The sequence below is a fragment of the Triticum aestivum genome, chromosome 6B, assembly GCF_018294505.1.
Source record: "Triticum aestivum cultivar Chinese Spring chromosome 6B, IWGSC CS RefSeq v2.1, whole genome shotgun sequence".
Classification (NCBI taxonomy): Eukaryota; Viridiplantae; Streptophyta; class Magnoliopsida; order Poales; family Poaceae; genus Triticum; species Triticum aestivum.
In genome coordinates, this window is record NC_057810.1 from 262251103 (window position 1) to 262323191 (window position 72089).

Consider the following 72089-nt stretch of genomic DNA (forward strand, 5'->3'; position numbering starts at 1 on the left):
AGCTCGCAAAGATGCCTTCATAATGTTGTTAACGCCATGCTCTGTTTCCTGAATCTGTTAACAAAACTTGCTATGTTCACATGGGTGCAATCATATCTTCTGATCCTTTTTGGCTCATGGTCAGTAAGGGACTTTTGTTCTATGCTTTGAGTAGAATCATGTCATGCCTTGTTTTGCTATTATAAGTTCATGTAGCATGTCGATTTCTTGCTCTGAACATTGCTACCTGATACTGTTTATGCCATGTCCAAGCTGATATCTTTTGTACTTTTGCCATGCTTGTTTGAACCTGTTATGGTGTGATTTAGCCGTAGCTCAGTGTTCCTCTTTTGTCAAGCATCTCCTATAGATCCCTGCCATATGCTTTGTTATTATGTTGGGGTGCTGTATCATAGTTTCTTGATTTATTCTAAGTGCTATCATGCTGTTAATCGCAGATTTGTGTCATTCTTGTTTTGCTTGCCATTTGCAAACCGTGCATCCGATTCCGGTGATCTTTATATCGATTTCAACCGAAATCATCTCATCTTTCCAGTGGCATACTTGGTTTTCCAAGTTGATGCCTTGTTCATCATTTTCCTTTCGGAGCACGCATAAGCTTTGCATATCATGCCATGTATTGCATCATGTTGCTTGTGCATTGCACCGTGATTTATTGTGGTTCCATTGCTTGTGTTCTTGCTTTGGGTAGAGCCGAGAGACGAGTACGTGCATGAGGAACCTGTTGAGAACGCTTACAAGGATCAAGCCTTCGACAACTCTGAGAACTTTGCAGGCAAGATGACCATACCCTCGATATCACTTCTATCTTTGCTTTGCTAGTTGTTTGCTCTATCGCTATGTTAGCTCTACCTATCGATTGTTTATCATGCCTCCCATATTGCCATGTCAAGCCTCTAACCATCCTTTCCTAGCAAACCGTTGTTTGGCTATGTCACCTCTTTTGCTCAGCCCCTCTTATAGCGTTGCTAGTTGCAGGTGAAGATGAAGTTTGTTCCTTGTTGGAACATGGATATTTTGGGATATCACAATATCTCTTATTTAATTAATGCACCTATATACTTGGTAAAGGGTGGAAGGCCCGGCCTTATGCCTGGTGTTTTGTTCCACTCTTGCCACCCTAGTTTCCGTCATACCGGTGTTATGTTCCTTGATTTTGCGTTCCTTACGTGGTTGGGTGGTTTATGGGACCCCCTTGACAGATCGCTTTGAATAAAACTCCTCCAGCAAAGCCCAACCTTGGATTTACCATTTGACTACCTACCACCTATTACTTTTCCCTTGGGTTTTCGCGATCCCGAGGGTCATCTTTATTTTAGCCCCCCCCCGGGCCAGTGCTCCTTCGAGTGTTGGTCCGAACCAGGCAGACTGCGGGGCCACCACGGGGCAACTCGAGGGCTGGTTTTACTCGTAGGCTGACCTATCCACTGTGCCTTGAGAACAAGATATGTGCAGCTCCTATCGGGATTTGTCGGCATAGACGGGCGGCTTTGCTGGTCTTGTTTTACCATTGTCGAAATGTCTTGCGAATCGGGATTCCGAGACTGATCGGGTCTTCCCGGGAGAAGGTATATCCTTCGTTGACCGTGAGAGCTTATGATGGGCTAAGTTGGGACACCCCTGCAGGGTATTATCTTTCGAAAGCCATGCCCGCGGTTATGAGGCAGATGGGAATTTGTTAATGTCCGGTTGTAGAGAACTTGACACTTGACTTCATTAAAATGCATCAACCGTGTGTGTAGCCATGATGGTCTCTTCTCGGCGGAGTCCGGGAAGTGAACACGGTTTGAGTTATGTATGTACGTAAGTAGTTTCAGGATCACTTCTTGATCACTTCTAGCTTCTCGACCGATGCATTGCTTCTCTTCTCGCTCTCACTTGCGTATGTTAGCCACCATATATGCTTAGTGCTTGCTGCAGTTCCACCATATTACCCCCTTTTTCCTACCTACAAGCTTAAATAGTCTTGATCTCGCGGGTGTGAGATTGCTGAGTCCCCGTGGCTCACAGATTCTACCAAAACAGATGGAGGTACCGAGGATACCAGTGCAAGTGGCGCAACCGAGCTTAAGTGGGAGTTTGATGAGGACCTTGGTCGTTACTATGTTTTGTTTCCAGATGATCAGTAGTGGGCCCAATCGGGACGATCGAGGATCTAGCATTTGGGGTTGTCTTCTTTTCATTTGGATTTGACCGTAGCCGGTCTATGAGTGTAATTTGAATGATGTATGATTTATATTATGTATTGTGTGAAGTGGCGATTGTAAGCCAACTCTCTTTATCCCATTCTTGTTCATTACATGGGATTGTGTGAAGATGACCCTTCTTGCGACAAAACCACCATGCGGTTATGCCTCTAAGTCGTGCTTCGACACGTGGGAGATATAGCCGCATCGTGGGTGTTACAGAGATCTTCTCTGGTTGATATCACAACTGCCATTTTGAAAAAGGGTAACATGTTGAGCAGAAGCTGATCATCTGATCCTTTGTTCTCCTTTTGTAATGTACCTCAAACTATTCCTCAGATCTTTGTTCAATGTGTTCCTCCTAAATATACATGGGAAGTTATTGATATGGCAATTGGTGCTGGTTTTTGTCATGCCAAAACTACTACTGAGATTGTGGTGAATGTTTCCATGTGCAGCAAAGTTGGTGCAGCGATGTTGCAGCGTGTTTGTTATTTTACTATTTCATTACAACTTCAAATAATTTCAAATCCCAAAGCTACTAAAGTAGATGGCTATCAAGTAATCTCTCTTTTTTCTTCAAAAAAGGTTAAATACTCTTGTCTTTCCACTTGCTTTCGAAAGCTCCGTAGTTCAAATTTACACAGGATGCTTGAGCAATTTACACAGGATGCTTGAGCATCAAACTGTTAGAAACAATGGGCCTAGCCCATGTACAATTTCTGAAATCTCAAATAGAGACCCATAATTAAAGGGATACTTAGATTTATGCCCCTAGTCATGTCTCACTCAACTGTTTTACCCCTAATTTCCAAGAGCCACCGGCTCTCTCCAAGTCACTTCGCTCCTCTTATACTTCTGCCATTTGACCGTTTGATCTTCAGTTTGAAAACTTCATAACTAATTCATACTAAATCAGAAAAATGCAAATAAGATTTCAAAATGTTCGGAAAAACATCACCTATATGTCAGTGTCATTTGCATTCATGAAAAAAGTGTTGGAAAGTGCACATCCGAGTTTTAGCTCTTATGATACCACCATGAATAGTAAAACGTAGAAAAAAATCAAAAAATTCAAAAACAAATTTGGTGGCAAAGAATGACAAATGTTGTAAGTGCTTGCCAAGTTTCATCAGGGAATGGCATTCGTGGATGTCGTGGCAAAAAAAAATCAGCACTCCAAAATAGATTATTTTTTTGCCACGACTTCCACGAATGTTGTCCCCTGATGAAACTTGGCAAGCACTTAAAACATTTGTCATTCTTTACCACCAATTTTTTTTGAATTTTTTTATTTTTTTAAATTATACTATTCATGGTGGTATCATAAGAGCTAAAACTCGGATGGGCACTTTCCAACACTTTTTCATGAGTGCAAATGACAATGGCATATAGGTGATGTTTTTCCGAACATTTTGTTATCTTATTTGCATTTATTTTTTATTTAGTATGAATTAGTTATGAAGTTTTCAAACTGAGGGTCAAACGGTCAAAGGGCAAAAGCATAAGAGGAGCAAAGTGACTTGGATAGAACTGGTGACTTTTGAAAATTAGGGGTAAACAACCGAGTGGGACACAACCAGGGGCATAAATCTAATTATCCCATAATTAAATGGCAAGTGGTGGTGCTAAAGTTTAGAGGAAGTGTTTCACCGCTTTGTATAGTGGGTTCTCTTTTTTTGCGAGAAACTTCCAATCTATTCATTTTCAATCATGGCAGTACAACGAACACCAGAAATAAAAAAAATTACATCCAGATTCGTAGACCACCTAATGACTACTACAAGCACTGAAGCGAGCCGAAGGTGCGCCACCATCATCACCCCTGCCTTGTCGGAGTCGGACACAACTTGTTGTAGTCGATAGTCGGGAAGTCGTCGTGATAAGATCAAAAGGATCAACGCACCAGAACAGCAACCGCCGCCGATGAAGACAAACTTAGATCGAAAGGATCCAACCTCCACACTAAGTGATGTGTTGAGAAGAGAAATAGAAGACCACACATGCGCTTTGCCTCGCCTGTCCGTGCACAACTTCCTTTTGTAGTTTAATTTTTTGATGTCTTGGCAGACAAGTTAATTATTTCTTGTCCGGTGAGTATATGACTTAGAAACCAAGTTGGTTTGAGATCGTGATCACGACATGATACCGCTTCTGGTCCTATTATATATACCGTTACCAGCCGTGGCAAAAGACACAACGAAAACATCTAGGATTTTGTCACATCTTGCAACTTACACCGCCAAAGTAGTCTATTCCATCCCGAACGCCAACGTGCATCGGCGTGCGCGAGAGGAGGTCTCTGGAAGCGTTCGTCCTTGCGATTTTGCATCGGGAGAGGACGAATTAGGTTTTTGGGAAGTGCTCTGCGTGACTGCCCACGTTCGTCATCACGAGTTGTCTTCTGTCCAAGTCGGGCATCACTACTCGTCATCATCTACAACAACGTTAGCAAAAGATCGTCATCAACATCGTCATCAACAACATCGCTCCCGCAGTAGCTAACGAACAGTACATCCATTGTAATCTGTTTATGTCTCTATTTGTAGTTATTGTTACATATGTGATGATGCCGTGCATGTTATCTGGTTTGTCTAGTATGCTAGATTATTGCATGCTATTTTTTGTAGTACTATTTATGAATTATTTACTGGAATTAATATTGGATTTGCCTAGTATTCCAACACAAACGTGTACAAGCTAAGAAACTTGAGGCTAGAGTTTAACTTTGAATCATCGAACCAAATATTTAAATCTATGGTAGACTAAGGCATAGCCTAGTGGTGGGAAGGGGCTGATGCCTTCCCCCCACCCAGATTCAAGGCATGGTACTTGCAATTTGGGTTTGTTGCACCAATCATACTGTAGGGGGTTCTCTTACAGTCTTTTAGTCAAAAAAATATATTTAAATCCATGCCGAAGAAACTCAAGGTCTTGGTCATTCTAGCACGCATATAACTGGTTAACAAAAAAGCACGTCGTCATCTCTTCGAAGACTATTGATATCTATAAATGTGACTCAAAAATGGAAGTACACAAGAACATGGTGATCAGACGTTGTTGCCCCGCGTTGTCACCTCGACAAGGCGACGGCGACAACAGGGTTGATCAAAACCACTGATTGTGAGCCGAAGAAGGGTGAGGCTCCTATCACCGCCTCAGGGACAGGACCAGGGTACAAGGGAAGATGGAGGTGGCAGAAGGTTGGTGGTGGTACCTGATGTCTACTACGCAACTTTATTCTTGTAGACTCGTGTTGGGCCTCCAAGCGCAGAGTTTTGTAGGACAATAGCAATTTTCCCTCAAGTGGATAACCTAAGATTTATCAACCCGTGGGAGGTGTAAGATGAAGATGGTATCTCTCAAACAACCCTGCAACCAAATACAAGAAATCTCTTGGGTCCCCAACACACACAATACAATGACAAATTGTATAGGTGCACTAGTTTGGCGAAGAGATGGTGATAAAAGTGTAATTTTGATGGAAGAAATATATTTTTATAATCTGAATAAATAAAAACAGCAAGGTAGCAAATAGTAAACGAGCACAAAAATGGTATTGCACTGCTTGAAAATGAGGCCTAGGGTTCGTACTTTCGCTAGTGCAATATCTCAACAAGGCTAATATAATTGGATTATATAACCGTCCATCAACGTGCAATAATGAAGAATCACTCCAAAGTTCCTATCTAGCGGAGAACATACGAAGAAATAGTTTGTAGGGTATGAAACCACCTCAAAGCTATTCTTTCCTATCGATCTATCCAAGAGTTCGTACTAAAATAACACCAAATAATTCCAGATTCATAATACTTAATCCAACACAAAGAACTTCAAAGAGTGCTCCAAGATTTATACCAGAGAAACAAAAGACGAGAACATGCATCAACCCCTATGCATAGATTACCCCAATGTCACCGCGGGAATCCACGAGTTGAGTGCCAAAACACATATCAAGTGAATCAATATGATACCCCATTGTCACCACGAGTATTCATATGCAAGACATATATCAAGTGCTCTCAAATACATAAAAGTATTCAATCCGATAACAACGAAATCTCAAAGGGAAATAACTCAATTCATCACAACAAGATAAAGAGGGGAAAACACCATATGATCCGACTATATTAACAATGCCCGTGATACATCAAGATCATGACATCCCAAGAACACGAGAGAGAGAGAGAGAGAGAGAGAGAGAGAGATTAAACACATAGCGACTGGTACAAATCCTCAACCCCGAGGGTGGACTACTCCCTCCTCATCGTGGTGGCCGCCGAGATGATGAAGATGGCCACAAGAGATGATTCCACCCTCCGGCAGGGTGCTGTAACGGGGTCTAGATTGGTTTTCGGTGGCTACAGAGCCTGATCTAGATTCCCCCCCGAGGATTTTCGGAATATTTGGGATTTTATAGGGCAAAGAGGGGGTGCAGGAGGCCACCGAGGTGGGCACAACCCACCTGGCACGCCCTGGTGGGTTCTGCCCCATTCGGGGCATCCCCCAGGTGCTGCTTTGGCCCACTAGTGGTCTTCTGGTCCTTAAAAAATCCACAAAAAGTTTCGCGGTGTTTGGACTCCGTTTGATATTGATTTCCTGCGATGTAAAAAACAAGCAAAAAACAGCAACTGGCACTGGGCACTGGGTTAATAGGTTAGTCCCAAAAAGTGATATAAAGTTGCTATAAAATGATTGTAAAACATCGAAGAATGATAATATAACAACATGAATACTTCATAAACTATAGATACGTTGGAGACGTATCAACATCCCCAAGCTTAATTCCTACTCATCCTCGAGTAGGTAAATGATAAAATAAATAATTTATGAAGTGTGAATGCTAGCAAAGTGCACAAGTTTGATCAATGACAATTTCAATCACTTTTCCTAGCATCATAACAACAATTCTTTGTCATAAAATTTCTCATGTTAAAGTAGCAACCAATTCACATGTTAAGGTTCAAACAATGAATTCTCTTGAAACTCAACAACCTATGTTCTTAGTCACCAAGCAATTGCAATTCAACTTATTCAATAGAGTCTAAGTAAGAGCTCCACATACTCGACCATCATATAGTCTTCTATGATTACTAACACTCACCGCATACACATGAGCAAAACGTTTCAACCAGACACATAGAAAGATATGGGCTTATTGTTTTGCCTCCCAACGTATTCACCTCAAGGGTGATGTCAACAATAATAACTCATGTTACCCATATCCAACTGGATATATGTGACCAGATCTTTCCTCACCACATGATGCTTGCCAAGAGAGAAAAATAAAAAGGAATAGAGATAAATACTTTGACTCTTTGCATAAAAGTAAATACTAAAAAGTAAAAGATAGGCCCTTCGTAGAGGGAAGTAGAGGTTTCCATGCGCTTTTTGTTTGTATGATCAACCCCTTACTTCAAAAGAACGTCACGTTATATTGCCCCTTATGATAGCAACCTTTATTATACAGTCTGTCGCTTCTATTCTTTGCCACCACAAGTTCGTACAACGCTCAATTTTCTCTTACACTAAATGATCTAATACTTTTAGAAGCAATTTTTATTGCCTTATTGCACCGATGACAACTTACTTGAAGGATCTTGCTCAATCCTTAGGTAGGTATGGTGGACTCTTGAAAATAAGATTTGGGTTTAAGGGTTTTTGGATGCACAAGTAGTATCTCTACTTGGTGCAGAGTTTTTGGCTAGCAAAGATGGGGGGCAAGCACCACATGTTGAAGGATCTATGACAATATAACTTCTATGTGAATATGAACAAACATAAATCATTACGTTGTGTTCCTTGTCCAACATCAACAATTTTGGCATATAATATTTTGATGGGGGCTCACAATCACAAAAGATTTCCAAGATAGTGTATTTGCATGTGAAAGTTCTCTTTCTTCTACTAATCATTCGTGAATTGCTTGTATGACCAATATTGTGATTGTCAAGCCTCAAAAGATTTCACTTTCTAAACCCAATGTGAAGCTACCACTAGGCATGATATGATTTTAACTTCATGGCATTCAATTTATTCAATAATTTACTCATAGGATATAAGTGAATCACAAGAGTAAATGACAAACTACTCCAAAAAGATATAAGTTAAGATCAATCGAGTAGTTAAGTAAATATATAGCTATGCGAGGACTCTCTCTTATTTTAAACTTTCAGATCTAAGTATTTTATTAAAACAACAAGCAAACTGAAAATAAAATGGCATTTCAAGGATAGCACAACTCATGTGAAGAAGCAAAAACTTAGGCTCAACTAATACTAACCGATAATTGTTGTTGAAGAAAGGTGGGATGCCTACCAGGGCATCCCCAAGCTTAGATGCTTGAGACTTCTTGAAATATTATCTTCGGATGCCTTGGGCATCCCAAAGCTTGAGCTTTTTTGTCTCCTTAATTCCTCTCACATCAATATTTTCCTAAATCTCAAAAGCTTCATCCACACAAAACTCAATAAGAACTCGTGAGATAAGTTAGTATAAGCCAATGCAAAAACCTTATCATTCTCTACTGTAGCAAATCACTAAAATTATTATTCAACATTGCATACTAAATGCCTCTGCACATTTAACACTCCTATCCTCAAATAGAATCATTAAACAAGCAAACATATGTAAACAATGCAAACATAACAGCAATCTGCCAAAACAGTACAGTCTGTAAAGAATGCAAGAGTATCAATACTTCTTAAACTCCAAAGATTATGAAAATTTACCACCTTGTAGAAAATTTATCAGAACTTATTTTTCAAAAAGTTTCAACATTTTATCACATTCTGACTTTTCTCGGAAATTTTTGCAACATCGATAAACTTTCTGTTTTGAAACAGCAACTCATATACTTGCAAAATAAGCATGGTAAAGGCTATCCTTGCCACTTCTATTGAAAATAAAGATGAAAAACATTATTCTAAATAACATCAAGAAACTCCTAACAAAGTAAAATGATGCTCCAAGCAAAACACATATCATGTGACATAGCTCCAAGTAAGGTTACTGATAATGTTGGAGACGAAAGAGGGGATGCCTTCCGGGGCATCCTCAAGCTTAGTTGCTTGGATCTTCATTGAATATTTCCTTGGGGTGCCTTGGGAATTCCCAAGCTTAGAGTCTTGTCACTCCTTATTCTTCTCATATCGACATCTCACCCAAAACTTGAAAACTTCAATCACACAAAACTTAACGGAACTTTGTGAGATAGGTTAATATGATAAAGAGAAAATCATTTCACTTTTGGTACTGTCAAAGAAAAGATTAATAATTGTTATCACACAATTCCTAATGTAGCATGTCATTTGCACAATTTATATTGAGCAATATAAGCCATGGAAACTAGAAAACAAGCAAACTATGCATTGAAAACAGAATCTGTCAAAAACAGAAAAGTCTGTAGTAATCTGTACTCCAACCATATTTATGCTACTCCAAAAATTCTGATAATATAGGAAAGCCTGGGTAATTTGTATATATATCACCTGTAAAAAATTCAGATCAAAAGCACGTTCCAGAGAATTTACAAAATTCCTGGACTAAGCGCAAAAGTTTCTATTTTTGGACAGAATCAAGTCAACTATCATCCACACTATCCCAAAGGCTTTACTTGGTACTTTATTGAAACAAAAGCTATAAAACATGATTACTACAGTAGCATAATCATGTGAACACACAAAAACAGTAGGTAAAAGTGTTGGGTTGTCTCCCAACAAGCACTTTTATTTTATGCCTTTTTAGCCAGGCATGACGATTTCAATGATGCTCACATAATAATTTTGAGTAGCATCATGAGTATATTCATCAATATAACCATCACATGAAGCATTCTTTTCATGATCCAAAAGCATAGAAAATTTATTACTCTCCGTATAAGCATTTTTATTCTCATTCACAATGGTGGGAGTATCATATGAAACTTGAATACGATAAATTGTTTCCACATTAAAAGAGTAATGTTCAGAAAAATAGTAATCATAACTATGACAAGTTCTAATAAATATAATCATCACTACTTTTCATAACATAAGTATCATCACAATAATCATCATAAGTAGCAATTTTGTTCTCATCATAGATAGGAGGCATGCAACCTTCATAGCAAGTTTGATCTTTCAAAGTAGGGGGACTAAAAAGATCATCTTCATTAGACATAGCATCCCCAAGCTTGGGACAAATATTAATTGCAGCAAATAAATTCTCAAACATGTCATTCTCATCAAACATAACATCTCCAAGCTTGTGCCTTTTTTTGCAGCGAACTTCGAGCTTTATTCAAACGAAGGTGTTTGCTGGACAGTCAGCCATGAGGCTGCTAACCAGAAAACTTGGAGTTTCAGAGATCCAGCTCTCAGTTACAGACACGTTACATGCCTGCTGCACATAGAGGTGCGCTGGACCGTTAGCTGATCTGCTTACATGATTTATTACAAAAGAATCAAAACTAGCAGCAAGCTCCTCAATTTCGTAGAATACTGGTGCCACAACAGAGCGACTGTTGAGGCGAGTGTTCCAGAGATTAACGATCTCTAGACAGTCGGTTTCCATCATCACCTGAGCATAGCCCCGTAGATTTGCAAAGATAACACCATCCCGCAGAGCCAGTGCCTCGGCAATCATCGGGTCAGTGACCCCATGCAAGGGTTTACACCATGCGCCTAGAAGCGTGTTTTTTGAGCGAGCAACTCCTCCTGCTCCGCTCATCTCAGCCAAGTGTCGAACAGCGGCATCGGTGTTGATCTTTACTTGGCCCAATTCAGGTGGCCTCCAGCCATGGCCTGGTAATGAAGATGCATGCTGTTTGGGGACGTCGAGCAAGGCCAGCGCCTCTCTGGTGAGTCTAATAGAGATCGCCGGGTCATACTTTTCGCCGTCATGAGTCCACCTATTGCGAGAGCTCCAAATAGACCACATGATGGTGATTATTGTTGCGCGCTCCTTTCCATTAAACATTGAGCCACATAAAATGTTGCTTGCCCAAGAGGATGGATGAAGCCTTGGCAGTTTGATATCTAAGACCAACCTCGCTTCTTCCCAGAATTGTCGAGCATGTGAGTAGTGTAACAACGCATGCTCGAGATCTTCCTCTTTTGCTTGACATACTTTACATAAACTGACATCTCTGATATGTCTGCGATGCAGCGTCTTCTCATCAGGTAGGATGCCTCGAAGGACTCGCCACCAGAAAACACACACTTTTGGGACAACTTTGAGAGACCATAGGGATTTCCACAGCTGTGATTGATCTACTGAAGCTCCTGTAGCCTGCCCTTCACCTAGAGCTAATTGCTCGTTGCGGTTCATAAGAGCTCGGTACACTGTTTTCACACTGTAAATGCCTGATTTCTCATGCGCCCATGCTAGAAAATCTGCATCACCACCTCGCCGCAATGAAATATTCAGTATAGCTTCGACGTCTGGTGTGATGAAGGTTTCCCGTACCAACTCCCTCTTCCAGGTCCAGTTGGCTGTATTGATAAGATGGCTAACCCATTCCACATTAGTATTGGGAGGTTTTAGCAATGAGGTTCTGGGAGACGTGATGTGTATCCACTTATCTGCCCAAGCATTGATGGTGGTGCCATCACCCACCCGCTGGACTAAGGCCATACTGAGAGCCTCACGCCTAGCCACTATGGCACACCAAATTGCTGAGGAAGAATGGGGAACATTGGCATGCATGAAATCAGTGTCTGGGAAATATCTCCCCTTCAAAACTCTAGCACAAAGGGAGTTCGGATTTTTCATAAACCTCCAACCATGCTTTCCCAGTAGTGCTAAGTTAAAGAGATGGTAGTCCCGGAAGCCCATACCACCTTTGCATTTTGGAACTGTGAGTCCTTTCCATGATATCAAGTGAAGAGATCTTCGATCTATAGAACTGCTCCACCAATATTTGGCCATACTTGAAGTCAAACTCTTACATACTTTCTTTGTCAACAAAAAACAGCTCATGCTGAACATGGGAATCGCCTGCACTATGGACTTCAACAAAGCTTCTCTTCTTGCGCATGCAAAAAGCCGTTCAGACCAGCCCTGCATTTTGCCCTTTGATCGATCCCCGATATGCTCAAATGTGCCGCTTATAATCTTTCCAACGGCTATTGGGAGTCCAAGGTATCTCTCGCTGAAGGTTTCAGCATACACTCCAAGGATCCCTTTCAAAGCTTGCCTGGATGTTTGTGAGGTATTCGGGCTGAAGTATATTGCACTTTGATCCCGATTCACATACTGGCCGATGCTTCCCCATAAATCCACAAAATTTGATTAAGTCGCTCTACACTGGCTGCATTTGTGTTGATGAAAATTAAGCAATCATCTGCAAAAAGTAGATGACTAACCCAGGGTAACCGAAAACTCACTCTTACACCCCTATCAGTGGCGGCACCATAATATTTCAGAAGGGATGAGAGGCCTTCTGCACATAGGAGAAATAAGAATGGTGAAGCTGGGCAGCCTTGCCGAAGTCCTCTTGATGGGGTGAAGTAGGGTAGCAGCTCCCCGTTCACTTGAACCGAGAGGCGCACAGAAGTAACCCATTTCATAACCAATCGAACTAGTGTGTTGCTAAAGCCAAGTATGAGAACAATAGCCTCCAGATAGTGCCACTCCACGCGGTCGTATGCTTTCATCATGTCGAGCTTAACCGTGCATGTCGTATTCTTCCCCCTCTTCCTTATTCGCAAAGTGTGAACACTTTTGAAAGCAACCAAAACATTATCAGTTATTAAGTGTCCCAGAACAAAGGCGCTTTGTTCCTCACTTATAATTTCGTCCATACAGCCCCCATATGATTCGAAATTGGTTTCGCAGCTATTTTGTATAAGACGGGACACAATGCAATGGGACGGTACTTGGGATCATCTGAGGGTGTCTCACCTTAGGGATGAGAGTAATCGAAGTGCCGTTCAGTCCCACCGGTAGATCACCTCCATTAAGAAATCCAAGCACCGCAGCTATGACATCATCTTGTGGCTTGGCATATCATAAGCATAATCACTCTCATCATTAATACTATGAATAGCACCAACAGTATAACAATTGCTATCATCATAATTTCCAAAGTTGGTGCCAAAAAGATTTCCAAGATTATAAGAAGTATCATTATCTTCTCAATTATAATCATCACAACAAGCAATAGGCATAACAAAATCATCATCAAGTGCATCATCTTCCACAATTATTTTTGATTCATTTTCATGAGGCACAACAATAATATGAGCAACATTATTTGGGAGAGATACCTTTTTACCTCTATTCTTTCTTCTTTTCTTCTTCTTCACCACATCATGTGTGGGTTTAATAATCTTTTCAAGCCTCTTATTGATGAGATTGGTTGGATAGGAAGCTCCTCCTCGTTACCTGATTCATCATAATAAACACTAGGAGGGTATTGGGAAATATTTCCCCTTTCATTAGTACTCTCTTCATATTCTATTTGTTTTCTTGTCTTTAGATAGTTGGCAATACAAGGATTCTCAATGCAATTTACCGCACAAAACATATAAATTTCCTCTAGATCAAAATCAAGAAATCTCTTGAGATTAAATTTTGGAAAACCATTAGTTATAAGTTTTATTTCTTCATACCCAAAAAGAAGACTAAGCTCTTTATGATGCTCAAGGGTAATCAAGTTATCGCAATTCTTGGACACGATTTGATCATGAAACAATTTGTATTGGAGATTTAGATGACCACGTTCATTGCAAAGTTCACAAGGGTGGCGGAAAAATTAAATCTTTCAGCACAATCATCTAGCCTCTCTTGCAACTTTTTCGTTTCAAAATATTTATGCTTCTTACAAAATCTATCTTCCCTTGTTGGTGTGCAATTGCACTCCCAGTTCACTCCGCAAAAAGTGACATGCTTATAAGAAACATTTTTGTCATGACTTGTGCAATCATCATTAGCATTTTGGATATTCAAAAAATTCATACTAACAACATTGCAATCATGCTCATCATTCAAATATTTTGTGCCAAACATTTTATTGACTTCTTCTTCTAACTTGAGCACAATTTTTTGATCCATCATTGCAAGAAATATATTATAAAGATGATCAATAATATAATGCAACCTCAATTCCATTTTTATGTAGTTTTCTTTTTATAAACCAAACTAGTGATAAAACAAGAAACTAAAAGATTCAATCGCAAGATCTAAAGATATACCCTCATGCACTCACCTCTCTGACAACAGCACCAGAAAAGAGCTTGATGTCTACTACGCAACTTTATTCTTGTAGACTCGTGTTGGGCCTCCAAGCGCAGAGTTTTGTAGGATAGTAGCAATTTTCCCTCAAGTAGATGACCTAAGGTTTATCAATCCGTGGGAGGTGTAGGATGAAGATGGTCTCTCTCAAACAACCCTGCAACCAAATACAAGAAATCTCTTGTGTCCCTAACACACCCAATACAATGGCAAATTATATAGGTGCACTAGTTCGGCGAAGAGATGGTGATAAAAGTGTAATATTGATGGTAGAAATATATTTTTATAATCTGAATAAATAAAAACAGCAAGGTAGCAAATAGTAAACAGGCACAAAAACGGTATTGCAATACTTGAAAATGAGGCCTAGGGTCCGTACTTTCACTAGTGCAATCTCTCAACAATGCTAATATAATTGGATCATATAACCGTCCCTCAGTGTGCAACGAAGAATCACTCCAAAGTTCCTATCTAGCTGAGAACATACGAAGAAATCATTTGTAAGGTACGAAACCACCTCGAAGCTATTCTTTCCGATCGATCTATCCAAGAGTTCGTACTAAAATAACACCAAATAATTCCAGATTCATAATACTCAATCCAACACAAAGAACTTCAAAGAGTGCCCCAAGATTTCTACCGGAGAAACAAAAGATGAGAACGTGCATCAACCCCTATGCATAGATGACGCCAATCTCACCACGGGAATCCGCAAGTTGAGTGCCAAAACACATATCAAGTGAATCAATATGATACCCCATTGTCACCACGAGTATTCATATGCAAGACATATATCAAGTGCTCTCAAATCCATAATAGTATTCAATCCGATAACAACGAAATCTCAAAGGAAAAAACTCAATCCATCACAACAAGATAGAGAGGGGAAAACACCATATGATCCGACTATATTAACAAAGCCCGAGATACATCAAGATCGTGACATCTCAAGAACACGAGAGAGAGAGAGGGAGATGAAACGCATAGCTACTGGTACAAACCCTCATCCCCGAGGGTGGACTACTCCCTCCTCATCGTGGTGGCCGCCGAGATGATGAAGATGGCCACCGGAGATGATTCCCCCCTCCGGCAGGGTGCCGGAACGCGGTCTAGATTGGTTTTGGATGGCTACAGAGCCTTGCGGCGGCGGAACTTCTGATCTAGGTTTTTCCCCGAGGGTTTTTGGAATATTTGGGATTTTATAGGGCAAAGTGGGGGTGCAGGAGGCCACCAAGGTGGGCACAACCCACATGGGTACGCCTGGCCCAGGCGCGCCCTGGTGGGTTGTGCCCCCCTCGGGGCACCCCCAGGTGCTGCTCTGGCCCATTGGTGGTTTTCTGGTCCATAAAAAATCCACAAAAAATTTCGCGGTGTTTTGATTCCATTTGATATTGATTTCCTGCGATGTAAAAAACTAGCAAAAAAACAGCAACTGGCACTAGGCACTGGTTCAATAGGTTAGTCCTAAAAATGATATAAAGTTGCTATAAAATCAATATAAAACATCCAAGAATGATAATATAACAGCGTGAATACTTCATAAATTATAGATACGTTGGAGACGTATTAGTACCTCACAACTCTAGCCCGGCCTCCCTCTTAATTTTCCAGTCCTTCCCTCCTCTGTCCATCTCTGGCACTTTACAAGGTTATTACGGACGGTTATTATTTAGGAACCAAAATATTCTATGAGTTATAGTTGATATTTTTTTCGACTTCTTTACATGAACAAATTCTACTCGCCATCTTTAAAATTCAACCATTCATAAACATTCCATGAAAGTTTGAAGGTGTGAAAGTTGCAGGTTCAAGTGTAAAAATATCAATTTCGAAAAGAAGGATAACTATCGGCATCATCATCGATTGATGCACGCAACCATATATGACTTCCCTACTTATAAAGATTGGAGTTGATGGTCTTCTCGCATCATCCACCTGAATCCCTCTCCTTTTGTCTTCTTGCCTCATCCAATCACCTACTCATGTTGTCTCTCACCATTAATCTCATTCGTGTCAACTGCCAAAACCCATCTAAGATAGCCTACAAGTTTTTTAAGTAAAGTAAATTACATCGTATTTCCTTTGGTTTTGCCACGTAGCACAAGCAACTTGCTAGTAAGTAGTATAAAATAATGCTTAGCATAGATGCCAAAAAATTCGTCTTGCGAAAAAGAAAAGAAAAACACAAGGTCATCCACATTATTGGACCTACCTCATAGTAGAATCTCCCCAGAAACCTACCACCAACTCCATAACTATGCCTTATAATTCAACAACGAGCCACACGTGAGAGAACAAAGGAGCAAACTCCAAGATAATGCCTTCAACAAAGAATTGATGCTCAAATGCCGATGTTAGTTGGTTCAACCAAAGTCAAACCTAGGGCTATGATTCCCGAAGTAGAACTTGGAGTCAACACTTCCAATAAGGATACAAAGCACATACGATGATGTTGACTGATCTAGCTAGAGGGCTAAATCATAGATTTTCAGCCAGGATAATACAACTTCGATGTCGCAACTAGGTTGTACAACTCTACACCGTCTCACTTGCACGGAACTTGTCGGCCAAACAAGAATTCAACGAAAGAGAAGACATCACCCTGTTGCTTTCGGTCAACAAGTTCTTCCTTATGATGCCCATCTTCCCCAATGAAAGAGAAGACATCACTGCCGCACCCCCGTTTAGTAGATGGATGTCGTGCGCCATAACAACACCTAGCAGTATCCGCCACCACGTGTGTCATGCCCAATGGCGCATGTCAGTGGAAGAGCCACGATGCCGCATGCCACACCACCTCACTATGATCACCACTGTTGCTCGCCTCCATGACGTGCTGCCACGACCTGCTGAGGACATGACTACCTTGGATGCAACCAAAAATATTGCATACGTGTATATTTTTGAGGTGGTTTCTAATAAAAATTATGCAATAATTTATTTATATTCTCTGGAACAAAAATATTTCACCTATTTGTACTTCATGCCTAATTTCAGAATTACCGGACACTTGTACAAACCACGTGTGAAGATAAAGAAAATAATAATAATTAGGTGTTGTTCAAGAAGTCATCTCACATTACTTTTGGCTTAACCCCACACGTTCTGAACTTAGATTCGGACTGCACAGACCTACCTGACTTCAAATGCTTATAACTTTTGCATCCGGACTCTGAATTGAGTGAATCTTTTTCTTTTGGAAAGCTTACCTCGTGTACTTTCCAACCTAATTAGATTCACCATCAAATTCCTTGTGGGAGCGGAGATAAAGAAAAAACAGTGCGATGCTACTGCAAAATCCGAGTCAAAATCCAAGTCAAAAGATGTTGTGTCATCTTCACTTGGACCCATGTGCCCTGTACGACCTATGGTTAGGTTGTGACTGCCTTTGGACGTTCTTCCACCCTCTTGTCTGCCACTCCTTAGTTGTATATGAGTAGATCAATCTCATAGCAATTTTTTTGGGTTTTGTTTAATTAACAGTTAGTCACCGCTGTAACTTTGTGTACTTCGTTTGTGTCCAACGACCATGCCAAGACTATTTTTGGAACCCCACTTTTATCAATATTTTATCTATATCCACAATATTCAGATTGTTTTTTATCATACTCTTGCTCGTTCTTCGGTTGCTTGCAGGAATAGACATTGGTGGTCGGGCTGATCATGCTTCCGGTATCGTCAGTAACCTCTAGGAGATTGGTTTAGCGATTGCCAAGGTATAATATGGTCACTCAATTGTAGTCGAGTTGTCAAAGTCTTTCTCCACCAAAGCGATAGTTACACATCATCGGAAGATTGTGACACCTTTGCCCTATCACAACTCGACAAGCCACACCGCAAAGCACTGACCGACCTTCATGCCATATCCAATTGTGGCTGTCCTCAATCCGTCATTGTAACCCTCGCTACTGCTAGCCATGGATGAGAACCAACTCCCGCACCCACTCCCGGACCATGAAACTAGACGAGGTAGGCGAGGAATCTTCCCCGCCACATACTGAAACTAAGCTTGTCGGTCGTGTCCGTTATGCAGCCTGACAGGCTGGCACTGCTTGTGCGGCTAGGGCTACGAGTCTTCCAATTCTAGTGTGTTCACGTCTTAGGACATGATTGATCTCGCTAGTTGCGAGGGAGAGATGGAAGCAAGGGACTACCATCGGTTGGCTCATCCCGGCTCTCCGATGCAGCCTGCTAGAGGAGGAAAAAGAAGGGGTTAGGTTGGAGAAGGAAGAGAGGTGCCAAACCATGGATTTTTTTCTTTTTGCGAAAAAACTTTCAATCTATTCATCTTCAATCATGGTAGTACAACGAACACTTAGAAATAATAAAAATTACATCCAGATCCGTAGACCACCTAGCGACGACTACAAACACTGAAACGAGCTGAAGGCGTGCCGCTGTCATCGCCCCTCCCTCATCGGAGCTGGGCAAACCTTATTGTAGTAGACAATCGGGAAGTCATCGTGCTAAGGTCCCATAGAACCAAAGCACCAGAACAACAAGCGCCGCGGATGAAGAGTGTAGATTAAAAGGATCCAACCTGAAGACACACGAACGAAGACGAACCACAAACAGATCCGAGCAAATCCACCAAAGACAGATCCGCCGGAGACACACCTTCACACGCCCACCGATGATGCTACACGCATCACCGGAACGGGGACTAGATTGAAAGACCTTTATTCCATCTTCAGGGAGCCGCCGCCGTCTCGCCTTCCTAAGCAGGACGCAAAGCCTAACAAAGCTCAAAAAAGAAAATGAAAACAAAGCCCTCCCACCGGTAAGGGGCCGAGATCCACTCCGCCTCCATAACCCTAAGGCCACCTGAAACGAGACGGACCGACGGCGGCGGAGGCAAAAGAACCCGAGTTTTGGGGAGGCGGCGGCTGGCTACGTTCCTTAGGCTTGCTATGTGATGCCGAATTACTCTGTCGTTGTATCGTAGGGTCTGGTCTAAAATAATCAAATTTCACGGGAGAGACAAAATCGACTTACAATGAAATTATTTTTAGGCAGCTTATATAGCCGGTCCCATGGAACAAACCTCATGCTTATTTTATTCAAGTCATGATAAACAGGTAGTACAACGGGCAAACCCGTCACCATTGACGGTGCAAGGCAACTATGCGGCACATGTTTATTATGCAAGAGGCCGAGATCGGAGTAAACCCTCCTTTTCGAAAAAAGAACCTACACCTTTATACGAACAGTTGGACGCAGGTACAGATCATTCTTCCTTCGGATGGTGATGCCCATCTCCTCAGTCATGTCCAGCTCGCTCGGGGCCACCCCGTCCGGGAGCTCCCAGTCGAAGTGGTAGAGCAGCACGGCCAGCACGATCTCAATGCTGGCCAGCCCGAACGCCAAGCCAGGGCAGAGCCTGCGCCCAGCCCCAAACGGTATGAACTCGAAATCCGTCCCCTTGAGGTCGACCTTGGAGTTCTCGAACCGCTCCGGTTTGAACTCCTCCGGGTCGTCCCAGAACTTGGGGTCCCTGCCGATCGCCCATGCATTCACGAACACGACGAAGCCTTTGGGCACGTCGTACCCCATGATCTTGCACGTCTCGTTGCACTCCCTTGGGACGAGCAATGGCAGCGCCGGGTGCAGCCTCAGGGTCTCCTTGACGACGAGCTTCAGGTAGGTCATGTCGGCCAGGTCGGCCTCGGTCACGGTAGGCTTCCCGCCGAGTTTGTCGCGCAGCTCGGCCTGTGCTTTCTGCATCACTCTCGGGTTCCTCATCAGCTCTGACATCGCCCATTGGAGTGCATCTGATGATGTCTCCGTCCCGGCGCCAAAGAGATCCTGTAAAGTGCGCAGTTAGTCTGTTAATTAGTCCGTGAACAGAGTGAACAAATAGTGCATTAAGCACGAGTAAAAACACTTACTATCGTGACAGCCTTGATGTTGCCGATGGTGAGAGGCACCTCGAGGTCACCTTCCTCGTGTATCCTCACGAGCTCGTCCATCAGGTCCTCCTCCTCTCCCGTCACGGCGTTCCTGGTCGACGGTGCAGCCATGGCCTCCTTTCGCTTCTGTCGCTGCCGGTAGGCGTTCTCCACCAGCTCGTAGGTCGTGAGGTAGCCCCTGTGGCCGCGCCGCCTCGTGCCACCGAAGGCGCGCACGAGCCACGATGACGGGAACCATTCGGCCATGGTGAAACCCGATGCGATCTTGACGATGTCCGCCAACACCACCAGGAACTCGTCCCTCCTCTCGAACCTCTCGCCGATCATGGTGCGCATCGTCGAGTCCGCGATGACCCAAAAGATCTGCTCGCAGAGGTTGACGGTTTCTCCCGGCGGCGTGGCGGCGATGGCGGCTACGAGGCGGCCGGCCTCCTCCTCCCGCACGCGGTGGAACGAGTGGACGCGCCGGACGCTGAGCAGCTTCACGATGGAGATCTTGCGGAGCTGCCGCCACAGGGCGCCGTACGGCGCGAAGAAGATCCCCTTCCCCATGGGGCGCAGCTTCTGTATGGTGGGTGGATACGGCCGCCAGGCGAACTTCATGTCGTGCACCTTCATGATCTCGCGGGCGGCGTCCGCGGACGAGACGAACACGGCCGGGAGCTCCCCGAGCCGGAGGTACATGAGCGGCGCGTCCAGCTCGCGCGCGATGTCGGCCACGGCACGGTGCGCGATCGGGCTGCGGAGGAGGTGGTGCAGGTTGTGGATGAAGGGCAGCGACGACGGGCTTGGCGGCAGCTTCAGCGCCGGCGCCGTCGTCGTGGCGCCACGCTTCCTAAGAAGCTTGAGGAGGAGGAGGAGGGCCAGGAAGGCGCAGAACCAGTACACGAGTTGCTGCATGGCCATGGTTGGTGCGTTAAGGTGATGGTCTGATGGAGCTAGCCAGCGATCTGATCTGCTCATTATATAGCCATTTCCCGTGTAGGAGCGGAGCACGAAACAACCATCAAGGTTGGAAGCAGCAGCTGGTTCCAACCAAACTCCACTGGTGCCAAAGGTTGTTAGTTGGTAGCTTGGCGCCGGTGAAGGTCGTTCCAAACCGAGCTCATGCAAGGCGAGTCAGATTATGTCTGGACTCTGGAGCAGTAACGTTAGTTTTCACGTAAGTACATGGCCAGGTTACGTGCTTCTTGATGATGTGAAGTTGTGCACTAGCTGTAAAGTTTCAGTGCAGATGGGATGCGTGGAATGGAAGCGTAGGCAAGCAGGGAGCGTGCATGTTCATATATGGACGAACAAGGTATAGGAGATGGGAGCACCTATGCATCGGGTACCTGAAATTCTTGTCTGTTTCAGTCACTTTGGTTCTGAGCCGCTGGATGAAAAATCAACAATCAGAAAAAAAAGTGACTGAAATTAGATTTAGTTTCAATCAAATCCGGATAGACAACAGAAAGCCTGATGGGCACACCGAACAGGACGCAAACAAACCCCATAAACCCGCTAACTAGAACTCACCTTGCCGGGACTTCTTCCTTTCCTCTTCTTTCCTCTCACGACTTCTTCTCGCGACTTCTTCCTTTCCTCCGACGTTGCCATTGTATCCTGCATCACCATGGAAGAAGATGAAGAAAATCAAAGGATGAGAAAATCAAAAGGCAAACAAATAGCAGAAGAGGATCACAACACTTGGGCTATGCAACAATCACATATCAGAATTCTAAAAACCCTCTCTAATTCTCAAAACCCTAGCTGATCTCAAATCTCACACCACAAATCATGACATAGTTGCGAGTAAATTGCATAAAACCACCACTTTGGGGGTTAGGTTTGCGAAAAACACTAGGATGCATTTCTCTACAGAAGACACCACATCTTGCGTAATTGTTTTGCAAAAATCACTGATCGACGGATCTGGCCCTGTTAAGTAAGATTATGACAGGTGGGTCCCGTTTTTGCATACGTGGCATAACGGCTCCAGCCAAACGACGTTTGACGATGAATTTTTCTAGATTTGCAAACCAGTCCCTGTAATTTTACAGGGACACCCTTCAATCAAAATAAGAAAAGCAATCAGCTCCATGGATCTGCTCGTGCCTTGCCGGCCCAAGCACGCAAGTAGAGACACGACGTGTCTCGTCGCCGGCAAGGGGGCGCGCCGTCGGGACCTGGGAGGAGTGGCTGTGGCGCAGAAAGTCGTGGATGCTTGGGGCGGTGGCCGTGGAGATGGTCGTCGGCGGGCGGCGTGGCTACGCGGGCAAGGCGGAGGCGTCCACGGCGCTCGCCCGCAACGTTGTGGTTCAGCGGCTGCGACTCGAGGCTGCGATCCAGCCGGCCGGGAGGAATAGAGAGAGGGGAGAGGAGCCGCAGGGGCCGCCGGGCGCCGGTGACGCCGGTGGGCGGCATGGCCATGCTGGCATCGTCAAGGAGCCCGCGGGAAAGCGTCAAGGAGCCCGTGGCGTCGCTAAAATCCCACGATGCAACTGAATGACGTGCACGTACAGGGCTCACCTTGCATCGCCGAATTCCCTCTGCTCGTTGGCGCACCGTGGCGGGCGAGCTCGGCTCCAAGGAGGGAGTTCGTGGTCGGAGCCGGGAAATAAGAGTGCAGGAGGGCCGAGGCGACGCTCTGGCAACCAGAGGAGGAGGGGGTTCGGCCAGGGTGCAGGCGGCTCAGCCAGAGGAGGAGATGTGGCTGCAGCACCTCACCTCAGGGAAGAGCTCGCGACGGATTTGACCGGTGGCGGTGAGAAAGTGGAGGTCTTTTCATTTATTTATTTTTGATAGAAAAGACTTTTCGATGAGAGGAAGAAAGAAGAATTGGAGGAGAAGACCCAACTGACAGGTGGACCCCGTGTCCCGCCTAACATCGTTTGGCTGGAGCCCGTTACGCCACGTATGCAAAAATGGGATCCACCTGTCATAATCTCACTTAACAGGGCCAGATCCGCCGATCAGTGGTTTTTGCAAAACAATTACGCAAGATGTGGTGTCTTCTGTAGAGAAAATGTATCCTAGTGTTTTTCGCAAACCTAACCCTCAAAGTGGTGGTTTTATTCAATTTACTCCATAGTTGCACCTGAGAACAATACAACTCGCAGATATTTAGGATATGTAAGTACTAGATAAGATCCCCATAACATGATTTGTGTTCTTTCTTTTCTATGTAGGACACTGGATCATGCAAACCAAACACTGAATCATGTGCAAAACAGGTATGAAGTATAACCCACTGAATTCATTAACATAACTAAAATACGATCATGACAACCACATATCATAATTTCGCTGATGACCACCTCTCAGGTATGCTTTCATTGTCAACATAACAACCAAGAGATCACTAAAAAATACACTTCCGTGATGATACGTGTTTGTCACAGTAGGTTACGTTTTCTGTCATGCATGTACATCCATGATGATTTTATGACAGAATCAAGATAGTCATACCTGTGTTGTCGTAGAAGTGTTCCATGACATTACCAAATTATCATCACGGAAGTGTCCACTTTCATGACGATAAATGACACGTCATGGAAGTGCTTTCGTCAAGGATAACCGACACGTGGCATCCACCATAACGGGTCGCCGTTAAGCTATCGGGTCCGGTTTTGGATTCGATAACCCGTTAACCGCCCGAACCAATGGGGATTTTCCACGTGTAAAATTCTCATTCGACGGCAAATCCACGTGTCGGCCCAACGTTCGGACAGTTGTCGTCTAGCGAATGGACGGGACACGCCTATGATACGTCGACACGTGTCTCGGCCCAACAGTGTGCCATTCAGGTTAAAAGGTCGGGCCTGTCAAAATAAGCGGGCCAGCCCATTAGCGGCTTACTTGAGTCAGGCTCATTCACAAGCACGGCCCATACAAGTTACACAGAATCGGCTCATGAAAGGTCCACTTTAGATTTGACAATTTCTAGCCCATCGTCAGTTTCAGCCCGTTAACGTCCCGCTATGTCTTTGGGCCCAATTACGGCCTGAGCTTCTTTTGGCCTGTTAGCAGCCCATCATCAGTTCTAGCCCATTAACGGCCGGGAACGTCTTTTGGCCTTTTCTTGGCACATTCTGCAGTTGGGCCAATTCTAGCCCGTTGTGACTTTAGGTCTCCTCTACCCATTTAGTTAATGGGTTAATTCCTAGCCCATTTTGTCTTTCAGCCTGTTAATAGCCCGCACAACAGTTGGGCCTTTGACTTTGGGTCCATTAGGGGCCCATGTTCCACAGGGCAAAATTTCAGCCCGACGCGACTTTCGACCTGTTAAAAGCCTAGTTTGCAAATTGGGCCTTCTCTCACCCATAACACTTTCGGCCTCTTACTGGCTCATAAAGTAAAAGGTGAGACAAAATTAACATTTATTTCGGCCTGCTAGAGGCCCGCAGGCCGTTTCCATTTATATGGCCCTATCGAGCTTTCGGACTGTTAACGGCCTGCTAAGAGCCGTTGTTACGGTGGGCCACATATTGGGGATCCACTCAATATTATTTTGACCAGCCCAATTAAGGAACACTTTAACTATGCATGTTTGTCGCTTGTATGGCTTACAGGAAATGTTTGGGCGTGTTGGCCCCCGTTTCTACGATATAGCATATTCAAAGAATTATCCTACTCTATAGTATCGCCTCTAAAAGACATACACTATACAATAAAAAGACAAAGGCATAGAAACGTAGAATAATCCTACACTATACAATAAAGAAGTTACAGCCGATTATACCTACATGGCACTATACTTCGGCACCAGTGATAATAAAGCATACACAAACAGCAAATTACATGCACTGGGCAAATAAAGCTCATACATCATGGACACGCACCAACAGAACTTACCATTTGAGCTATAATCTCATTAAAAAATAGGATTGACCGGATTCAGCTGGCACAAATTTCAGTCCGCAAAATCTTCGATTCCTTCATGGTTACCTGAGTGTCTCGTTTCATTTGTTTGACTCCTGCATCTAATACCTGCAAGTCCAGTCTCAACTTGTTGATTGCATATTGAGAATCATGTACATGTTGTCTTGCCACATCTAGTTCATGCTCGAGAGCATCAACACATTCCAATTCTAATCCATAATCATTTGGTAACAGCCATGCCGCACTACTCATAGATCTTTATGTTGATGTCACTTCATCCTGAAATGTTTCTGTAAGTACACATGACTAGGCAAAAATATAGTTAAAACAGTGAAGCGAGCAAGACAGACTATTTTGTACATGGCAAAACAGAACTAACAATAATGTTACACGTCATGAAGTATAAGCAGGTGATATTTTAAAAATTATAAAAATGATAGTCTGTGCAGCCCGCATACAAAAATCTCTCTTAGCTCACCAGAGGAGCATGATGTTGGGGCCAAATCCAAAACACAGACATATTACAAATTTAGACAGCACGTTGCGTATAAGTAAGCAACAAGTTGGTCATTCTGTAGCTCAATTAAAGTCATAGGGAGCATAATGAACAACAGAGGGATTCATACAAATCTACTACATCAAGCAAAACTATGCAATCATTAGCCTAGTATAAACTAGATTGTGAGCCTTATGCAATAATAGTTGGTTAATAGACTTCAAAGCTTCAGCACACTTCGCCAGAGTAATTAAATGGTAAGGCCTTTAATTATGTCAACTAATAGTTATACAAGTACCCAACATCAGGCATCATTGTTTGGCATTTCATTAACTGAGGACAAATAAAGCAATTGAAGAGAGCAATTTAACTATGCCTGAAACAAACAAGCAATTGAACAATTGAGTTGGTAGCATGCATACATGCACGCCTCAATAAGATCCATGGCCTAGTTACATTTACTATATAAAGGAACAAGTAATGTAATATTGTTTGCCCCCTATGAAGTATCTCGACTAGTATGTAATCAATATCCTAGTAATGATAGGGAGGCTAATGATGTGAATATGCGTTTGGTTATGACATTTATTACATCGATAACTCTACCATGGCAGGAAGCAGTTTTGCACTGTTCACTACTATAAGATGTTTTAGATATTTAAAAATAGACCACATCCGTAATGAGTGAATGGACACATTAAAATGTGTTTACATACATCTGATTTACAAAAAAGTTAGAACATCATATAGTAGTGAGTGGAGGGGGTTTTAATCAATGGCCCAATGACTGGGTCACAGGTGAAGAACCCTACGCAAGCACAATGTCAAACAAATAGGATGTCCTGGTAATTGTAATACAATGACTTACCTTAACTGGTTGAACAGGCTCAACGCTGCTCCTCCTTCTCGTGCAAGCCTCCTTCCTGACATCTTGTACTTGGAAATCCTCAATCGTATCTTCATTGCACCCCCTTTCAAGGTGACACAAACTAGTTACTCGTCTCCTTAGAATATAAATATGCATACTTTCCAGTCTGTGAACGACACAAAAGGATGAGATTATAAAAAAACAACACCACATAATGAAACATGCCACATCTCTTGCACACAATGAAATGAGCATTTACTATGTGTGCACTATGTAAAAACTAGGCATACCTTCAAACTGGATCTCCAGGTACTCTCGGAGAGCCTACTTTAGTCTACAGCCAAACCTTTATGTCACCTGTGAGTTAGACAAGCCCCCACTACAACAACCCTTAGTGTTTAAATCATTGACAAGCTCTGTTAGAGTGTTAGGTCAAGAACAGTAAGTAATCAAAGCAAACAGTCCTAGTATGTCTGGCTGATACAAACAACCAATTGAACAGATGTGTGAGCAAATCTTAAATGTCAAGAAAAGAAGCAAAGAAGGAGGCTTAAAGACCATCACTTGACTGACCAGATTTGAGGGGCATTTAAATAACATGTGCAACGTATGAACTAACATAAACATTGCATATTTCAGATTCTATAATGAAATGCACATGTATTAGGTTATACCATGTATGATGATGCCTAAATGTACACTATAGTAGGCATGAGTGATTCATCAATGCACGCAAAATTGAATTGCAGGTTAAGGGCCAGTTATTTTCTGCCTTTTCAGAACTTATTGTCAAAATAAGCCATAAAAGATGTAAAGAAGTCATTTTTGAGTTACAGGCTTGGGCTTAACTTATTTCGCTTTGGAGGGGGGTGTTTCCGGTAAAAGCTCACTAAAAATTAAAGGGAAGGGAAATAGTGAAATGACTCTGTTGTCAGCCTATATTACACTCAAAATGCCACTGCTCACGCCCGCGTCACACCTGACCCTCAAGTAAAAACAAAAACGCAAGCGTTCATTGCCCTGCCCGCTTGCATCTCCTCTCCCCTTTCCCTCTACCTTGATCCCCTGCCTACAGCGTTAGGGTTCCTCCAGCGAGCCGGCGCCACTGGTCCCATCTGGTCTGGTCCTTGACGATGCTCCGTCCAGCTAGGCTTCATGGCCGGCGGGTAGGGCCAAATCTCCCCGGCTGCTCTGAAAGTGCTAGTTATCGACTAGAGGGGGGCGAATAGGTGATTTTAATGAAAGTCTTCAAAACACGAGGGATTTGAAGACAAACAGTAGAAATGAACCTATTGATATGCAGCGGAGGTAGACTACACTAGACACGCCCTAGTCAAGTAAGCAATAAAGTGAAAGCACGAAGACTATCAACAACTAGGTAGTATGGATTAGGATGGAAGATAGTATGAAGCCAAACAGTAAACAGTCTTCAAGCAGTGACGACACTCAGATCATACAACTAAGCAATGACTTCACGAAGACAAACAATATGTAAAGGGAAGGGAAGGATAGAACCAGTTACTTGGTGAAGACAAGGATTTGGTAGACCAGTTCCAGTTGCTGTGACAACTGTACGTCTGGTTAGGGAGGCTGAGATTTAACTCAGAAGAACGCGTCTTCACCTTATTCCCCTTGAGCTAAGAACACTTAGTCCTTGCCCAATCACTCTGGAAAGTCTTCAAGGTAGACTTCCAAACCTTCACAAACTTCGTTCACTAGCAATCCACAATGGCTCTTGGATGCTCAGAACGTGACGCCTAACAAGCTGGAGGATTCACAATCCTCAAGTGTAACAAGTCTTCAGATCACGCGGACAGAAAGACTTCAATGATGCCTAACACTCTTTGGCTCTGGGTGGTTTGGGCTTTGTCCTTGCAAGGATCTCTCTCTCAAATGCTTCGAAGGTGGGTTGCTCTCAAACGACAAAAGCCGTGCACTAACTCTGAGCATCCACCAATTTATGGTGTAGGGGGTGGGCTATTTATAGCCAGGAGGCAACCCGACCTGATTTTTCCGAAATGACCCCGGGTCACTAATTATCTGACACATGTCCAACGGTCAGATTGCAAACACACACGACAACATTACTTGGGCTACAATTAAACCTAACTCATCCAACTCTGGATAAGATTTGCTCTCATTGTCTTTGCTCGAAGACATAGGATTTGGTTGAGCATATGACTTTGTTCACTTGGACCCCACTTAACAGTACGATGGTTCCTATGACTCAACAAAGAAGAAAAGAAGCAATGAAACAACTATGTCTTCGCACTCCATAGTCTTCATGTGAATGTCTTCTCATATCATAATCTTCACCATGAATATCTTCACAGACCACCATTGTCTTCAATGTCTTCACATATTTTTAGGGGTCATCTCTGGTAGGTAAACCGAATCAATAAGGGAGTACTACCTGTGTTATCCTGTAATTCTCACAAACACATTAGTCCCTCAACCAAGTTTGTCGTCAATACTCCAAAACCAACTACGGGTGGCACTAGATGAACTTACAATCTCCCCCTTTTTGGTGATTGAGGACAAACTTGTTGAAGTTTTCAACAGGGATAAAAGTATGTGAAAGTTAAGGATTAAGGCATTGTCTTCATAAGTAGCAAAAGGCTCCCCCTGTAGATGTGCATATAAGTAGTTTGCTTTTGAATGCAAATGCACATGGCAGGTTTTACTTTATGGAGATCCTTTTCAATTTATGAAGACAATTCATCATCCATATTAAGAGATAACGAAGATAATGACATGCATAATGAAAAATGGACGTCTTCGGAGTGGCTTCATGCGGAATTTATCATCGCATCACAAGGTAGTAGAAAGAGTAACATACGACGATCGAGTTTAAGTGTTACAACTCAAAGAACCAAATTGTTTCAAAAGATGAGAGTTTTAAAGACTTAGCAAAAAATAATGCAACCACCCATAAGGACCCGCTTGAAGACTATCAACTCATAAGCTTCTCCCCCTTTTGTGAGGAATGAACAAAAAGGTTTGAAGAAATAGAGTATCTACTCGTTCCCATCTGGAGTGGATGATGGAGCAGGGTCGACGTTGGAGTTTGGTGGTGCAGACGGGCCTGATGCAGTGTCGAGATGCAGTGCAACCATGGTCGGTGAAGTGGCGTCGTCTTCTTCATCGATGACTCTCGCAACAACTGTTGTAGCCGAAGACGAATGTTCAGAGTCTTCAATAGACGGGGTGCGACGCTAGCTTGCATTTGGTGGAGGCCTGGAATCAAACTTGAAATTCTCTGTGAAGCCATCTTCGCGAAGATCGTCTTCAGGATAGAGCATTGTGAGGCTTGATATGTCTCCAAAGTATCTATAATTTATGAAGCATTCATGCTATTTTATTATCTATTTTGAATGTTTATGGGCTTTATTATACACTTTTATATTATTTTTGGGACTAACCTATTAACCGGAGGCCCAACCCATATTGCTGTTTTCTTGCCTATTTCAGTGTTTCGAAGAAAAGGAATATCAAACGGAGTCCAAACGGAATGAAACCTTCGGAGCGTGATTTTTGGAACGAACGTGATCCAGGAGACTTGGAGTTGAACTCAAGGAAGCTTAGAGGTGGTCACGAGGGTGGGGGGCGCGCCCCCTCTACTTGGCGCGCCCCCTGTCTCGTGGGCCCCTTGAGGCTCCCCCGATCGACTTCTTTTGCCTATATATTCCCATATACCCTAAAAACATCGAAGAGAACAATATATCAGGAGTTTCGCCGCCGCAAGCCTCTGTAGCCACCAAAAACCTCTCGGGAGCCTGTTCCGGCACCCTGCCGGAGGGGGGATCCCTCACTGGTGGCCATCTTCATCATCCCAGCGCTCTCCATGACGAGGAGGGAGTAGTTCACCCTCGGGGCTGAGGGTATGTACCAGTAGCTATGTGTTTGATCTCTCTCTCTCTCGTGTTCTCTCTATGGTACGATCTTGATGTATTGCGAGCTTTGCTATTATAGTTGGATCTTATGATGTTTCTCCCCCCCTCTACTCTCTTGTGATGAGTTGAGTTTTCCTCTTGAAGTTATCTTATCGGATTGAGTCTTTAATGATTTGAGAACACTTGATGTATGTCTTGTCGTGCTTATCTGTGGTGACAATGGGATATCACGTGATCCACTTGATGCATATTTATGTGATCAACTTGCGGGTTCCGCCCATGAACCTATGCATAGGGGTTGGCACACGTTTTCGTCTTGACTCTTTGGTAGAAACTTTGGGGCACTCTTTGAAGTACTTTGTGTTGGTTGAAGAGATGAATCTGAGATTGTGGAATGCATATCGTATAATCACGCCCATGGATACTTGAGGTGACAATGGAGTATCTAGGTGACATTAGGGTTTTGGTTGATTTGTGCCTTAAGGTGTTATTCTAGTATGAACTCTATGATATATTGAACGGAAAGAATAGCTTCACGTTATTTTACTACGGACTCTTGAATAGATTGAGCAGAAAGGATAACTTTGGGGTGGTTTCGTACCCTACCATAATCTCTTCGTTTGTTCTCCGCTGTGTGTGGCTTTGGAGTGACTCTTTGTTGCATGTTGAGGGATAGTTATATGATCCAATTATGTTATTATTGTTGAGAGAACTTGCACTAGTGAAAGTATGAACCTTAGGCCTTGTTTCCAACCATTGCAATACCGTTTACGCTTACTTTTATCATTAGTTACCTTGCTGTTTTTATATTTTCAGATTACAAAAACCTATATCTACCATCCATATTGCACTTGTATCACCATCTCTTCACCGAACTAGTGCACCTATACAATTTACCATTGTATTGGGTGTGTTGGGGACACAAGAGACTCTTTGTTATTTGGTTGCAGGGTTGCTTGAGAGAGACCATCTTCATCCTACGCCTCCCACGGATTGATAAACCTTAGGTCATCCACTTGAGGGAAATTTGCTACTGTCCTACAAACCTCTGCACTTGGAGGCCCAACAACGTCTACAAGAAGAAGGTTGTGTAGTAGACATCAAGCTCTTTTCTGGCGCCGTTGCCAGGAGGTGAGTGCTTGAAGATATACCTTTAGATCTTGCAATCGAATCTTTTTTTCTTGTTTTATCACTAGTTTAGTCTATAAAAGAAAACTACAAAAAATGGAATTGAGTTTTCCTCATATGCTTCATCTTTTTAATATATTTCGTAAGAATGATGGAAAGGAAAATTGTGCTCAAGTGCTAGAAGAAGAATGCATTAGAATTTTTGGTACTAGATCTTTGTATGATGAGCATGATTGCAATGATGTTAGTATGTATTCTTTGAATACCCATGATGCTAATGATACGCAAAGCCACAAGTTAGTATGATCTTTGTATTATGAGCATGATTGCAATGTTGTTAGTATGTATTCTTGGAAGCTATGTTTGATGAATATGATAATTTTTGTCCCCCAAGTTTTGATATGCAAAGTTGTTATGATGAAAGCATGCCTCCTATTTATGATGATTATATTGAAAGTGGGTTTGGAAGAGTGTCAACTTTAGGAAGTAGTGATCCCACTATTTTGGAGGATGTTGAATCTTATTGTGATGAACATGAAAGTGGATTTGGAAGAGTGTCAACTTTATTTAGTGATGATTCCACTATTTCGGAAGAGGTTCCAATTGATTATGATAACAAAGTTGCTATCTATGATGATTATTGTGATGACTTATATGCTATTAGGAATAATGATAACCATGAAACTTGTCATCATGATTTTAGTTTTCAATTGGATTATGCCTCACATGATAATTATTTTGTTGAGTTCGCTCCCACTACTATTCATGAGAAGAAATTTGCCTACGTGGAGAGTAGTAAATTTTCTATGCTTGTAGATCATGAAAAGAATGCTTTATGTGCTGGTTATATTGTTGATATCATTCATGATGCTACTGAAAATTATTATGAGGGAGGAACATATGCTTGTAGGAATTGCAATAATGTCAAGTTTCCTGTCTATGTGCTTAAAATTTTAAAGTTATGCTTGTTTAGCCTTCCTATGCTAGTTGATTATTGTTATCATAAGTTGTTTGATCACAAAATCCCTATGCATAGGAAGTGGGTTAGACTTAAATGTGCTAGTCATATGCTTCATGATGCTCCCATTATGTTTCAATTTTTATCTTTTATGTGAGCATCATTGTCATCATCATGCCTAGCTAGAAAGGCATTAAAGAAAAGTGCTTGTTGGGAGACAACCCAATATTTATCCTTACTGTTTTTTGTGTTCAAATGATTATGCTACTGTAGTAATCATGTTTTATAGATTTTGTTTCAATAAAGTGCCAAGTAAGACCTTTAGGATGGCTTTTGGTGATAGTTGTGTTGATCCTGCTGAAAATCAGAAACTTTTGCATCCAATAAATTAGTTTTGTTAATACACAGAAACGTGCTTCGGATCTGATTCTTTTTGCTATGGATTGTTACACAAATTTTTTAGGTCTTACTAATTTGGTGGGATTTTTGGAGTTCCAGAAGTATACGTTTGATACAGATTACTACAGACTGTTCTGTTTTTGACAGATTCTGTTTTTCGTGTGTTGTTTGCTTATTTTGATGCATCTATGGCTAGTATTAAGTAGTATGAACCATAGATAAGTTGTAATACAGTAGATATTACACCAATATGAATTTAGAATGAGTTCATTATAGTACCTAAGTGTTGGTTTTATTTTCTTATACTAACGGAGCTTACGAGTTTTCTGTTGAGTTTTGTGTTGTGAAGTTTTCAAGTTTTGGGTAAAGATTCGATGGACTATGGAATAAGGAGTGGAAAGAGCCTAAGCTTGGGGATTCCCAAGGCACCCCAAGGTTATATTCAAGGACAACGAAGAGCCTAAGCTTGGGGATGCCCCGGATGGCATCCCCTCTTTCGTCTTCGTTCATCGGTAACTTTACTTGGAGCTATATTTTTATTCACCACATGATATGTGTTTTGCTTGGAGCGTCATTTTATTTTGTTAGTATTTTCTTACTGTTATTTAGAATAATGTTTTGCATCTATATTTTAAATAAAAATGTCAAGGATAGCCTTTACCATGCTTATTTTGCAAGTATACATGTTGCTATTTGAAAATAGAAAGTTTACCGCTGTTGCAAAAATTCCCTAGAAAAGTCAGAGAATGTTATAATGTTGAAACTTTTTGCATATTGAGCTCTGATAAATATTCTACAGCATAATATTTTTCTCATAATTTTTGGAGTTAGGGAAGTATGATGAATCTTGCATTCTTTACAGACTGTACTGTTTTGGCAGATTGCTGTTATGTTTGTATTGTTTGCATATGTTTGCTTGTTTAATGATTCTATTTAAGGATAGGAGTATTAAATATGCAGAGAAATTTAGTATGCAATGTTTAATAATAATTTTAGTGATTTTTTACAGTAGAAAATGATAAGGTTTTTGCATTGGTTTATACTAACTTATCTCACGAGTTCTTGTTGAGTTTGGTGTGGATGAAGTTTTTGAGATTTAGGAAACCGAGACATAAAAAGAATTAAGGAGACACAAAAGCTCAAGCTTGGGGATGCCCAAGGCACCCCAAGGTAATATTTCAAGAATTCTCAAGCATCCAAGCTTGGGGATGCCCCGTTAGGCATCCCACCTTTCTTCTTCAACAATTATCGGTTAGTATCGGTTGAGCCTAAGTTTTTGCTTATTCACATGAGTCGTGCTATCCTTGCAATATCATTTTATTTTGCTATGCTTCCTGTTTGAATGAAATATCAAGATCTGGAATTCTTAAATGAGAGAGAGTCTTCACATAGTTACACAATTATTTAGCTACTCATTGATCTTCACTTATATCTTTTTGGAGTAGTTTGTCATTTACTCGTGTGCTTCACTTATATCCTATGAGTAAATGGTTGAATGAGTTGAATGTCATAAATCTGAAATTATATATGTTTCATTTGCTTATCCCATGGGGAGTAATGACTTCACATCTAAGAAGTAGAGGTTGTAAATTTATTGAAGGTTAGAAAGCATTGTATTGGTCACTTGAACAATTCATGAAAGAATATTTAAGGAAGAGAGATTTCACATATAAATATACTATCCTAGACATCTTTTATAATTGTGAGCACTCATTAAGTATGGCGTGCTAAAGAGTTGATGTTGGACAAGGAAGATAGTGTAATGGGTTATGTTTTCTCACATCTCAGTTAAAGTATATTGTCATGGATCATTCAAACATGTTGAGCTTGCCTTCCCCCCTCATGCTAGCCAAAATTCCTTGCACCAAGTAGAGATACTACTTGTGCTTCTAAATATCCTTAAACCCAGTTTTTGCCATGAGTGTCCACCATACCTACCTATATGCGGTATTTACCTGCCGTTCCAAGTAAATTTGCATGTGCCAAACTCTAAACCTTCAAATAATAATCTGTTTTGTATGCCCGAATCGCTCATGTAGCGACTAGGGGCTATCAGTATCTTCCATGCTAGGTGGGTTATTCTCAAGATGAGTGGACTCCGCTCATCATTCACGAGAAAAATGGCTGGTAACTGGGATGCCCAGTCCCATGATCAAAAGATAAAAATAAAATCAAAAGTAATTGCAAACAAAACTCCCCCAGGACTGTTGTTGCTATGGACGGTACCCTATTGTTTCGGATGGCCGTGGAGTGGTGATTGTTGGTGGAAGGGGAGTAAAAACTTTGCCATTCTGTTTGGGAACCGCCTATAATGTATGTAGTATGGAAGATATTGGGAACTCTTGGTTGTTATGTTGACAATGAGATCATACCTCTCAAAATTATTTATCTCTATTTCAAAATCGAGCTCTGGCACCTCTGCAAATCCCTGCTTCCCTCTGCGAAGGGCCTATCTTTTACTTTATGCAAGAGTCAAGGTGATCTTCACCTTTCCCTTTTTCATTTTATCCTTTGGCAAGCACCTCGTGTTGGAAAGATCCTGATATATATATCCAATTGATGTAAGTTAGCATGAACTATTATTGTGGACATCACCCAAAGGTGAATACATTGGGAGGCGAAATTATAAGCCCCTATCTTTCTTAGTGTCCAATTAAAACTCCATAACCATAAGTATCGCGTGAGTGTTAGCAATTGTAGAAGACTATATGATAGTTGAGTATGTGAAGTTTGCTAAATCAAAGCTCTGACATAGACCCTTCTTGAAAATAAGATGAATTGCAATTGTTTGATGACTGAGAACATAGTTTGCTAGTTTTCAAGAAAGTTTATGGTCTATGCTTTAACATGTGAATAGCTTGTTACTTGATCTTGAGAAGTTTTATGAGATGAACTACTGTTATGACATATAATCATGCTAGAAAAGGTGAATGAAATTATCATTGATCAAACTTGTGCACCTGCTAGCATTCACACTTCATAAATTCTTTCTTTTATCATTTACCTACTCGAGGACGAGCAGGAATTAAGCTTGGGGATGCTGATACGTCTCCAACGTATCTATAATTTATGAAGCATTCATGCTATTTTATTATTTGTTTTGAATGTTTATGGGCTTTATTATACACTTTTATATTATTTTTGGGACTAACCTATTAACCGGAGGCCCAACTCATATTGCTGTTTTCTTGCCTATTTCAGTGTTTCGAAGAAAAGGAATATCAAATGGAGTCCAAACGTGATGAAACCTTCGGCAGCGTGATTTTTGGAACGAACGTGATCCAGGAGACTTGGAGTTGAAGTCAAGGAAGCTTCAAGGTGGCCACGAGGGTGGGGGGCGCCCCCCTACTGGGCGTGTCCCCTGTCTCGTGGGCCCCTCGAGGCTCCCCCGACCGACTTCTTTTGCCTATATATTCCCACATACCCTAAAAACATCGAAGAGAACAATAGATCGGGAGTTCCGCCGCCGCAAGCCTCTGTAGCCACCAAAAACCTCTCGGGAGCCTGTTCCGGCACCCTGCCGGAGGGGGGGGGATCCCTCACAGGTGGCCATCTTCATCATCCCGGCGCTCTCCATGACGAGGAGGGAGTAGTTCACCCTCGGGGCTGAGGGTATGTACCAGTAGCTATGTGTTTGATCTCTCTCTCTCTCTCTCGTATTCTCTCTATGGCACGATCTTGATGTATCGCGAGCTTTCCTATTATAGTTGGATCTTATGATGTTTCTCCCCATCTACTCTCTTATGATGAGTTGAGTTATCCTCTTGAAGTTATCTTATCGGATTGAGTCTTTAATGATTTGTGAACACTTGATGTATGTCTTGCCGTGCTTATCTGTGGTGACAATGGGATATCACGTGATCCACTTGATGTATGTTTTGGTGATCAACTTGCGGGTTCTGCCCATGAACCTATGCATAGGGGTTGGCACACATTTTCGTCTTGACTCTTCGGTAGAAACTTTGGGGCACTCTTTGAAGTACTTTGTGTTGGTTGAATAGATGAATCTGAGATTGTGTGATGCATATTGTATAATCATGCCCACGGATACTTGAGGTGACAATGGAGTATCTAGGTGAGATTAGGGTTTTGGTTGATTTGTGTCTTAAGGTGTTATTCTAGTATGAACTCCATGATAGATTGAACGGAAAGAATAGCTTCACGTTATTTTACTACGGACTCTTGAATAGATTGAGTAGTAAGGATAACTTTGAGGTGGTTTCGTACCCTACCATAATCTCTTCGTTTGTTCTCCACTATTAGTGGCTTTGGAGTGACTCTTTGTTGCATGTTGAGGGATAGTTATATGATCCAATTATGTTATTATTGTTGAGAGAACTTGCACTAGTGAAAGTATGAACCTTAGGCCTTGTTTCCTACCATTGCAATACCGTTTACGCTTACTTTTATCATTAGTTACCTTGCTGTTTTTATATTTTCAGATTACAAAAACCTATATCTACCATCCATATTGCACTTGTATCACCATCTCTTCACCGAACTAGTGCACCTATACAATTTACCATTGTATTGGGTGTGTTGGGGACACAAGAGACTCTTTGTTATTTGGTTGCAGGGTTGCTTGAGAGAGACCATCTTCATCCTACGCCTCCCACGGATTGATAAACCTTAGGTCATCCACTTGAGGGAAATTTACTACTGTCCTACAAACCCTGCACTTGGAGGCCCAACAACGTCTACAAGAAGAAGGTTGTGTAGTAGACATCAAGGCTCTTCTAGGACCGCCTACAGGCTTCATGTGCAACAAACGAGTTCTTGGTGGCCAAGTTGCGAATGCGATTGACATCCACCAAGAGAATCCACATTTGACGCTTTAGCCAGTCGTGATGCTTATCCTGTTTCTGATGCAAGGCCACAAGAAGCTCTCGGTCATTGAGTACACAAGAACGCTTCCGAGGCCTTTGGGCAATCGTACTTACAGTGGCTTCAGTGTTGGCATGATGTGGCACTCTCATATTTCCAGCGAGAGGATAAGCGGCGGTTGCAACATTGGGGACAAGAATTCCTTCGATTGGTTGCGTGAAGCTTTGATGTTCATTATTCTAAAGATGTAGAGGCTTCTTGGCAGGCTCGGGGTAGATGGCTGAGGGCTGATAGTCAATGGTGGAATGAAGCTTGATTAGGCACATCACTCATGGAGCATAGAACTTCAGGCCAAATAGATCAATCCCAGAAGCAGCAAGTTATCTGATGAAGAAATCCTGGGTGTTGAATCTAATGCGATTGATGATATAGAATATCAAAGTCTTCATGGCTCCTTCAAGTTTAGCTTCAGAAGAATGTCCCTTGTTCGGCCATAGAGTACACCTCAGAATATGGTACACTGTGCGTGGCAAGTACTCGAGGTCCTTCACAAAGAACTTCTTAGGGTATTCAGCATCTTGAGGCAATGGCTTCATCATACTGAGCATCTCACTCATGTTTGGTTCGGGCCTCTGAAAGATACTCTATAGTTCATCTCTATGAAGCTGACAACCAAGTTTGTATAACTCACCTGGAGTGGGCAGGGAAGTAAGCTCGATAATGTCTTGAGCTTTGGCTTCGTGATGTACATCACCCGACATCCACTCAAGGATCCATGTCTTCGGATCCCTGTTGTAGCCACGAATATGGTGTGTGGCATAGAACTGCAGCAGAAGCTCTTCATTCTAGTGTTCTTTGTCGGTCACAAAAGGCAGAAGACCAACATCCCGAAAGCAGTCAAGAGCTTCTTCAAGATAGGGCAGCCCAGCTATGGCTTCACAATCCAGACGCATGTGTGGAAAGATCCGCCCTTGGTTGTAGAGGATGCATGAGTAATAGCTTCGTTGTTGATAACTCCAGAATCTGTCGGATGAGATCTTTGGCTTCGAATAAGGATTCTTGGCACTGTCAAAGAAGGTATTGTGCTCTTTGAAGCTATGCACACTGAAAGAACCCTGTGAAGTTGCAGCACCTGGAAGCCTTGGCAATCTAGGTTTGGACTTCTGAACTTGAGGCCTCTGCTCCACATGATAGTCATACTGTGGTCCGGGAGTAGTGGGAGGAACCAAAATAGGCCATCTAACAGTGACAAGTTGACCATGATTGTAGGCCTGTCCTGTGGTGTGAGGCCTTGGAGGAGGAACGGTGGCATCCGAGATGGTAGGCGTCACGGTGGCTTCAGTATCCACATTAGCTTCAGGCTCCACATTGTCTTCAGCCATGACTGAGTCATTGGCTTCAGTAGTGGTGTTGGTGGCAGCCTCAGTATTTTCAACCTCCATTTGTTCAAGGACTGGAGGGTCGGGCACGATCACATTCTCCTCGAGAATGACTTGATCAGTAGATGGGGGTGTGGCAACTCTTTCTTCTTCTCTTTCTTCTTCATTATCTTCATCGGCTGATGCAACCGGAATGTCTTCAGCGAATTTGGCTTCAGACACAAAGGCATTCATAGTAGGGGTGGCTTCAGGAAACACTTGACGTGCGATTGAGCTTTGGTGCACTTCCCCTTCTGGAATGCTCGACATGGCGACCTGTGGCCTGGGGCCTTTGTGAAGCCTGCGAAATGCGGGCGACGCCTTTGGTGAGGGAGTGGTCTGTACCATGTAGTTGTCGTCGTCAAGCACGAGAGTGGTGACTTGAGGTGGTGGTGTTCTTGGTGTCTCATCATGTACTGGGGTGTCTTTCTGTTGGCGCTCGGCCCATGAGTCATCTTGAGCAATTGGTGTCAATGAACGACCAATGCTGATAAGTTCACTGCTTGTTGGAGCAGGCGATGATACCGACTGGGGCTCGAGCTGAGGAAGAACTACATCATCAACAACATTGTCTTCATGACCAGTGTCTTCAGCTGTGATGGGGTCAACAGCTGGAACTTCTTCACTTTCTGGAGCCTCGGTGGAAGCAGGCTCATGGATTACAAGACGACGCTCTTGGTTGGTTGAGGCGGGAAGAGCAACAGAAATGGGTTCAACAATGAGGGGCTCAGTGGCTGCAGCACGCTCTTTCTTTGAAGACTTTGTCTTCAATTTCTTCTTGGATGGGGCATCATTAGAATTATCTTTGTGCTTGTGCTTCCTGGCTTCGGCTTCAGCTACCCTTGTTTTCTTCAGCTCTGAAGCTACTGAGGTGACCTTAGGCTTCGAGCCAGTCATACTGGCAGGGAAGACAATGCGAGGTTCTTCCTGCCTTGATGCTTCAGATTGGGCTGCAGCAGACTTCTTCTTTTGTTTGGCAGCCATTTGGGGGTCGATGCCAGGACGCCCAAGAGCCTTTCGCTTCTCAGCTTCATTATGAGCTTGAACACATTTCTATGCAAAGTACTTCATTTGTTCTCGTGATCCTTTTGCTTCTTCACGCTTCTTGTGGAATTGTTCCTTCAGATCATGTAGCATCTTCTTGAAGTTCTGCACATCAGCCACACTGAGCTTGGGCATATTCTTCTTGAAATGCGCCTTCTCATAGTCAATCTTGTTCGTGAGCTCGACAATTTTCTAAGCCAAGGCCAACTCATTATTAATGGCTCCGTGAAACGTGACGCTTATGTCCACAGGCAGTTGAAGATCATCAATACTGATACTCTGGTCATCAAACCACTCATCAATAAAGTTGTTCAGGATATCAATGTCAAAGAGGGGCAGATCATTGAAGATCTCCACCTCTTGCTTGCTCTTGATCAACATCTCAAGTGCTTCATCACCAAGATCTTCATCACTAGACAGATCAATGGTGTCTTCCTCGTTGCGCAGAATGGGAACAGGAGTCAGTTCATGCCCAGAAATCTTCATGGGCTTCTTGGTTTTCTTGGTCTTCTCAGTCTTCTTGGAGACACGAGACAAATCTTTAGACTGCACACTGGGTTCAGGAGGGGCAGTCTTCAACGGCTTCACAATGGAAGCTTTTGGTGGGGCAGAGGGCTTCGAAGCTTTTGACTTCTTTTTCTTTTGCTTCGGTGGAGCAGGCGTATCTTCGGAGTCAGCGTCATCAGCTGATTGCTCCACAGTGGCCCTCTGAGCAGTAATGTGGGAGAGGAGCCCATGGAAGCTGGTGAAGGGGCCGATGACATTTGGATTGGCATCACGAATGCCATCCTGCCTAGGAGCAGATGGACCAGGGTTGAAGTTGAGTCCAAGATCCTTCTTATTCTTTGTTGCTGACTCCTTGGCAAACTGATAGTTGCGCTTAAAGAGATTGTCTTCGCGACACCATAACATGGATGATGGGTCGACATTCTCAGGCTTTGGTCCTTGAACCATGCATGGATAGAAACCTTCGGCAGTAGCTTCAGGCTTTGACTTTGGCTGCAGATTCTTGTACAGTATATCTCCCCATGGGTGCTTGATGGCGTTCTTCTCAGCATATTCGGCAGTGACGAAGATGTACTTGAACCACTATTCAGCCCAATATCTTTGAATCCATTGGATTCGGGTCTTGCGCTGATTGTAGTTTTCCTCAGGAGCAGTTTTGTACATTTCATACAGATCCAGAGGCAGATCTAGAGCTGTGTTGCCTCTGTGTTGCCTGCCACCTTTCCTAGCAGACTTTTCTGTGGCCATGATATTCAAGCAGATAGGCTTCAGAACAGTGAAAGGCTTCCGTCTACTGGTCAGACAAGAACTGGCTTCAGGGGAGTGAATATGATGTTGTAAGAACTCTGCAAATGAATGCAGACTATGAGAACCAAGGGATTCTCCCACGAACATGTACCTTTGACAACATTAGAGGTGCGAGGGAAGGAGAAGAGGTCATATGCATTCTCAGAAGATTTTGAAGATAAATCAGTTTGAAGACATTGACCTCATAGAGCAAAGACATTCACTTATTTGAAGAGAGTTGGTTCCAGATTTGTACGAATCCATGAATAAGTACATGTGAGGAATCTAACTAGTTATGAAGCATAAGTGAATATTCTTAGCATGATATGAGATGCATATAAAGACAGATCCAGATTTGGAAGTATAAAAACCACTTTTGGTTGAAGTGGATGGATTTGATGGATCGAAAAGAAAGTAAAAAGTGAGATTTAGTTACGGTTGACAAACTGCTAGACGAGGTAGAGTTAGAAGTCGAGCTGTTCAATCTTCCGTGCCCTAATTTGGTGGCGGAAGACACCTACGGCGGCGGCAGAGAGGACGAGGTCCGCGACCGGCGTGAGGACGGCGTCGAAGAAGTCGCGGCAGCTAAGCGCTTCGTCTCCGGCGTCAACGCAAGCTAGCGGAGGCGCTAGGGTTTGAGCGAGGTGGTGAGGTGGAAGAAGAGATAATGACCGCACGGTGTTTGTATTTATAAGGAAAGGGACTGCACAATGTAATTATGCAGGTGCCCCTGGCAGTTCATATCTGAAGGACACGTGGCCTGCATGCAACTTATTGGAAGTTGTTCCATGTTCCCATGCACACTTGGATTGTCGGGTGGTCATTCTGGCTTCTCCGGTATTCAGGCAAAGGGATATGGCATTAAAAACAGATTTAAATGTTTGTCTGTGTGTCCTCTGCTGACAAGGACTCAGTGAAGACATTTGACAGGTTTCAATAGAATGCATATGACTTAGATAGATAGAATTTGAGGTAGAAGCACAGAAGGGGTTAGGGTCCGATCACATTCACATAGATCAGAAAAATTCAAGTATGAAGACACAACTATAAGTGAATGTTGTAGAGGACAGAACACGCATATATAGTCTAAGACCAACTCAACATTGCGAAGATAAACCATGAGGTCAAGTCTATGTTGAAGACAAACCAAATGCGAAGACTATGCAATCATGATGCCAAATGAAACACTTCAAGAAGATTTTGGTGGTGGCGTTACCCACCGTATAGGAAGTATTAGACCCAAACACGGTGCACAATTATCTGGTGCTTCGAAGTCAAATTCGGCGTTAATGTATTCACACTTGGAGTGTATGTCTTCATTGATTGAAGATATACGTTACTTCGTGTGTTGCACATCTAAGGCATCAACATGCATAAGCATTAGGATGTGTGTCCAATTACAGGACATTTAAGGATTCAAAGATATTTAGCTCACACCGCAACTTGCAAAACCTTTTCTCATCCAAGGGCTTTGTGAAGATATCTACCAATTGCTCTTCAGTGTTGACGTGAATGATATCGATATCTTCCTTCATGACATGATCTCTGAGAAAGTGATGACGGATCTGAATGTGCTTTGTCTTCGAGTGCTGAACTAGGTTGTTGGCAATCTTGATGGCACTTTCATTGTCGCAGTAGAGTGTCACTTGCTTCAGGTAGATGCCATAGTCCTTGAGAGTTTGCTTCATCCATAGAAGCTGAGCACAGCAAGATCCAACAACAATGTATTCAGATTCAGAAGTGGAGAGGGATACACAGTTCTACTTCTTTGAAGACCATCAGACAAGAGATCGTCCAAGAAAGTGACATGTGCTTGACGTGGACTTGCGATCAACCTTGTCACCAGCATAATTAGCATCTGAGAATCCAACTAGATCAAACTCTGAGCCCTTTGGATACCATAATCCTAGAGTTGGGGTGTAAGCCAAATATCGAAGAATTCGCTTCACAACTAAGTGATGCAATTCCTTTGGTGCTGCTTGGAATCGGGCACACATGCAAACGCTAAGAATTATATCTGGCCTAGATGCACATAAATAGAGCAAAGAACTGAAAGTGCTAGTATCAACTAGAGGGGGGGTGAATAGGCGATTTTTATGTAAGTCTTCAAAACTTAGAAGTTTCGAAGACAAACAACAGAAATGACCTAGTTGATATGCAGCGGAAGATAAACTACCATAAGAAAGCCATAGTCAAGTATGGAATGATGTGAAAGGACAGCACTAAGAGCAGCCAAGTAGTAAGGATCAGGATGGAAAATAGTACGAAGCTAATCAACAGTAGTAGTCAAGCAATGAAGTCAAACAGATACACAGATAGGCAATGACTTCACGAAGACAAACTTAAGTAAAGGGTGGAAAGGAATAGAACCAGTTGCTTGTTGAAGACACAGGATTTGTTGGACCAGTTCCAGTTGCTGTGACAACTGTACGTCTGGTTAGGGAGGCTGAGAGTTAACTCAGAAGACCGTGTCTTCACCTTATTCCCCTTGAGCTAAGGACACCCAGTCCTCGCCCAATCACTCTGGTAAGTCTTCAAGGTAGACTTCCAAACCTTCATAGACTTCGTTCACCGGCAATCCACAATGACTCTTGGATGCTCAGAACGCGATGCCTAACCGGCTGGAGGATTCACAGTCCTCAAGTGTAATAAGTCTTCAGGTCACACAGACAGAAAGATTTCAGTGATGCCTAACACTCTTTGGCTCTGGGTGTTTGGGCTTTGTCCTCGCAAGGATTTCTCTCTCTCAAATGCTTCGAGGTGGGTTGCTCTCAAACGACAAAAGCCGTGCACAAACTCTGAGCAGCCACCAATTTATGGTGTAGGGGTGGGCTATTTATAGCCACTAGGCAACCCGACCTGATTTGTCCGAAATGACCCTGGGTCACTAAGGAACTGACACGTGTTCCAACGGTCAGATTTCAAACACACGCGGCAACTTTACTTGGGCTACAAGCAAAGCTGACTCATCCAGCTCTGGATAAGATTTGATCTCATTGTCTTCGCTCGAAGACATAGGATTTGGGTTGAGCATCACTTCAGTCACTCTGACTTAGTTCACTTGGACCCCACTTAACAGTACGGTGGTTCCTATGACTCAACAAAGAAGAAAAGGAAACAACGAAACCACACAGTCTTCGTGCTCCATAGTCTTCATGTAATGTCTTCTCATGTCATAGTCTTCAATATGAATATCTTCTCATACCACCATTGTCTTCAATGTCTTCATACATTTTTAGGGGTCATCTCCGGTAGGTAAACCGAATCAATGAGGGACACTACCTGCGTTATCCTGCAATTCTCACAAACGCATTAGTCCCTCAACCAACTTTGTCGTTAATACTCCAAAACCAACTAGGGGTGGCACTAGATGCACTTACAATCTCCCCCTTTTGGTGATTGATGACAAACTGGTTGAAGTTTTCAATGGGGATAAAGTATGTGAAATTGTAAGGATAGGGAATTGTCTTCATAAGTAGCAAGGGCTCCCCTTGAAGATGTGCATATAAGTAATTTTCTTTTGGAATGCAAATGCACATGGCAGGTTGTACTTGTGGAGATCCACTTCAACTTATGAAGATAATTCATCATGCATGAAATGATATAGCAAGTGGAATGACATGCATAATGAAAAATGGATGTCTGCAGAATGATCTAAGTGCAGAAGTTATCATCGCACATGCGGAATTTATCATCGCATCACAGTAAAGCAAATAAGTAGCAGACGACCATCAAGTTTAGGTGTTACAACTCAAAGAACCAAATGTTTCAAAAGAAAGAGTTGTAAGCACGAGGCAGAATATAATGCAACCGCCCATATGAACCCGCTTGAAGACTATCAACCCATATGCTTCTCCCCCTTTTGTCAGTAAGGACCAAAAAGGTTTGAACACATAGAGCATCTACTCGTCGTCATGAGTAGGTGAAGCAGCAGGGTTGTCGTTGTTGGTTGGCGGTGCAGACGAACTTGGTGCAGTGTCGATGCGTGCAGTAGTAGGAGGTGGTGAAGTAGCATCATCTTCATCATCGATCACTCTGGCATTTACCGTTGCCGCGGAGGAAGAATATTCAGAGTCTTCAAGAGATGGAGTGCGACGTAGGACAGCAGTCCATGGAGGAGTGGAGTCAAACTGGAATCTTTCATTGAAGCCATCGTCTTGAAGATCTGCTTCAGCACTAAGCAAGGTCAAACTCTTCCATGATCACCGGCAAGTCTCATGAGCAACAAAGGCATTCTTGGTGGCAAGGTTACGAATGCGATTGACATCCACTAAGAGGCTTTGCATCTTTCTCTTGAGCCAAAAGTGATGCTTGTCCTGTTTCTGATGAAGGGCCACAAGAAGTTCTCGGTCATTGAGAACGCGAGAACGCTTCCGAGGCCTTTCGGCAATGGTGCTTTCAGTGGCTTCAGTAGGTGCTCGATGAGGCAGACGAGTATTTCCACCAATGGATAGATTCGTGTTGCTGCTTGAACACCTTCAATGGGTTGAGTGAAACTTTGGTGCTTGGCATTCTGAAGACAAAGAGGCTTCTTGGCAGGGTCAGAGTATATAGCTTCAACTAACATATCAACCTCTGGCAAAAAGATCATATGATTGCGAGTAGAGGGCTGATAGTTGACAGATGACTGTCTCTTGATGAAGCGCATGGCCCATGGAGCATAAAACTTCAGACCAAATAGATCAGATCCAGAAGCAGCAAGTTGCCTGATGAAGAATTCTTGAGTATTGAAGCTGATGCCATTGAGAATGTAGAAGACCAAAGTCTTCATAGCTCCTTCAAGCTTGGCCGCTGATGAATGTCCTTTGATAGGCCATAGAGTTCTCTTGATGATATGATATATGGTGCGAGGCAGATACTCAAGGTCTTCAACAAAGAACTCTGTTGGATATTCAGCGTCAGATGGCAAAGGCTTCATCATGCTCAACATCTGGCTCATGTTGGGTTCTTGTTTATGGAAGATGCTCTCCAAAGCATTGCGGATGTAGCTGACAATCAGGTTCATATAGCTCTCCTGGAGTGGCTAGCCCTGTAAGCTCAATGATGTCAAGAGCTTTGGCTTCATGATGAATGTTTCCAGACATCCACTCGAGAACCCATGTCTTGATATCTCTGTAGTAGCCGCGAATGTGTTGAGTAGCATAGAATTGAGGCAATAGCTCTTCATTCCAGTGTTCTTTGTCTGTCACAAAGTGGAGCAGACCAGCATCACGAAAGCAATCAAGTGCTTCTTCTAAGCACGACAGTCCAGCAATGGCTTTAGTGTCAAGGCGCATATGAGGGAATATGCACCCTTGATCATATAGAACGCAGGAGTAATAGCTTCTCTGCTGATAGATCTAGAACCGATCTGATGATATCCTGGGCTTGAAGTAGGGGTTCTTGGCGCTGTCAAAGAAGGTATTGTGGCTTTTGAAGCCATTAGCATTGAAGGAGCCTGGTGAGTTTGCAGTACCTGGAAACCTTGGCAGTCTTGGCTTGGGCTTCTGGACCTGAGGCCTATGCTCAACATGATAATCAAATTGAGGTCCAGAGGCAGTAGGCGGAGGTACCAGAATGGGCCATCGGACAGTGGTTAGCTGACCATGACTGTATGCTTGCTCAATTGTATGGGGCCTTGGTGGCGGAACAGGAGCAGGGGCAACAGCTGAGGCTTCAAGCTGCACAACAGGTGCTACAGGAGCAGTTGTCTCATTAGCTTCCTGTGCAGTGGCCTCATTGGCTTCAGGATCAGTGGTGGGTGCATGCTCCACATTAGTGTCAGCCATGACTACGTCATTGGCTTCATTGGCGTTGGTGGTGGTAGCTTCAACATTTTCAACCTCCTCTTGATGAACAGGAGGGTCGGGCACTGGCACATTCATATCAGGAACAACTTCTTCTATCACTGGGGAAGTAGGGACACGTTCGTCTTCTTGATTTTCCTCGGCTGATGCAGCCGGAATGTCTTCAGCAGCTTGTGCTTCAGACTCGGAGACATTCACAGTAGGAGTGGGTTCAGAAAATACTTGACGTGCAACAGGTGGACGTTGCACTTCTCCTTCAGGAATGCTCGACAGAGGGACTTGAGGCCTTTGTCCTTTGCGAAGCCTGCGAAATGCTGGCAACGCCTTAGGAGATGGAGTTGGCTGGGCCTCAAAGTCTTCATCTTCTTCTTGCACGTGAGGTGTAGCTTGTTGTTGTTGTTGGGGAGTACTGGGGGAGTCTTGTTGCTGTGGGTGATCAGCCCACGATGCATCCTGAGCAATTGGCATCAGAGGACGACCAATGCTGATGAGTTTGCTGTTCGTAATAATAGACGATGATACCACGTTGTGTTCGATCCGAGGAAGAACTTCATCATCTTCAACATTGTCATCATGACCAATGTCTTTAGCAGCGGTGGGTTCAGCTGCTGGAATATCTTCAGCTTCATGAGGCTCTGTGGGAGCAGGCTCATGGACTATCATCCTTCTCTCTTGATGTTCTGACATAGGGCGAACCACTGAAATGGGTTCAACAACTAAGGGCTCTGTGGGAGCAGCCCTAGTCTTCTTGGTCTTGCGCTTCTTCTTGGAGGGAGCGGCATCAGAGGCTTCAGTATTCTTCCTCTTTCTGGCTTCAGCCTCGGCAGCCCTCGTCTTCTTCTGTTCTGAAGTGGTTGTGGTGACCATTGGCTTCGAGCCAGTCATGCTGCTTGGGAAGATAATGCGAGGGACTTCTTGGCTTGAAGGTGCAGGCTGGTCAGCAGGAATCTTCTTCTTTTTCTTTGCAGCCATCCCGGGGTCAATGCCAGGACGGCCAAGTGACTTGTGCTTCTCAGCCTCATTGTAGGCAAGCACACACTTATCAGCCAAACTCTTCATGCGTTCACGTGAGCCTTGAGCTTCTTGGCGCTTCTTGAGAAAAGCTTCTTTAAGCTCATGCAGCATGACCTTGAAATTTCTGACGTCTTGAACACTCAGCTTCGCTACATGCTTCTTGAACTGAGCCTTCTCATAATCAATTTTGTTCAGCTCAACGATGCGCTGAGCGAGAGCTAGCTCGGAAGCAATGGCGCCATTGAAAGAGACGCTGAGGCCAATGGGAAGCTGCAAATCTTCAAAGCTGAGATTGGGAGTGTCGAACCACTCATCAATGAAGTTGTGGATGATTGCCACATCGAAGAGAGGCAAGTTGTTGAAGATTTCTGCTTCTTCCTTGCTCTTTTATCAGCTGCTCAAGGGCATCATCAGCAAGATCTTCATCACTGGACAGATCAATGGGTTCTTCACGCAGAATGGCGGTAGGAGTCAAGGCTTGATCAGTATGCCTGACAAGTTGCTTTTTCTTCTCCATTCTCTTAGAGACACGGGATTGATCTTCAGACTGCACAGTGGCTTCAGGAGGTGCAGTGGCCAGTGGCTTCGCACGAGAAGCCTTTGGAGGTGCTGATTTAGAAGCCTTTTGCTTCTTTTGCTTCTGTGGCTTCGGAGGAGGAGCTGGGGCTTCATCAGAATCAGCATCATTATCAGAATGATCAACTCTGGCACCCTGGACCAAGATGTAGGTGATGAGGCCGTCAAGGTTGGAGAAGGGACCGATGATATGGGGATCAACATCACGGGAGCCGTCAGCTCGGCGAGCAGAGGGACCTGGGTTGAAGTCCAATCCCAATGACTTCTTGTTTTTCTTGGCCGAAGCCACAACAAACTGGAAGTTGCGCTTGAAGAGAGCATCGTCACGACACCAGAGTAATGAAGTGGGATCGGCGTTCTCAGGCTGAGGTCCACGGACCATGCAAGGATAGAAGCCTTGCTCAATAGCTTCAGCTCTGTTCTTGGGTTGAAGGCCTCGATAGAGAATATCACCCCAAGGTCTCTTGATAGCATTCTTCTCTGCATATTCCTTGGTTACAAACTTGTACTTGAACCATTCTTCAGCCCAATAGCGTCGAATCCATTGGATTCGCGTCTTGTGTTGATGATAAGATTCTTCAGGGTCTATCTTGTAGAGCTCTGCTAAATCATCAGGCAGATCTTTGGATGTTCCTTCTCTGTGCTATCTGCCACCCTTCCTTGCTGATTTTTCTACAGCCATGAACTTCAAACTAAATGGCTTCAATACGTTCAAAGGCTTCAGTGACTTACGCTTGCTGGTCAAGCAGGAACTGGCTTCAGGAGAATTGATATGATGCTGTAAGTATTCTGCAAACGAATGCAGACTATGAGAACCAAGGGATTCTCCCACGGACATGTACCTGTGACAGCATTAGAGATGCGAGGGAAGGGGAAGAGGTCATATGCATTCTCAGAAGATTTTGAAGATAAATCAGTTTGAAGACATTGACCTCATGATGCGAAGACATTCACTTATATAGGTGAGTTAGTTCCAGATTTGTACCAATCCGTGAATAAGTACAAGTGAGGAATCAAACTAGACAGGAAATCTAAGTGAATTGACTAGGCAGTATGAGATGCAGACAGAATAGATCTAACATTGAATAGGCAGAAACCACTTTCGGTAAAAAGGATGAATCTTGAAGATAAAAAAGGTGGTAAAAATAGAGTTATAATTACCGCACGAAGAACTGCTAGATGGGATGAATAGGAGACCGAGCAGTTCAGCCCACCGTGCCCTAACTTGGCGACGGAGGACACCTACAGCGACGGTGGAGAGGACGATGTCCGCGGCCAGCGTGAGGACGGCGTCGGAGAAGTCACGACAGCTAAGCGCTTCGTCGCCGGCGTCGTCGAGAGCTAGCGGTGGCGCTAGGGTTTTGACGGAGGTGGAGAGGTGGAAGAAGGATTTCTTTACCGCAGGGGACAAGTATTTATAAGTAGGTGACTGGCACATCGCAATTACGCTGGTGCCCCTGGCGGTTCACATCTGAGGGGCACGTGGCAAGCATGCAACATACTCAGAGTTGTCCCACGTTCCCACGTCCGTCAGGCATGTCAGAGAGTTGTTCCGGCTTCTCCGGATTTCAACAATAAAGATAAGTCATTTAAAACAGATTTAATGTTTGTCTCTTTGCCTTCTGCTGACTAGGACGCAGAGAAGACATTCGACAGTTTCAATAGAATGCATATGATTTGGACAGATAGAGTTTGAGATAGAAAGCATAGAGAGGTTAGGGTCCGATCACATTCACTTAGTTCAAAAGATCCAACTTGAAGACATAGCTATAAGTGAATGCTGTAGAGGACAGAACACTAGTATATTTATATATCAAAAAGCAATCAAATGATCATAGTGCAGAAAATCATGAAGATAAATTGAAACTGAAGACAAACCAAATGCGAAGTCATTGCAATATAACACCATGAGTGAAACACTTCAAACAGAGAAATTCGGTGGTGGCGTTACCCACCGTATAGGAAGTATTAGACCCAGACACGGCGCACAATTATCGTGGCGCTCCGAAGTCAAATTCCATGTTAATGTATTCACACTCAGAGTGTAAGTCTTCATTGATTGAAGATATACATTACTTTGTGTGTTGCACATCTAAGTCAGCAACATGCATAAGTGTTAGGATGTGTGCCTGATCACAGGACATTAGAGGATTCCAAGATATTTAGCTCACACCGTAACTTACAAAACCTTTTCTCATCCAAGGGCTTTGTGAAGATATCTACCAGTTGCTCTTCAGTGTTGACATGAATGATATCAATATCTTTCTTCATGACATGATCTCTGAGAAAATGATGACGAATTTCAATGTGCTTTGTCCTCGAGTGCTGGACTGGATTGTTGGCAATCTTGATGGCACTCTCGTTGTCGCAGAAGAGAGGTACTTGTTTCAGGTTGATACCATAGTCCTTGAGAGTTTGCTTCATCCATAGAAGCTGAGCACAACAGGATCCAACATCAATGTATTCAAATTCAGCAGTTGAGAGTGATACACAATTCTGCTTCTTTGAAGACCAACAGACAAGTGATCGACCAAGAAAATGACATGTGCCTGATGTAGACTTGCGATCCACCTTGTCACCAGCATAATCAGCATCCGAGAATCCAACCAAATCAAATTTTGAGCCCTTGGGATACCATAATCCGAGTGTTGGGGTGTAAGCCAAATATTAAAGAATTCGCTTCACTGCTAAGTGATGCGATTCCTTTGGTGCCGCTTGGAATCGAGCACACATGCAAACACTAAGCATAATATCTGGCCTAGATGCACATAGATAAAGTAAAGAACCAATCATGGAGCGGTATACCTTTTGATCGAAATCTTTACCATTGTCGTCGGGACCAAGATGGTGTTTGGTTGGCATTGGCGTCGTGTAGCCTTTGCAGTCTTCCATTCCAAACTTCTTCAGACAATCTTTGAGGTATTTTTCTTGAGATATGAAGATGCCATTTCTTTGCTGACGAATTTGAAGACCAAGGAAGAACTTCAGCTCACCCATCATGGACATCTGATATTGCTCTTGCATCATGTACCCAAACTCATCACTATACTTCTGGTTGGTGCAGCCGAAGATTATGTCATCCACATATATTTGGCACACAAACAGTTCACCATCATATGTCTTCGTGAAGAGTGTGGGATCGAGGGATCCAGGTTTGAAGCCTTTGCTCTTCAGGAAGTCTTTGATTGTATCATACCATGCGCGAGGAGCTTGTTTGAGGCCATACAGTGCTTTGTTTAGCTTGTACACCATATTAGGATGATTTGGATCTTCAAAGCCAGGTGGTTGAGCGACATATACTTCTTCTTCAATCTTGCCATTGAGAAATGCACTCTTCACATCCATTTGATATAGCAATATGTTGTGATGATTAGCGTAGGCTAACAGTATGCGAATAGCTTCAAGCCTAGCAACAAGAGCAAATGTTTCATCGAAGTCAATTCCTTCAACTTGAGTATATCCTTGAGCCACAAGACGTGCTTTGTTTCTGACGACTTGACCATGCTCATCTTGCTTGTTTCGATATATCCATTTTGTTCCAATAATGTTATGCTTGCGAGGGTCAGGTCGCTTGACAAGTTCCCAAACATTATTCAGCTTGAACTGTTGAAGTTCTTCTTGCATGGCTTGAATCCATTCAGGTTCCATAAAAGCTTCAACAACTTTCTTGGGTTTTGATATTGACACAAATGAAAAGTGCCCACAGAAATTTGCTAGTTGTGTTGCTCTTGATCGAGTCAGTGGACCAGGTGCATTGATGCTGTCAATTATCTTCTCTATTTGAACTTCATTTGCAACACGAGGATGAACAGGACGAAGACTTTGCTCTTGCTGATCATTGTCATCATCGGGAGGATTGTCTTTGGTCTGAGCATTGTCTTCAGGTTGATTTGGTGCTGAGATGATAAGTTCCTCTTCAGGCTGTGCTTCAGAAGGCATGATTTCACCAGTTCCCATCAGCTTGATAGATTCACTTGGAGAAGCTTCATCTAGTGTACTTGGCAGGAGTTCTCTTTGTGAACCATTTGTTTCATCAAATTTCACATGCACAGTTTCGACGATTTTGTAGAGATAGAGGTTGAAGACTCTGTAGGAGTGTGAATCCTTTCCATAGCAAAGCATGAAGCCTTCGTGAGCCTTAGGTGCAAATTTTGACTTGTGATGGGGATCCTTGATCTAGCATCTAGCTCCAAATACTTTGAAGTAACTGACGTTTGGCTTCTTGCCAGTAAGGAGCTCATAGGATGTTTTGTTCAGAAGCTTATGGATATACACATGGTTGATGATGTGATAGGCTGTATCAATAGCTTCAGGCCAGAACTTTCTTGGTGTGTTGTATTCATCTAGCATTGTTCGAGCCATCTCAATGAGGGTTCTGTTTTTGCGCTCAACGATGCCATTTTGCGGAGGTGTGTATGGAGCAGAGAACTCATGAGTGATTCCCATTGTATCCAGATACAGATCAAGTCCTGTGTTCTTGAATTCAGTGCCATTGTCACTTCTGATATGCTTGATCTTCATGCCATAATTGTTCATTGCTCGATTGGCGAAGCGCCTGAAGACATCTTGCACTTCAGTCTTGTAAAGAATTATATGAACCCATGTGTATCTTGAGTAGTCATCAACAATGACGAAGCCATAGAGACAGGCAGTTGTTGTGAGGGTGGAGTAGTGAGTAGGTCCAAATAAGTCCATGTGTAACAACTCGAAGGGTTGAGATGTTGTCATGATTGTCTTCGAGGGGTGCTTTGCCCTTGTCATCTTTCCAGCTTCACAGGCACCACACAGATGATCCTTCTTGAACTTGACATCCTCGATGCCAATGACATGCTTCTTCTTGACGAGTGAGTGTAAGTTCCTCATGCCAGCATGTCCCAGCCTTCGATGCCAGAGCCAGCATTTTGAAGCTTTTGTGAGAAGACATACTGCAAGCTGTGGACCTGCTGAGAAATCTACCATGTATAGATCATCTTTTCGATACCCTTCAAAGACTAGAGATTTGTCAGATTCCATCAGTACAAGGCAGCGATATTTTCCAAATAGCACAATCATGTTCAAATCACAAAGCATTGAGACAGACATTAAGTTGAAGCCAAGGGATTCAACAAGCATCACTTTATCCATGTGTTGATCCTTTGAGATTGCAACTCTACCTAGACCCAATACCTTGCTTTTACCAGTGTCAGCGAATGTGATGTGACTCTTGTCGGATGGACGTAAGATTGAGTCCATAAGAAGACTTCGATCACCAGTCATATGATTAGTGCATCCACTATCCATTATCCATTCTGAAGCTTTTGGTGATGTACCCTACAGTGCAGTTAGGAGGATAGGCTCCACAAGAGTGTTGTGAAGAATAAGCATTTGACACATATAGGGATTGTCACAGCTTATATCAAAGTTAGGACATATAGTATGACTGATAGGCGATTCAGATGTGAATTATATAGAATGACATTGTATCATGCATCCTTAATGTGTTTTAGGTCCCCAGCAATAGTATTGGACGCCATTGATTGCTGGCTGGAGACCATATTCTGCAAAAGAGAGTTAGTTCTTCTTTGCCACCCACATCTTCAGGGGTGGCTTAGAAGCAATGAGTCTAAGTGCAGCATCTGAGAATTTTGGCTTTGGAGCCCTAGCAAATAGCCTTGCAGGAGATGAATGATATTCACATGAATAAGCAGAAAAGTTCTTGGTCCTATGAACATAGCGGTTCGAAGATACACGCTCATATAATAAGTCTGAGCATGATTTCCCTGCAAAACATTGGCGTTAGGGTGACTCAGATGAGTCCTGTATCTGTATGAAGCCTTTGGGCCATATGAAGCTATAGGTCTGGGGTTTGTCTTCTTCCTTGGTGGTGTCATGACGACATTCACAGGAAGATTCTCAATGTACTGCTTAGGTACCCAGATCTTCTTCATAGGTGGTCCATTCCTGTAGTTAGTACCAATGTACCTGGCAAACGCTTCACCATTCTGATTCTTGAACAATTTATAGTTTGCATCAAAGGATTCATCAATGATAATAGGATTAGCATAGGAAAAGCCAGATAAAGTGAATGGATCTATTGAAGGTTCCTTTGCAGCAACCCATGTGGTTTTGGGGTACTGCTCAAGCTTCCAGTACGAGCCATCAACATTCATTTTCCTCTCGAACCCAACACCCTCTTTCCTAGGGTTTCGGTTCAGAATCTGCTTTTTGAGGACATCGTAGAGTGTCTGATGTCCCTTCAAACTTTTGTACATCCCTGTTTCAAGCAATGTCTTCAACATAGCATTTTCATCAGCAACAGCAGTGGTATCCTCCGCAGAGGGGTTAGTAACCACGTCAGTAGGTGAAGACAATGAAACAGTAGCAGCAGTGGAACATTCAACAACAGATGTAGCGTTATCACGCTCAATGCATTTTACACATGGTGGTTCAAATCCATCCTGAGCGAGACTGATCTGTTGAGCGCAAAGTGACTCATTCACTTTTTGAAGATCTTCATGAGCCGCTCTCAATTTCTCAAGCTCTTGTTTCCTTTGAAGATAATCATAGGAGAGCCTTTCATAAGTAGTTGAGAGCGTTTCATGACGACCTTCAAGTTATTGGTACTTAGCATGAAGATTTTTTATGTCATCAACTAAGGACTGTGAACGTGTCATTTCAGCGTCCAATAGGTCATCGCTTTTGTCTAACAGTTTTTGAGTATGTTCCATAACCTTTTGTTGTTCAGTTGCAATTTTAGCAAGTGTTTTGTAGCTTGGTTTGGATTCACAATCAGAGTCATCTTCACTTGATGTTTGAAAGTAAGCATCACGTGATTTTACCTTGGCACCACGTGCCATGAAGCAGTAGGTGGGAGTAGGATCGTCTTCGACATCAGCTTCAGTGTTGGTGTGGAAATCATTATCTTTAGTGTTGAAGATGGACTTGGCGACATAGGCTATGGCCAGAGCCAGACTTGCTACGCCAGGGTCAGACTCCTCTCCAGACTCCACCTCCGCCTCCTCAGAAGCAGACTCCTCCTCTGAATCCATTTCCTTGCCAACGAAAGCACGAGCCTTGCTAGATGAGCTCTTCTTGTACGATGAAGACTTGGAAGAAGACTTAGAAGAAGACTTAGAGGATTTCTTCTTCTTATTGTCATCAGAATCATATTCCTTGCTCTTCTTCTTATTCTTCTTCTTCTCACTATCCCACTTTGGACACTCGGATATGTAGTGACCAGGTTTCTTGCACTTGTGGCAGGTTCTCTTCTTGTGGTCATGGGTGGAAGCTTCATCATTCCTTGAGCTAGATCGTGAAGACTTTCTGAAGCCTTTCTTCTTGGTGAATTTCTGAAACTTCTTCACCAGCATCGCAAGCTCTTTTCCAATGTCTTCAGTATCTTCAGAACTGCAGTCAGATTCTTCTTCAGATGAGGAAACAACTTTTGCCTTCAAAGCACGAGTTCGGCCATAGTTTGGGCCATAGATATCTCTTTTCTCAGAAAGTTGGAACTCATGTGCGTTGAGCCTCTCAAGTATATCAGACGGATCGAGTGACTTGTAGTCAGGACGTTCTTGTATCATGAGGGCAAGGGTGTCAAAGGAGCTGTCGAGTGATCTTAGTAGTGTCTTGACGATTTCATGCTTGGTAATCTCAGTCGCGCCAAGAAGTTCATTTGTGATATCAGTGAGGCGATCGAACGTGAGCTGGACATTTTCATTGTCGTTTCTCTTGAAGCGGTTGAAGAGGTTGCGAAGAACACTGATTCTTTGATCTCTCTGGGTTGATACGCCTTCGTTGACCTTGGATAGCCAGTCCCAGACTAGCTTTGATGTTTCCAGAGCACTCACACGACCATACCGTCCTTTGGTCAGATGACCACAGATAATGTTCTTGGCAGTAGAGTCTAGTTGAATGAACTTCTTGACATCAGCAGGGATGACACCTTCACCAGTTTTGGGAATTCCGTTCTTGACGACATACCAGAGGTCGACATCAATGGCTTCAAGATGCATACACATCTTATTCTTCCAGTAGGGATATTCTGTTCCATCGAACACGGGGCAAGCAGCGGAGACTTTGATTATCCCTACAGTCGACATAGCTGAAACTCCAGGTGGTTAAACCGAATCACACAGAACAAGGGAGTACCTTGCTCTGATACCAATTGAAAGTGCTAGTATCGACTAGAGGGGGGGGGGTGAATAGGCGATTTTTATGAAAGTCTTCAAAACTTAGAAGTTTCGAAGACAAACAACAGAAATGACCTAGTTGATATGCAGCGGAAGATAAACTACCATAAGCAAGCCATAGTCAAGTATGCAATGATGTGAAAGTACAGGACTAAGAGCAGCCAAGTAAGGATTAGGATGGAAGATAGTACGAAGCCAATCAACAGTAGTAGTCAAGCAATGAAGTCAAACAGATACACAGATAGGCAATGACTTCACAAAGACAAACTTAAGTAAAGGGTGGAAAGGGATAGAACCAGTTGCTTGTTGAAGACACATGATTTGTTGGACCAGTTCCAGTTGCTGTGACAACTATACGTCTGGTTAGGGAGGCTGAGATTTAACTCAGAAGACCGTGTCTTCACCTTATTCCCCTTGAGCGAAGGACACCCAGTCCTCGCCCAATCACTCTGGTAAGTCTTCAAGGTAGACTTCCAAACCTTCACAGACTTCATTCACTGGCAATCCACAATGACTCTTGGATGCTCAGAACGTGACGCCTAACCGGCTGGAGGATTCACAGTCCTCAAGTGTAATAAGTCTTCAGGTCACACAGACATAAAGACTTCAGTGATGCCTAACACTCTTTGGCTCTGGGTGTTTGGGCTTTGTCCTCGCAAGGATTTCTCTCTCTCAAATGCTTTGAGGTGGGTTGCTCTCAAACGACAAAAGCCGTGCACAAACTCTGAGCAGCCACCAATTTATGGTGTAGGGGGTGGGCTATTTATAGCCACTAGGCAACCCGACCTGATTTGTCCGAAATGATCCTGGGTCACTAAGGAACTGACACGTGTTCCAACGGTCAGATTTCAAACACACGCGGCAACTTTACTTGGGCTACAAGCAAAGCTGACTCATCCAGCTCTGGATAAGATTTGCTCTCATTGTCTTCGCTCGAAGACATAGGATTTGGGTTGAGCATCACTTTAGTCACTCTGACTTAGTTCACTTGGACCCCACTTAACAGTACGGTGGTTCCTATGACTCAACAAAGAAGAAAAGGAAACAACGAAACCACACAGTCTTCGCGCTCCATAGTCTTCACGTAATGTCTGCTCATGTCATAGTCTTCAATATGAATATCTTCTCATACCAACACTGTCTTCAATGTCTTCATACATTTTTAGGGGTCATCTCCGGTAGGTAAACCGAATCAATGAGGGACACTACCTGCGTTATCCTGCAATTCTCACAAACGCATTAGTCCCTCAACCAACTTTGTCGTCAATACTCCAAAACCAACTAGGGGTGGCACTAGATGCACTTACAAGAACCAATCATGGAGCGGTATACCTTTTGATCGAACTCTTTACCATTGTCGTCGGGGCCCAAATGAATTTTGGTTGGCATTGGTGTCGTGTACCCTTTGTGGTCTTGCATTCCAAATTTCTTCAGGTAATCTTTGAGGTATTTATCTTGTGATATGAAGATGCCATTGCTCTGCTGACGGATTTGAAGACCGAGGAAGAATTTCAGCTCACCCATCACGGACATCTGATATTGCTCTTGCATCATATGCCCAAACTCATCACTGTATCTCTTGTTAGTGCAGCCGAAGATAATGTCATCCACATAGATTTGGCACACAAACAGTTCACCATCATATGTCTTCGTGAAGACAGAGGGACCCAGGGAACCAGGTTTGAAGCCTTTGCTCTTCAGGAAGTCTTTGAGTGTGTCATACCAAGCACGAGGGGCTTGTTTGAGGCCATACAATGCCTTGTTGAGCTTGTATGCCATGTCAGGATGCTTTGGGTCTTCAAAACCAGGTGGTTGTGCAACATACACTTCTTCAATTTTTCCATTGAGAAAGGCACTCTTTACATCCATTTGATACAGAAGGATGTTGTGATAGTTGGCATAGGCGAGCAGTATGTGAATGGTTTCAAGCCTAGCCACGGGAGAAAAAGTTTCATCGAAGTTAATCCCTTCAACTTGAGTGTAACCTTGAGCAACGAGACAAGCCTTGTTTCTAACAACTTAACCATGCTCATCTTGTTTGTTGCGGTAGATCCTTTTGGTGCCAATGATATTGTGCTTGCAAGGATCAGGACGTTTTACTAGTTCCCAAACATTGTTCAGCTCGAACTGTTGAAGCTCTTCTTGCATCCTTGTATCCATTTAGGTTCCATGAAGGCTTCATCAAATTTCTTGGGTTCAGATATAGAGACAAATGCAAAGTGCCCATAGAAATTTGCTAGGTGTGTTGCTCTTGAACGAGTGAGTGGACCAGGTGCAGTGATACTATCAATTATCTTCTCAATCTGTACTTCAGTTGCAACACGAGGATGGACTGGACGAAGATTTTGCTCTTGCTGATCATTGTCTTCGTTTTCAGCATTGACTTCAGGCTGAGCAATGTCTTCAGGTTGGTTAGGTGCAGAAACGATGATTTCTTCTTCAGCCTATGCCTTTGAAGGTATGATTTCTCCAGTACCCGTAAGCTTGATAGATTCACTTGGTGAGGCTTCATCTAGCACATTTGGCACATGCCCTCTTTGCGAGCCATTAGTCTCATCAAACCGCACATCCACAGTTTCAACCACTTTGTAGTGAAAGAGGTTGAAGACTCCGTAGGAGTGCAAATCCTTTCCGCAGCTAAGCATAAAACCTTCATGTGCTTCTGGTGCAAATTTTGAAGTGTGATGTGGATCCTTGATCCAGCACCTATCACCAAATACTTTGAAGTAACTGACGTGTGGCTTCTTACCAGTTAGGAGCTCATAGGATATCTTCTTTAGAAGCTTGTGAAGATAAAAATGGTTGATGATGTGGCATGCAGTATCAATGGCTTCAGGCCAGAACTTTCTTGGTTTCTTGTACTCATCAAGCATTGTCCGTGCCATCTCAATGATGGTTCTGTTCTTGCGCTCCACAATGCCATTCTGCCGAGGTGTGTATGGAGCTGAGAACTCATGTGTGATACCCAATGTATCAAGATAAGTGTGGAGGCTGGTGTTCTTGAATTCTATGTCGTTTTCACTTATGATGTGCTTGATTTTGATGCCATAATTTGTCATGGCACGATTTGCGAATCATCTGAAGACATCCTGCACTTCATTCTTGTAGAGGATTATTTTGCACCCTTGTATATCTTGAGTAATCATCAATAATGACGAAGCCATAGAGGCCAGCAGTGGTAGTAAGTGTAGAGTAGTGAGTAGGGCCAAATAAGTCCATGTGAAGCAGCTTGAAGGGACGAGTCGTTGTCATGATTTTATTCAAGGGATGCTTGGCCCTAGTCATCTTTCCAGCTTCGGAGGCACCACATAGATGATTCTTCTTGAACTTGACGCCATCGATGCCTACAACATGCTTCTTCTTCGCGAGAGTGTAAAAATTCCTCATGCCCGCATGCCCTAGCCTCCGATGCCAGAGCCAGCACTCTGAGGCTTTTTCTAGAAGACATACGGCCAACTGTGGTCCTGCTGAGAAATCTACCATATACAGATCATCTTTACGATACCCTTCAAAGACTTGAGATTTGTCAGATTCAATAAGTACAAGGCAATGATATTTTCCAAATATCACAATCATGTTCCGATCACAAAGCATTGAGACAGACATTAAGTTGAAACCAAGGGATTCAACAAGCATCACTTTATCCATGTGTTGATCCTTTGAGATTGCAACTCTACCTAGACCCAATACCTTGCTTTTACCAGTGTCAGCAAATGTGATGTGACTCTTGTCAGACGGACGTAGGGTTGAATCCATGAGAAGACTTCGATCACCAGTCATGTGGTTAGTGCATCCACTGTCCATAATCCATTCTGAAGCCTTTGGTGTCATACCCGACAGTGCAGTTTGGGGGATAGGCTTCACCAAGCGTATTGTGAAGCATAAACATTTGACGAACAAGCGGATTATGAAAGTTCAGATCTTGGTTAGGATAAATAGGATGTTTGTCCAGGAATCCCGGGACGAAATACATAGTAAGACCATTTAGGCATTTTATCGTGCGCCCCACAAGATGTTTTAGGTCCCCAACATAAGCATCAGAAGCCTTTGATTTCTGGCTGGAGACCTTTCCCTGCAAAAGAGAGTTAATTTTTCTTAACCACCCACATCTTCAGGGGTGGCTTAGAAGCAAGGAGTCTAAGTGCAGCATCTGATAACTTCAGCTTTGGAGCCCTAGCAAATAGCCTTGCAGGTGGTGAATAATACTCATAAGAATAAGCAGAAAAATGCTTGGTCTTATGAGCATAGCGGTTGGAAGAAACACACTCATATTCATAAGTCTAAGTATGGTTTCCCTACAAAACATTGGCGTTAGGGTGATTCAAGTGAGTCCTCTGTCTGTATGAAGCCTTTGGTTTGGGGTTTGTCTTCTTCCTTGGTGGTGTCATGATGACATTCACAGGAAGTTTCTCAAGACAACTTTTGGGCACCCAGATCTTCTTGAAAGGTGGTCCATTCCTGCAGTTAGTACCAATATACCTGGCAAACACTTCACCATTCTGATTCTTAAATAGTTTATAGTTTGCATCAAGGATTCATCAATGATAATCGGGTTAGCACAAGTGAAGCCAGATAAGGTAGATGGATCCATTGAAGGTCCCTTTATAGCAACCCATGTGGTTTGGGGGTACTGCTTAGGCTTCCAGTAGGAACCATCAACATTCATTTTCCTATTGAACCCAACACCCTCTTTCCTATGGTTTCGGTTCAGAATCTTTTTCTTGAGGACATCACACAATGTCTGATGCCCTTTGAGACTTTTGTACATTCCTGTTTCAAGCAAAGTCTTCAACCTGGCATTCTCATCGGCAATAGTAGTGGTATCCTCAGCAGAGGGGTTAGTTACCACATTAGCAGTTGAATATATTGCAACAGTAGCAGCAGTAGAACATTCAGCAACAGAGACAACATTATCACGCTCAAGGCATTTTAGGCATGGTGGTTCTTGTCGAGATCCAATGAATTGCGGGTTTATGATCAAGATTATCTATGGACAATATTTGGTTCTTCTATGAATTCTTATATGCATGATTTGATATTTTTGCAAGTGTCTTCGAATTATCAGTTTGGTTTGGCCTACTAGATTGATCTTTCTTGCAATGGGAGAAGTGCTTAGCTTTGGGTTCAATCTTGCGGTGCTCGATCCCAGTGACAAAAAGGGAACCGACACGTATTGTATTGTTGCCATCAAGGATAAAAAGATGGGGTTTATATCATATTGCTTGAGTTTATCCCTCTACATCATGTCATCTTGCCTAATGCGTTACTCTGTTCTTATGAACTTAATACTCTAGATGCATGCTGGATAGCGGTCAATGTGTGGAGTAATAGTAGTAGATGCAGAATGTTTCGGTCTACTTGACATGGACGTGATGCCTATGTTCATGATCATGCCTAGATATTCTCATAACTATGCGCTTTTATATCAATTGATTGGCAGTAATTTGTTCACCCACCGTAATATATGCTATCATCAAGCCACTAGTGAAACCTATGCCCCCCGGGTCTACTTTACATCATATAAGTTTCCGATCTATAATTCTAGTTTACTATTTATTTTGCAATATTTATTTTTCAATCTATACAACAAAAATACCAAAATATTTATCTTATTATCTTTATCAGATCTCACTTTTGCAAGTGGCCGTGAAGGGATTGACAACCCCTTTATCACATTGGTTGCAAGGTTCTTGATTGTTTGTGCAGGTACCAGGCGACTTGCGTGCAACCTCCTACTGGATTGATACCTTGGTTCTCAAAAACTGAGGGAAATACTTACGCTACTTTGCTGCATCACCCTTTCCTCTTCAAGGGGAAAGCACTGCATGCTCAAGAGGTAGCAAGAAGGATTTCTCGCGCCGTTGCCGGGGAGGTTTACACCAAGTCAAGTAAAGATTTGACCTCCCGCCAATGTGCGGATTTCTGGCGCTGTTGCCGGGGAGATCTACGCACAAGTCAAGACATACCAAATACCCATCACAAACTCTTCTCCCTCGCATTACATTATTTTCCATCTGCCTCTCGTTTTCCTCTCCCCCACTTCACCTTTGCCTTTTGTTCGCCCTCCTTCCTTTCGATCTTGTGTTATCACGTGCCTTCTTTTTGCTTGCATCTTCGCTTGTTAAACATTTATGGATCCTCATTCCCTTGCTAATCTTTTTAAGAGATCCAATTATGATGAACCAATTTCTAGTGACTTGAGTGCACTAGATTATCTTTATGAGGTTTTGCTTGAATTTCGTGAATCTGAAAATTGTGATGAAGAAATTTATGAAGAGATTCACGATAGCTCCTTGAATAAAAAGCATGATTGCAATGATTTTACTATAAATTCTCTTGATGTCAATGGTGCTAATAATATGCAAAACCCTAAGCTTGGGGATGCTAGTTTTTCTATGTCTACTACTTGTTGCAATGATCATGATTGGGGTGATTCTTCTTATGATCTTGAAAATTTATTTAAGCACTGTGATGAATATGAGACTGATAGTGTTGGCAATAATATTGAATGTGGGTTTGGAAGAGTGTCAATTTTAGATCCCACATATTTGGAGAATGTTCAATCTTATGAAATTTTTGATAAAAGTGGGTTTGGAGAGGTCATGACTTTAGTTAATTTTGATCCCACTATTTTGGAAGAGTGTCAACTTCGCATGCATGTGGAGTGTGTTGAGAATATGGTATTTGATAGCTATTTGGTTGAGTTTGCTTATGATCCTACATGTAATTATTATGAGAGAGGAAAATATGGTTGTAGAAATTTTCATGTTACTAATTTACCTCTCTTCTTGAGATTGCTATCGTCTCTTTCTTCTTCCTTGCATATGCTAGTCTTTGCTTGCTATGATAATTTGTTTTCCTATAAGATGCCTGTGCATAGGAAGTATGTTAGACTTAGATGTGTTTTTCACATGCTATATGATGCTCTCCTTGTGCTTCAATTCTTGTCTTTCATGTGAGCATCATTAAAATTGGAGGCTTCATCATTTCTTGAGCTAGATCTTGAAGACTTTCTGAAGCCTTTCTTCTTGGTGAACTTCTGGAACTTCTTCACAAGCATAGCAAGCTCCTTTCCAATGTCTTCATGATCCCCAGAACTGCAGTCAGATTCTTCTTCAGATGAGGAAACAACCTTTGCCTTCAATGCACGAGTTCGACCATAGTTGGGACCATAGATATCTCTCTTATCAGATAACTGGAGCTCATGTGTGTTGAGCCTCTCAAGTATGTCAGACGGATCGAGAGTCTTGTTGTCGGGACATTCTTGAATCATCAGGGCCAGGGTGTCGAATGAGCTGTCAAGTGATCTCAGAAGCTTCTTGACGATTTCGTGCTTGGTGATCTCAGTGGCGCCAAGTGCGCGAAGCTCATTTGTGATATCAGTGAGGCGATCAAACATGAGCTGGACATTCTCATTGTCGTTTCTCTTGAAGCAGTTGAAGAGGTTGTGAAGAACATCAATCCTTGAGTCTCTCTGGGTTGAGACGCCTTCGTTGACGTTGGAGAGCCAGTCCCAGACTAGCTTCGCAGTTTCCAGAGCACTCACACGACCATTCTTTCCTTTGGTCAGATGACCATAGATGATGTTCTTGGTGGTTAAGTCCAGCTGAATGAACCTCTTAACATCAGCAGCGGTGACACCTTCACCGACCTTGGGAACGCCGTTCTTGACGACATACCAGAGGTCGACATCAATGGCTTCAAGATGCATACGCATCTTATTCTTCCAGTAGGGGTAATCAGTGCCATCGAAGGCAGGGCACGCAGTGGAGACCTTGATTATCCCTACAGTCGACATAGCTAAAACTCCAAGTGGTTAAACCGAAGCACACATAACAAGGGAGCACCTTGCTCTGATACCAATTGAAAGTGCTAGTTATCGACTAGAGGGGGGGTGAATAGGCGATTTTTATGAAAGTCTTCAAAACACGAGGGCTTGAAGACATACAGTAGAAATGAACCTATTGATATGCAGCGGAAGGTAGACTACACTAGACAGGCCATAGTCAAGTAAGCAATGAAGTGAAAGCACGAAGACTATCAACAGCTTGGTAGTATGGATCAGGATGGAAGATACTATGAAGCCAAACAGTAAACAGTCTTCAAGTAGTGAAGACACTCAGATCATACAACCAAGCAAAGACTTCACGAAGACAAACAATATGTAAAGGGAAGGGAAGGATAGAACTAGTTGCTTGGTGAAGACAAAGATTTGGTAGAACAGTTCCAGTTGCTGTGACAACTGTACGTCTGGTTAGGGAGGCTGAGATTTAACTCTGAAGACCACATCTTCACCTTATTCCCCTTGAGCTACGAACACTTAGTCCTCGCCCAATCACTCTGGTAAGTCTTCAAGATAGACTTCCAAACCTTCACAGACTTCATTCACTGGCACTCCACAATGGCTCTTGGATGCACAGAACGTGATGCCTAACCGGCTGGAGGATTCATAGTCCTCAAGTGTAACAAGTCTTCAGATCACGCGGATAGAAAGACTTCAGTGATGCCTAACACTCTTTGGCTCTGGGTGTTTTGGGCTTTGTCCTTGCCAGGATCTCTCTCTCTCAAATGCTTCGGAGGTGGGTTGCTCTCAAACGACAAAAGCCGTGCACTAACTCTGAGCAGCCACCAATTTATGGTGTAGGGGGTGGGCTATTTATAGGCAGGAGGCAACCCGGCCTGATTTGTCCGAAATGACCCTGGGTCACTAAGGAACTGACACGTGTCCAACGGTCAGATTTCAAACACATGCGACAACATTACTTGGGCTACAAGTAAAGCTGACTCATCCAGCTCTGGATAAGATTTGCTCTCATCATCTTCGCTCGAAGACATAGGATTTTGTTGAGCATCACATCAGTCACTCTGACTTTGTTCACTTGGACCCCACTTAACAGTACGGTGGTTCCTATAACTCAACAAAGAAGAAAAGAAGCAACGAAAGCAACAAAACAACTATGTCTTTGCACTCCATAGTCTTCATGTGGATGTCTTCTCATGTCAAAATCTTCGCTATGAATATCTTCACAGACCACCATTGTCTTCAATGTCTTCACACATTTTTAGGGGTCATCTCTGGTAGGTAAACCGAATCAATCAGGGACTACTACCTGTGTTATCCTGCAATTCTCACAAACACATTAGTCTATCAACCAAGTTTGTCGTCAATACTTCAAAACCAACTAGGGGTGGCACTAGATGCACTTACATGCTCCTCCCTCTGGCGCCGCCCCTCATTCTCATGGTCTCCAGCAGATGCTCCGCTATGGTCCATCCAACGCACTACTCCGGTGGGCGCCGCACAACTACGGCCGATGCCACACTACGGAAGAAGGCACCTCGTTCCCCTCCCCTCCTCCCAGGCCGTGGCCTTGAGGTGCTATTGAAGGATGAGCTCATCCAACGAGGTGAGGATCTCCTCTGATTTTGTTTTGCCAAATTTTCATTCTGATCCGCTATACGATGAATTGCTATGAGCTGCTTCTGTTGCTGCTATATGATGCATTGCTATGAGTTGCTCCTGCTGCTGTTATATGATGAATTGCTATGAGCTGCTGATATGTGATGAATTGCTATGAGCTGCTGCTGCTATATGATGAGTTGCTATAAGCTGTTGCTGCTATATGATGAATTACTATGAGCTGCTGCTGCTGCTATATGATGAATTGCTATGAGCTGCTCCTGCTGCTGCTATATGATGAATTGCTATGAGATGCTGCCGGTATATCATGAATTGCACACTGCTGTAGTTGCTACTGTATGATGAGTTGCTATGAGCTGCTGCTACTATATGATGCTTTTGGGTGGTGCTGCTATATGATAATAACCAGCCACTTGGACCATCAAATTTCGATAAATAATTGGTCTTCATTTAAATTTGGGTCATGCGTTCTTTGTTTAAATTAGGCAACGGGATCTCTATGGAAGAAATTGACCAAAGTAGATTGTGCCAAGTAGATGGTATCTTTGTATTTGCATTTTCAACAAATATTGATGGTCTGTTTTCCTATCATATCAATTACTGCATTGGGTTCAATTTGTGATGTTTGCAAGTCAAATTAATTTTTATATGGGCAGCAAAATGACAAAATATATTGCAATGTAGAATTTTCACTGATCATACCAAAGATGAACTGAAAAGGTAGGAAATGAAAAGAACTGGTTGGCTTATTACCTAGAGCTTATATTCACAGGTGCTTATTTTCTTAGAATAACTCGTAATAACTGTCCCTAAGAAACTTGGCCAATAGAATTGACATACAAATAACATGTTACGATGATTGCAATGGAGGCCCAGTTCTTTTGCCAGATTCTCCCAGAATTTGACCCCTACCCAGATTCTCCCAGAATCTTTGAGCCCCATTTGTTTTACAATCCTATCTAGTTAGGGTCTAATTAGGTAGGATTGTAAAACAAAAGGGGGTCAAAGATTCTAGGAGAAACTAGAGAGGGGCAGGTTCTGGGAGAAATCTGCAAAAGAACTAGGACGGAGTGACCTACCATAGCACACTATATAGGCTCACCACTACCTCTCCTTTTTGCGATGTTCCATGAAATTGCCACATACATCTTGTACTTTTTCATTGTGTAACCCTATCTGCAAGTTGACATGGCTAATTTCAGACATCTCTACATGATAATACATTGCATATCCCTTGCACATATTTAAACCACCAATTAACGATTGTGTGTGTAGCATAAACTAGTCATGACACTGTGTGCTGGACTATGAGGCACTCTAAGGGAGCCTAATGTAGTGCACTGGAATTCCTACATGCCACCTACGATTTTGTGTAATGTACTACCTCTGTTCCTAAATATATGTCTTTGTAGAGATTCCAGTATGGACCACATACAGATGTATATAGGTGCATTTTCGAGTTTAGATTCACTCATTTTGCTTTGTGTGTAGCCTATAGTGGAATCTCTAGAAAGACTTATATTTAGGAACGGAGGGAGTATCATGTATGACATCTATATATCTAATTTAGTAGCCAGTAGTAGAAATCATTGTGTGCACAAAGGGATTACTGGTCAAAAATCCTAGCAAAGCACGCTGGCAGACAGACAACAATACAAGAGAGAGAGACGCACTTACAAGATCATAGCAATGCCTCAGTCCAGGATCTTGGTTGGCCAAGCTGTTAGATCTAGAAGAAACATCGTCCTTGTAGTTTTTGCCAGCTGCATAACATGTAACAATGACCTGTTAGTATATTTGAAGTACATCGGGCAGGTGATGCTGGATGGGTTTAAAGGTGACAAGTACCTAGGCCGTGGCGGGTGCTTGGCATCTTGCCAGATGGTGGGAATTAGGTTAGAAACGTCAAGGGTGATGACGCTGCGCTGGCTATCGGGATCCGGTAAGGAGATCTAGAACCGTCGAGTAGGGTGTTTGTGGAGCGGCTCTGGTAGGGTGGACTATGGTGTGGGCGAAGCAGATCTGAGGCCATGCACGAGGGCGTCGGTGAAGCTGCTCCGGTGGTTGGGTTCAGGATGGTGTCGATGATGCGGATCTGCGGTCGTGGACGGGGCATCAGAAGCTGCTCCGGTAGGTTGGATGAGGGTGCGATGAAGAGGATCTGAGGCCGTGGACTTGTGAGTTGGCAAAGCGGCCCCGGTAGGGTTGATAATAGTATAGGCAAAGCTACTCCGGTAGGGTTGACGATGGTGTCTGTGAAGTGGCTCCGATAGGGTTGAGGAAGGTGTCGGCGAAAAGGATCAGAGGCCGTCGACGGGGGCGGCGGTGCGGTGGCTCCGGGGGGGTGTGGATGAAGCGTCTCCGGTGGGGAGTGCGAAGGAGCCGCTGCAAATGCACTGCGGTTGGTGAGAGTACCGGCGAAGCTGATCCGGCGCCGTGGACAAGGCCGGCACTGAATGGGCTATGGTACAGTGGTGGATGAGCGGTCTACTTGTTTCTAGGGGAGGTGGGAGGGGTAGATGCGTGTCAGTGTACAAAAGTGGGGGCCTTTCTTTACCCCTTTACTTGTGCATGGGCAGTCATAGCTGCACCTGTGGCCATGCTTGGTGGGGCAGAGGAAGGAAAGATACAAGACCGCCAAGACAACGCTCAAGTCAGAGGCATGAAGGGCAAAGGAGCAAGATGGATTTCCCCCGGCAACACCCTTGCCGGGGCGGCCTACATAGCCCTGGCAAGAGCCCTGCCGGGGCGACTTGCCCAACACCAGCAAGGCCGCCACCCTTGGGCCTGAGGGTTCTGACACCATTGAAAACGTGGAGACCAAGACTCAGGGGCGCCTGTGTGGTGGCATGCAGATCTTTGTGAAGTACAAAGGCTTGCAAGTCTAGATAAGAACCAGAAGACGAAGACCCCCGGCAAGATCATTGCCGGGGACAAACGAAGACCCCCGGCAAGATCCTTGCTGGGGACGGCCGAAGACCCCCGGCAAGATCCTTGCTGGGGACGCCCACGAGACGCTGGCAAGACCCTTGCCGACCCCGGCAAGACCCTTGCCGGGGGCATCTGCAGGGCCACAACCAGGCCCGCACCTACCAAAGTTTTGCTACCCCACGGCCGCCCTGACGCGGCGACCAGCCCACCAACTAGGCGAGCGCCTGCATGGTAGCATGCAGCTTCGAAGCAAGGGGAGGCAGCGATGGAAGGGACGAGCTCTGTTGTCGTCCCCAATAAAGTAAGAGGACACGTCGGCGACGCATTAAATGCGTTTCTCGTGCGGTGTCAGGCGATAAACTTGTACACTATAGATACTTTCCACCTCCTGTGTGCCACTGTGACAACCCCTTTGACATATAAAAGGAGGCCCGAGGCGTACCGAGGAAGGATTCAGACTTTTTGGACTGGGCATGCACCGCAGTTAGTTCAAGAGCTCAAAAACACTAAATATACACAAACAAGCAAGACTAGGGTTTTATGCATCATTTGCGGCACGAACCTGGGTAAAAATCCCCTCGTGCTGATCGCTAGACTTGCTCTTTGCGTAGCTCCACGCCCCGCCAACCATAGTAGGGATCCCCCGGGATTCCATAGGTGTCGTTTCCCCTGACATCTTTGGCGCGCCAGGTAGGGGGCACCGAGGCTATTAAAATTTGGTCTAGAAGTTAGCGCATCGATGATAATCCCCAAGTACAGGGAATCATTGTAGCAATTCCCAATGATGGAAGTGATAAGTATGGAGCGTCGAACCCACAAGGAGCTAAAGGTAAGAGCAATATTCTCTCAAGTCCTATCTGCCACTGATACGACTCTACGTACACCGAACGTTTGCCTCCAACTAGAAACGAGAATTAAAACTACATTGTGGGTATGAAGAGGATAACTTTGCATGATATCAGAGAGCTAAAACATAAAAGTAGGTGCTTTTATCATAAAGTTAGAATATATTACTAAATATTATAAATAGCAAGTGTGGAATAATGATGGGTCGGTGTGCGGAATTATCCTAGGCAATCGTTAACAAGACCGGTAGTCATCATTGCAATTTCATATGAGGGAGAGACATAAGCTAACATACTTTCTCTTCTTGGATGATATGCACTTATGATTGGAACTCTAGCAAGCATCCGCAACTACTAAAGATCATTAAGGTAAAACCCAACCATATCATTAAAGCATCAAGTCCCCTTTATCCCATACGCAACAACCCCCTTACTCGGGTTTATGCTTCTGTCACTCAAGCAACCCACTATAAGCGAAGCATGAATGTATTGCAACACCCTACATTGGGAATCCCTCATGCTTGCGCAACACGGAGGGCACAATAGGATAGCACGAAAATAAAACATACAACTCATACCAATCTAGATCATCAATCAACCCAAAGACAAAGGATATCTACTCAAAACATCATAGGATGGCAACACATCATTGGATCATAATATGTGGCATAAAGCACCATGTTCAAGTAGGGATTACAGCGGGGTGCGGGAGAGTGGACCGCGTAAAAGAGATGAGGATGGTGATGATGATGGTGATGTTGATGAACACGATCACCGCAGCGATGATTCCCCTCCCGATGGCACTCCGGCGCCACCGAGAGAGAGGAGGAGAGGTTCTCCCCTTGTGCTTCCTCCTCCATGCCCCCTCCTAGATGGGGAGAGGTTCTCCCTCTAGTCCTTGGCCTTCATGGCGATGATGTCCCCTCCGAGATCCTCCTCCATGGCCTCCGGTGATGATGGCCCCTCTGGTAGGGTGCCAGAGAGGGCCTAGATTGATTTCTCGTGGCTACAGAGGCTTGCGGCGGCGGAACTTCTGATCTAGGTTATTTTCTGGAGGTTTGGGTATTTATAGGAGAGGTTGGCGTCGAGAACAAGTCAGGAGTCCCCACGGGAAGTCCACGAGGCATAGGGGCGCACCCTCCACCCTTGTGGGGCCCATGGGCCTCCCCTCCGGTAACTCTTCGTTCCAGTATTTTTTTATATTTTATAGAAAAATTCTTCGTTGATTTTCATCGCATTCCGAGAACTTTTATTTCTGCACAAAAACAACATGACGGTAGTTCTGCTGAAAACAGCGTCAGTCCGGGTTAGTTCTAATCAAATCATACCAAAATCATATAAAACTATTGTAAACATGGAATGAATACTTCATAAATTATAGATACGTTGGAGATGTATCAGCATCCCCAAGCTTAATTGTTGCTCGTCATCGAGTAGGTAAATGATAAAAGAAATAATTTATGAAGTGTGAATGCTAGCAAGTGCATAAGTTTGATCAATGATAGTTCCAATCACTTTTTCTAGCATCATTATATATCATAACAGTAGCTCAACTCATGAAACTTCTCATGATCAAGTAACAGGCTATTCACATGTTAAAGTATAGATCATAGACTTTCTTGAAAACTAACAAACCGTGCTCTTAGTCATCAAACAATTGCAATTCATCTTATTTTCAGGAAGGGTCTATGTAAGAGCTTTGATTCAGCAAACTCCACATACTCAACTATCATTTAATCTTTCACAATTGCTAACACTCATGTGATATTTATGGGTTCAAAGTTTTAATCGGACATAGAGAAAGATAGGGGCTTATAGTTTCGCCTCCCAACCTTTTACCTCAAGGGTAA

The 72089-nt window shown here is 43.4% G+C and overlaps 1 protein-coding gene across 1 annotated transcript; it reads right to left on the reverse strand.

Moving 5' to 3' along the window:
• Positions 1-19436: 19436 nt before the first annotated feature.
• Positions 19437-23057, reverse strand: LOC123136870 (desmethyl-deoxy-podophyllotoxin synthase). The gene is made up of 4 exons (XM_044556378.1): positions 22823-23057; positions 21830-21916; positions 20291-21686; positions 19437-20207 (listed from the first exon to the last, which is right to left on the reverse strand). Exons 3-4 carry the CDS (start codon positions 21272-21274, stop codon positions 19593-19595), a joined length of 1599 nt encoding a protein of 532 aa, XP_044412313.1. The 5' UTR covers positions 21275-21686; positions 21830-21916; positions 22823-23057; the 3' UTR covers positions 19437-19592.
• Positions 23058-72089: the final 49032 nt, after the last annotated feature.

Excerpts from the sequence above, each read along its gene's own strand:
- LOC123136870 (XM_044556378.1), bottom strand. The coding sequence starts at position 21,274 with ATGAGCAGATCAGATCGCTGGCTAGCTCCATCAGACCATCACCTTAAC. Across the intron at positions 20,208-20,290 it reads ACATCAAGGCTGTCACGATA|GATCTCTTTGGCGCCGGGAC; the intron begins GTAAGTGTTTTT and ends CGCACTTTACAG.